This window comes from Arvicola amphibius, chromosome 4 (genome assembly GCF_903992535.2).
Source record: "Arvicola amphibius chromosome 4, mArvAmp1.2, whole genome shotgun sequence".
In the NCBI taxonomy this organism is placed as follows: domain Eukaryota; kingdom Metazoa; phylum Chordata; class Mammalia; order Rodentia; family Cricetidae; genus Arvicola; species Arvicola amphibius.
Genome location: NC_052050.1, coordinates 50,731,164 through 50,797,777, shown reverse-complemented (window position 1 = coordinate 50,797,777; position 66,614 = coordinate 50,731,164). Strand labels below are relative to the sequence as shown.

General features: G+C 49.7%; 6 protein-coding genes and 1 long non-coding RNA gene across 21 annotated transcripts; 2 read left to right on the top strand and 5 right to left on the bottom strand.

The window, feature by feature from the left end:
- Window positions 1–13,655: 13,655 nt before the first annotated feature.
- Window positions 13,656–17,463, top strand: Slc16a11 (solute carrier family 16 member 11). 4 transcript variants are annotated; one of them, XM_038327143.2, is made up of 7 exons: window positions 13,656–13,735; window positions 13,944–14,849; window positions 15,068–15,240; window positions 15,342–15,688; window positions 15,930–16,073; window positions 16,337–17,104; window positions 17,187–17,463. In XM_038327143.2, the coding sequence occupies exons 2-7, from the start codon at window positions 14,742–14,744 to the stop codon at window positions 17,414–17,416; spliced, it is 1,770 nt and encodes a 589-aa protein (XP_038183071.1). In that variant the 5' UTR covers window positions 13,656–13,735; window positions 13,944–14,741; the 3' UTR covers window positions 17,417–17,463. The 4 variants fall into 4 exon arrangements, with proteins under 4 accessions (XP_038183071.1, XP_038183072.1, XP_038183074.1 ...); XM_038327144.2 differs by having other exon boundaries at window positions 13,660–13,735; window positions 15,478–15,688; XM_038327146.2 differs by lacking the exons at window positions 13,656–13,735; window positions 13,944–14,849; window positions 15,068–15,240 and adding an exon at window positions 14,952–15,033 and having other exon boundaries at window positions 15,478–15,688.
- A 1,029-nt stretch (window positions 17,464–18,492) lies between these two features.
- On the bottom strand, window positions 18,493–22,077 carry Slc16a13 (solute carrier family 16 member 13). 4 transcript variants are annotated; one of them, XM_038326879.1, is made up of 5 exons: window positions 21,532–22,077; window positions 21,245–21,388; window positions 19,638–20,375; window positions 19,483–19,528; window positions 18,493–18,970 (listed from the first exon to the last, which is right to left on the bottom strand). In XM_038326879.1, exons 1-5 carry the CDS (start codon window positions 21,728–21,730, stop codon window positions 18,724–18,726), a joined length of 1,374 nt encoding a protein of 457 aa, XP_038182807.1. In that variant the 5' UTR covers window positions 21,731–22,077; the 3' UTR covers window positions 18,493–18,723. The 4 variants fall into 4 exon arrangements, with proteins under 4 accessions (XP_038182807.1, XP_038182810.1, XP_038182811.1 ...); XM_038326882.1 differs by having other exon boundaries at window positions 18,493–18,853; XM_038326883.1 differs by lacking the exon at window positions 19,483–19,528 and having other exon boundaries at window positions 18,493–18,853; window positions 21,532–22,076.
- Window positions 22,078–25,207: 3,130 nt separating this feature from the next.
- On the bottom strand, window positions 25,208–30,786 carry Bcl6b (BCL6B transcription repressor). Its single transcript, XM_038327282.1, has 9 exons — window positions 30,757–30,786; window positions 30,022–30,212; window positions 29,524–29,745; window positions 29,071–29,415; window positions 28,684–28,808; window positions 27,944–28,108; window positions 27,740–27,870; window positions 27,515–27,652; window positions 25,208–27,178 (listed from the first exon to the last, which is right to left on the bottom strand). The coding sequence occupies exons 2-9, from the start codon at window positions 30,198–30,200 to the stop codon at window positions 27,062–27,064; spliced, it is 1,422 nt and encodes a 473-aa protein (XP_038183210.1). The 5' UTR covers window positions 30,201–30,212; window positions 30,757–30,786; the 3' UTR covers window positions 25,208–27,061.
- Window positions 30,787–36,161: 5,375 nt separating this feature from the next.
- C4H17orf49 (chromosome 4 C17orf49 homolog) lies at window positions 36,162–38,958 on the bottom strand. Of its 6 annotated transcripts, none has more exons than XM_038326482.1 (6): window positions 38,703–38,958; window positions 38,450–38,544; window positions 37,807–37,908; window positions 36,970–37,157; window positions 36,651–36,755; window positions 36,162–36,426 (listed from the first exon to the last, which is right to left on the bottom strand). In XM_038326482.1, the coding sequence occupies exons 1-6, from the start codon at window positions 38,721–38,723 to the stop codon at window positions 36,362–36,364; spliced, it is 576 nt and encodes a 191-aa protein (XP_038182410.1). In that variant the 5' UTR covers window positions 38,724–38,958; the 3' UTR covers window positions 36,162–36,361. The 6 variants fall into 6 exon arrangements, with proteins under 6 accessions (XP_038182410.1, XP_038182411.1, XP_038182412.1 ...); XM_038326483.1 differs by having other exon boundaries at window positions 36,162–36,422; window positions 38,703–38,928; XM_038326484.1 differs by lacking the exon at window positions 37,807–37,908.
- Window positions 38,959–39,040: 82 nt separating this feature from the next.
- On the bottom strand, window positions 39,041–40,711 carry Rnasek (ribonuclease K). Of its 2 annotated transcripts, none has more exons than XM_038326491.1 (3): window positions 40,526–40,711; window positions 39,799–39,875; window positions 39,041–39,334 (listed from the first exon to the last, which is right to left on the bottom strand). In XM_038326491.1, the coding sequence occupies exons 1-3, from the start codon at window positions 40,601–40,603 to the stop codon at window positions 39,193–39,195; spliced, it is 297 nt and encodes a 98-aa protein (XP_038182419.1). In that variant the 5' UTR covers window positions 40,604–40,711; the 3' UTR covers window positions 39,041–39,192. The 2 variants fall into 2 exon arrangements, with proteins under 2 accessions (XP_038182419.1, XP_038182418.1); XM_038326490.1 differs by having other exon boundaries at window positions 39,041–39,337; window positions 40,526–40,709.
- Window positions 40,712–40,985: 274 nt separating this feature from the next.
- Window positions 40,986–56,142, top strand: LOC119813475. 3 transcript variants are annotated; one of them, XR_005285185.1, is made up of 5 exons: window positions 40,986–41,143; window positions 43,491–43,668; window positions 44,988–45,127; window positions 53,363–53,714; window positions 54,991–56,142. It is a non-coding gene; the product is annotated as an uncharacterized LOC119813475 (long non-coding RNA). The 3 variants fall into 3 exon arrangements; XR_005285184.1 differs by lacking the exon at window positions 54,991–56,142 and having other exon boundaries at window positions 53,363–53,793; XR_005285183.1 differs by lacking the exons at window positions 53,363–53,714; window positions 54,991–56,142 and adding an exon at window positions 45,851–45,961.
- Window positions 43,075–55,933, bottom strand: LOC119813474 (polyunsaturated fatty acid lipoxygenase ALOX12). Its single transcript, XM_038328815.1, has 14 exons — window positions 55,751–55,933; window positions 55,032–55,233; window positions 53,879–53,960; window positions 53,654–53,776; window positions 53,436–53,539; window positions 53,029–53,189; window positions 52,089–52,232; window positions 50,738–50,947; window positions 48,109–48,195; window positions 47,715–47,884; window positions 46,915–47,036; window positions 43,889–43,989; window positions 43,601–43,771; window positions 43,075–43,496 (listed from the first exon to the last, which is right to left on the bottom strand). The coding sequence occupies exons 1-14, from the start codon at window positions 55,883–55,885 to the stop codon at window positions 43,317–43,319; spliced, it is 1,992 nt and encodes a 663-aa protein (XP_038184743.1). The 5' UTR covers window positions 55,886–55,933; the 3' UTR covers window positions 43,075–43,316.
- Window positions 56,143–66,614: the final 10,472 nt, after the last annotated feature.

The following is a 66,614-nucleotide window of genomic DNA, read 5'->3' as shown; positions in this document are numbered from 1 at the left end:
AAGACAGTAATCTCATTCACCTGGGCTTCGCTTAATTGCTTTCTAAAATCCCCACTTCTTGATACTGTTGTGCTGGGGATTAGATCTCAGCATATGGGGTTTGGAGGGATGCAGGCATTCAGATCACAGAATTTACCATCCTTTTTTCAAGGATTAGGGAATCGTGACACATTACGAGTAAATACTTCCTCTCATTCATACCGCCTCTAATTGACTAAGACAGAGCCGGAAGCCAGCTGGCCTCCTTTCTGGATTCATGTTCTAACCACCACTCAGCAGTACCACTTGAGACTGCGTGTATTAAAACCCATATTCTATGCTGACTATAATATTTTTACTGCTAATGCATTTCCTGTGGCACCCAGAGCCTCACACACCTTAAACAAGTACTCCACTGCTAAGCTGTCTCTCTGGGCCTTCTACTTTTGCTTGTTTGAGACGGGGCCTCAATGTGTAGCCCTGGCTGGCCTGGAGTCCAGTATGTAGACCACACTGATATCCAGTTACAATCTCTAGAGTGCTGGGATTGCACCATCACTCCTGGCTCTTTTCACCTTTTATTTGGGGACAAACCGAATTGCCCAGGCTGACCTGGAGCTCACTCTGTAGCCCAGGCAAGTCTTAAATGTTCATTTCCCTGCCTTGGGCTCTCAAGTAACTAGGCTTATCAGCCTGCACTGCCCAGCTCAGCAGCTGTTAAGTTTTTGAAAAGACGTGTATTATTAAAACCACATTTGTTTACAGAGAGCTCCCGGAGCCTAGCGTTGCCTGATTTCTCATCAATCACTATGGATCGTAATGAAGTGGAGTCTCGGACAATGAGAAAAGAAATTTAGCCTTTAAGTAACTTTCCATATAGACACTTCAGAAACACAGAATCTTCCAAAGGCGCTGATGGGCTACTGTTGTGTTTTGTAGACACGCATCTAAGCATGCAATATTTTAGAATTTTCCTTTCCATATTTTAGAACCCATAAAAGTGTCTACCCCTCAAGCATTTATGTAAACACTGGAGAAAGGTTAGCTCTGTAAACACTGGAGAAAGGTTAGCTCTAAGCCCTGATTACCCAAGGGACAAGTCACCTCTGTCTAAGGACAACAAGGAAATAAACTCAGAAATCACAAGCCTCCCAAGAGCCACCCAGAAGTCAGGGGAGGTAGCACACACCTGGAGGTTCCAGCTGCTCATGAAGTTGAGGATCATTTGAGCCCAAGAGTTTGGGGTCAGCTTGGGCAACACAGTGAGACCTTCCCTCCAAAAAGAAGGGAGAGGAGGAGGAAGGAAGGAAGGAAGGAAGGAAGGAAGGAAAGAGAAAAAAGGAAGGCTAGCTAGCAGGCTTTATATATGGTGGTGTTCAGTACTGACTCTTAGCCACGCTTGACTCCCTGCTCTGAGACCTCTCTGGCCCCACTCCATCTGCTCCAAAGCCGTTGGCATCAATCAGCTTCTTATCTCCCAAATCCCTAGATCCAGTGAGGTGTAAGCGCATTTCCTATAAACCGGAAGGTCTCCAGTTGCCAAAAGCCTTGCCTCGCCTCACCTCCAGGTAAGATCCTGACACCAGCCTCAGGAATATGTTTTGACTGAGGGTCAGCCTCCATGCAAATGAGTCCTGGTTAGGGCTCAAGCAAAGAGCGGCGAGAGTGTGAGATTCAGTTAGAGAAAGCTCGGTGAAACCATTTGTCCGAACGTGCTAGAGAGAAGGAATCTCTAGGGAGAGCGGCTGCCAGGGTATTTGAAAGGTTGAAAAACAGATCCGGCAGGAGGAAGCTTTCAGAGGAAATAGCACCAGGTCGGACAAGGGCAAAGGAGATCTGTGGCAGATAAGAGGAACTCAGTTCAGAAGCAAGAGCGCTGAGAGGGAAAAGATCACTCTGTGGATAAACAAAAAGAGGGTGTAACCGCCTCCAGGTCATGAAACCTGCAGACTGGGGACTTTCCCAGGTTAGTCAATGCTCCAATTTCAGCCAGGCAGGCATCTGCCTTGATAAGGAAAGCAGGGTCCCCTGCTTCCTTGGTCCTGTAGAGCTTTGTGCACCAGTTTGGTTGGAGTGTTGGACTAGGCATGGTTTTGCCTGGAGTATTGTTATTTCAAGCCAGGCTGACTGACCTCGGGCACGCTCCGGTTTGTCAGCGCCCACAGGGTGCCTCGTTTACATTCTCACAGCTTCAGGGAAACCTGTTACCCGACTCCCTGTCTCCTCCCACTTCTGGCCTCTAGTCCTGGTTGACGTGACTCAGCTAAGTAGAGATACTGGCCAGGCCAAGCCCCTGCATCCCAGTGGGGTTATCTAAGGTTTATCTAAACACATCCTCTAAGAGGCCAAGTAAGTTAGGTGCTGAGGTGCCGGTTTGGGACTGGAAAGTTAGATAAATAGGCACAGAAAACCCAGTGGTAACCGAAAAGATGGGCCCAGCAGAGAGGAAAACGACAGACCCACTCTTGGCTCCTTCTAGTCTGACGCCCTTCTCATTTCAAACAGGAGAAGCAGCACAGCCTGGGCAGAGAGAGAACTGGGGGCAATGTAGGGGGTGAGAACTGGTAGAGAGAAAATTAGGATGAAATGAACTGGAGGACGTCCATACTAGGAAGTAGTGACCCTACTGTGCACCTGGGCTTGTGATGGGGCCCTTACGTTTCCTTCCACTAGAGGACCATCCTAGGTTAACCTGCTTTTAGAGATGCCAAGGAACTGTGGGGGTCAGGAACTCTTCATACTCTTCATAAGTCACCAGGTCCCGGACGTCATTGCAAGATGCACATATGCTGTTACCAGGATTCAGAGTCCTCCGTTCCTCGGATTGAGACAATCTGTTTACTTGAACTAAAACATTTAAAAGACACCATAAGCTGCCTTGAATCCGAGCCCCTTTCTTGTAGAACCCCCCCCCCCACCTATTGTTCAGCTTTTTGTGTATTATTTTTAAGACAAGATCTTATCATGTAGCCCAGGCTGGCCTTGGGAACTCTTCCCCCCTTCTCAGCCTCCTGAGTCCTGGAATCACAGGCACACACCTCATGACATTTTTGTTAGTTTGCTTGGTTGTTACATTTGTTTGTCTTTAATCCATTTAATTTTCAGAGAAAATGTCTTGCTGTGTTTCCTACTCTGGCCCTAAGCTCCTGACTTAACCTGTTCTCTGGCCTCGGCCTCCAGAGCAGCTGGACCAACTGGTGCGCACTTCCGTGTGGGGCTCTACCTTAGTTTAATAGGAGGCAGAACCATCTATCAGCAGACACGGATCACATGTGTTCGCCTTCCTAATGCTCCGTAGACCGAGGAGGAGCACACAGGACTAAGGCCGAAGGGGCCAGGGCCATGGCTTTGAGCTTGAATTTGGGAGCTCCTCTGCCAAGAAGCAGAGACCATTTATTTCCAAAGAGCAGCAAAGGTCATGAGACCCAGTGTTTGCAGCCGGCTGCCAGCAGCGACACCTAGTGTCCTAGTGATGGCTTGAGCAACTTTTAGTCTTGTGCCAGTCCCATCCAGCCAGACCTGTCTGCAGCCCTCTTGGTTTTGTGAGTAACCATCATGTCGTTCACGAACAATGTTAGAGTTTGTATCCATGGGTTTTTAAAAGGATTTATCTATATGTGTATGTGTGAGTGCCCGTGTGAGTTTATGCACACCACAGGCATGCAGGTGCTTAGGGAGACCAGAAGAGGGCGTAAGATCCCCTGGAAGTGGAGTTCCAGGTGGCTGTGCTCTGCTTGATGTGGGTGCTGGGAACCCACCCTCTTGCAAGAGCACTGACCCAGCTCTCCAACCCGGTCCATAGGCTTTTAACAATCTGACACAGGCCTTAAACTCTTACACAGACATTGGCCAAAGTCCTAGAACCAAAGTATTTCAAACAAGTAAAGTTGGAGCAGAGATTGCCTTTATGAGGAATTCAGGACACGGTTCCTTCGTACAAACTGTTAGCGTGTTAATAGGGGTGGGAAGTGGGGAGAGTGATAGAGGGAAACGGATGGGGACTGGGTAGGAAGAGGCGATAGTAACAGATTTGATAAAGGAGCTGAGAAGGCGGTCATGCAGGGTAGGACTGCTATCCCAGCACAGGCTTTGGTCAACCCAATCAACAACACCCCCCACCTAACACACCACACACACACACACACACACACACAGGCTCAGGGGACTCAATGTGGTTTTCTATCCAGCTAATTCATGCAGTCATCAGACAGATTTGTGCCTGTGCACAATGGGCCTCACAACTGTCCTGCACCGTTCCCTATCTCAGTGCTGTTCCTGTGGTCCTGAACCTGAAACCTGGGCCAGTGTGGCCTTACCTCCCTCCCAGGCCATGTTCCTTTGTAGGCTGTGTATCTGAAGTCTGAATTCCAGGCTGACTTCCTGTGGCTTGGTCACTGGATGAGTTGGGGAAGGGGGTGGGGTGGGGTGGGGTGGGGATGACTGGGGAATGAGAGAGAGAGGCACATCCGTTAAGTTCTAGAAAGCCAAGATTAGCCAAGCCAATCATAGAAAGACTTGTCTCTCTTGTGTCTCTTATGGATGGCATGCATGCCTGGTCTTCGACTCCTAGTCACCTCTGCAGATCGTGCTCCTGGTACGTGGGCACAGGAAGAGCTGGGCTGCATGGGGCTTCACAGAAGCTACAGGCAGAAGGCCTTAAGAATTCACAGGGTTGGCGCTGGAGAGATGGCTCAGAGGTTAAGAGCATTGGCTGTTCTTCCAGAGGTCCTGAGTTCAATTCCCAGCAACCACATGGTGGCTCATAACCATCTGTAGTGAGACCTGGTGCCCTCTTCTGTCCCACAGGGATACATACAGGCAGAATATTGTACATATAATAAATAAATAAATCTTAAAAAAAATTCACAGGGTTCCTATGAAAGCCATTTAAAAATGCACTAATGCAGTCATGCTCCTAGATCCTGTGACCCCAAAATAAATAATGCCTATACAGCCCTTGATCTTGCCTGTGGCTTTCCTAAAGCCCTTGTCTGGCTCCTCAGTTAGCTCTGTGCTTTCTCCACAGGCTGCGGCACTTCGGGCACCGAGCCCACTCAGTCAGTCAGTCAGTCAGTCAGTCAGTCATTCCTTTTCAGGGTCTTGTTCCATTCAGCAGCTCATCCTCACCTTTACCGTCTTCACATGTGAGCAACCCAGAGGTTGAGAATCTGAGGTCCAACCTCCAGGGCCTCGTGTTGTAGAAACAACATAACATAGGGAAACGAAGACAAAGACAAAAGCAGAGTTTGCTGGCAGGCTAGAAGGGTTCTGAGGAAGGTTAACAGAGGCAGACTAAGCCAGTGCCTGCTGGTGATACTAATAATCCCAACACACAGGAGGCTGAGGCAGGAGGATCACGAGTTTGAGGCCAGCCTGGCTTACAAGGTGAGTTTCAGAGCAGCCACGGTTACACAACAAGACCCTGTCTTAACAAACAAACAAATATAGTAGGCTAACAGTTCTCAAGCTGTGGGTTGCGACCTACGGGGGCGGTTGTCAAATGACCTTTTCACAGGGGCCGCCTAAAACCATCCGAAAACACAGGTATTTACATTACGATTCGTAACAGTAGCAAAATCACAGTTATGAAGTAATTTCATGGTTGGGGGTCACCACAACCTGAGGAACCCTATTAAAGGATCACAGTGTTAGGAAGGTTGAGCGCCACTGCCATAGGCAGATTTGGTGTAGGTGTAGTCTGGGGAGACTTCCTGGAGGCGTCCTTCTGCTTAGCCTATGGGTATGTCACCCTAATGGCAGCGTGCCAGGGCAAACGTAAGCTGAAACAGACATGTACATCTTCCTGGAGCTTCCTTTTTCTTGAAGAAATGAGGAGACAACGATAAGTATTAGTTTACTATAAATATTCATCGAAGGAAAATGTAAAATTCCCTCTGAAGTTTCAACATTACACATGACGTTTTGAGAAGTTTCTCATGTGTAAAACCCTATCCTCCATCTTCTCACTCCTCTAACTGTGGCATGACTCCTCTCTGACATGTCCAGCTTCCCATTTTAGTGACTCATCCTTCCCTGGAAACTAGGGGCACTTATCTCTTGGAAAACATTGACATTCCTTTTCTTGGCCTCAAGGTCTTTCAGACAGGCCTCCCTGCCCCAAGACTGTCCTACCACCATTGTCCTACAAAGTAACTTTTTATAGCTCTACAAAACAAAACAATAAGCCAAGTTACTTCACAGGTCTGGGCTTTCTCTAAGCTGTGCCATTTGCCTGGATTGCTGCCTGCCGCCACATTCATCTGGCAAACTCCTACTCATCCCCCAAGGCCTTGCTCAAGGGATCCTCTTCTGTGAAGCCTCCAAGCAGGCCCAAACTAAATGAGTCAGTTCCTCCGTGTGCCACTCCAGAGTAGTTTTCTTTGTCTTCCTTGTGCTGAGACCTTTTTTCTATGACTATTCCTCTGACTTGATTGTGGGAGCTGGGAGAGGGAAGACTTAATTATTATTCATGCATGTATCCTTACTCCTAAACCCAGTGATGGATATGATAGATGTCTATAAACACACACATACACACACACACACACCACACACACCACACACCACACACACATACACCACAATATGCGCACACAAACACACACTACACACATACATACACACACACCACACACACATACACCACAATATGCGCACACAAACACACACTACACACATACATACACACACCACACACCACACACACACACACACACACCACGGTTATTCAGGGTATATAGTGGTGTATGATTTTTTTCCTGGGGAAGTGTGAATAAACTCCTGCTCACCCCCAGAACAGTGCAACGGTGACAGAGCAAAGAAAACAATCTAGCTTGGGGAAGTGATGAGTTGAATTGGGGTTATTTACAGGCGCACAGGCAAGCTACGGGTGACACCATGGAAAAACGTCTCCCTCCCTAGCAATTATTAGCCACTTATGTGTCCCCAAGGAGGGATGGGCGCCGGAGACATCTCATGAGTCCTTCACACACCACTCATGCTACCCCGTGACCTCTGTGAGCTCTGAGCACTTCCGCATGGGGGTATCAGTGGGCCCAACCATGTGAGTACCTCATGCAGTCACACTAGTCCAAGACAGACGCAGCCCTGTCGTGCCCCGAGCACACAGTTCCACAGCACTCCACTCTTCTCTCCAGCTCTTACGCTTTTCCACTCTCTCTTCTGCCATGTTCCCTGAGCCTTGGAGATGATATGAATGCAGGATTGCTTTTTCCCACTTAAAGCTGAGCATGGTTCCACTGTACCACTGTAACAGCCATTCATACTGTCAACAGTAACCTCCACCTCTCTACAAAGACACTTCCGTGGCCAAGAACCACAAGAGCAGTAACCTGGGGTGTAAACATAAAGTTTAGAAGGCAGACGGACAGGCCTGTCATAGTCATTTCATGAGACAACAGCAGTGACTGCTCCACTAGGGACGTTTGTCCTAAGACACCGAACATGTGTCCCTTTCTGGAAAGTGGGCCTGAGATTCAACTAGAAAGCAGGTGGTTGCTCTCATAACAGTTGTGCCCTTGTTGTGCCAGTGGGCACATCTTGCCTGGCATGTCATAGTATCACATGCAGAGTCCTTACCGAACAAGATCGTGGATGACAGTTCTCCCCGCAGCTGTCTGCAGAGTTCCTTCTGGCACCACAACAGCCTGGGATCAAGGAAGGATCTCTGAGGTCAACTCCAGTCTGATTTCTCCATATCTTGCCACTAAACTGTATGGTATCTTCAGCAGTAGGGTCTCCAAGTCCAGTGCTGGCATGCACTCAAAGACAGTGGTAATAGCCAGTCTTGTGTAGGAGGCCTCAAGGACATCTCTGACCAACATCTCATAAGATGGACGCCCATTTCTGGCACTGAGATTTTCATTCAATAACCTTACAGCACCAGACGGTGGTGGTGCACACCTTTAATCCCAGCACTCGGAGGCAGAGGCAGGTGGATCTCTGAGTTCTAGGCCAGCCTAGTCTACAAGAGCTAGTTCTAGGACAGCCAGGGATACACAGAGGAACCCTGTCTCAAAAAAAAAAAAAAAAAAAAAAAAAAAAAAAAAAAAAAAAAAAAAAAAAAAAAACAACAACAACAACAACAAAAAAAAACCCTAAAACCAAAAACCAAACCAAACCAAAAAGACCCTTACAGTTTTTTTTTCTCATCCAGGCAAGGTACCTTAATTCAAAGTCTTTAACCATTATTTTACTTTATAGGCACTGGGTTGTAGGATTCTTGTCAATCATCTTGTTGGATGTCACATCTTAGGCAACCATTAACCCCCTAAATACCACCATGATGCCCAACCCTTGCACCCTGTGTGAACTGCTTCCCACCCTTGATCCTTTAGGTGCTTACTCCACTCTCAATGCTTTTCTAAACCTGTAAAACACATTGAGCATCAGATAATGAAACCTTTTTGCAAAGGGTGGGCAGGATCTCTGATGTCCCGCCGCCAACCATTTCAAGCAAGCGCCAACTTTTCTTGAGATTTGGCAGCGAAGGTGAAGGTTCACGACCGCTTGAAAATATCTCATCACGTTCACAAGCTGTTCCCTCCAAAGAGCAGTGCGGGTTATGGCATCATGGATGAGAGTCGTGGTCTGATATAGGTTTCTATACCACGGCCGTTCTCCACAACCATTCCATTTCCCCACCTTGGATGCGGATGCAATGTCCCCACACCTGTCCTCACTCCAGAAGGGCTTAGTAAGTCTGGCTCCCACTGTTTCATCCGCGACGAGGGCATCGGGAGTGGGACTGCACTATCGTTTGCCACACAGGCTCTGGCTTCCTGCTCTGATAGGCTCTAGAGTGGTTGCTTTCTTCCTATTGGTCACATTTGCCTGGGCTTGGTGAGTAACCTCCGCCCTCGGAGGGAAAAAAATGTACCCAGCATCCTCTGGGGAGAGAACTGCCCACCTTTGGGAACAACTTGCTCCGTTTCACATTTACTGTGCTGTCATTCACTCCTGTTAACCCCAAGGAGGCTTGCAAGCGCTGACTCTGGCTTTCTGACAGCTTTTCCCTCTAGGGACTCCAACTCCACAAAAATCTTGCCACATTTGCTTTTGAGTGACCTGGAAAATCTCTGGGTCTGCTTTTCCTTTTTCTCATCCTGCGATTGTCAGGGTTTTCTGCATTGGGCCGTGTGTAAGGCCTCTCTAGCTGCTTGCTGAATTATGGGTTTTCGCTTCCTCTGTATTAAAGGTTGGCCCCGAAGGGCATTTCCTGTTCTCTCTCTCCCCGCACCACTGTCAGATTGTTCCTATGGGTTCCAAGTTTTGGGGTCTCAGGAGGGACTATTTAACAGATCTAATTTGTATTCTCTTTCCCTTAGATTCTTCACACGCCCCACCGCAAGCAGCAGCAAGTCAACGCCTTCCCTTCTCCCCTCTTGTTTTCCACATGTCCTGCCAATTAAGAGGCTATCGAAAACGATAGAATCCAAACATGGTTTTCAGTTTGCAGTTTCTCCCTTAGGTGAGCAAGTTCTTCCTGGGCAGACAGTTGAGCCACCGTTGCATGTACGGCTTTCCTCCACTCCCCACACTTAGGTGTGCATGTGCACATATGTACTCAGAGGAGAGCTTGTGGCAATCAGTTTTCTCCTTCAACCATGTGGGTGTAAGGATCAAGCTTAGGTCATCATGCATGGTGACAAGTGTCTGCCCAATGAGCCGTCTTTCAGGATCCTCAACCCTTATTATCAGAGCAAAGGTCACACAACTGATACCAAAGCCTTCTTAGGAACTTATTTTAGGGTATTGCAAAAATATTCTCTACCGTCAACCATGTGATGGTGTCGGGCAGTGGTTCTCTTACTTATGTGGCAGACTCCTCTCGTCAAGGAGGTGTGTAGTTCATGCCACCTGGAGGAGGACGGTCATGCTGGACACTTCGCCTTCAGAGGACACAGTCCTAGTTGCAGCTTAGCAACAGCACAGCCAAGAAGGGTACCATGGCATACTCAGCAGGGAAGGGCGCTTATGTCGGGGTCACCTCTGAAACCGCTCCACCTGCAAACAGTAAGTATCTTCAGTTGCACGCCGTACCACCCAGAGCGGGAGACAAGGCTCCTCTTTGGTTTTTTCATATGGTTATTTGGTGGCCAACTAGAGATAATTTTCCAGGGGAGATGTTAAAAAAAATTGTTTAGCCCCAGTAGGACACTCAGGACAGACAAAAGAAACGTTCCAGGCAGGCATGGTGGTAAACACCTTTAGCCCCAATACTTTAAACCCGGTTTCATCATCAGATGGAGCTCTGTGAGTCTGAGGCCAGCACAGCCTACTACAGACGCAGATTCCAGGCCAGTCGGAGTTACCTGGCGAGATTCCGTTGTCATCCCCACCCCTTCCCCCCCAAAAGGTGCCACTGAAATCTAGCTTGGCGAGGCAATGAATTTAATTGGGATTCTTTACAAAAGCATGGTTGAGGAAGAATTTAAGAAAGCTCAGGTTTCATCTCCATCACTGCAAAAACAAACCCAAGCCTGCAACACCTGCCCTGAAGGGGTGAAAGGGCAGCAGCACGGCAGCGAAGATCTTTCCCTGCGGCAGTGACTCGGCCCCTGTCTGTTCTCCAGAGGTGCTGTGGCTTTGTAAGTATCTCACACATTGCCGCGGTGCCTCCCGGAGATCTACCCGTGTCTCCATGTGAGCTGTGCGAGCCTTGTGCTTCCATAAGGAAATACTAGTGTGCCTCTCGCACAGGTACTCCGGTGTCAAAGATGGTAATGGCCATGTCATCCTTTAAGGACAGCGTTCTACAACAAGACAGCTGCCCAGGAACTATTTATGTAGCTCAGGCTGGCCTTGAACTTGTGACCCCTCTGTCCCTACCACCTGAGTGCTAGGATTATAGGTGTATATTAGTACTCTATAGATACCTTTTATAAAAATGAATACAACTTATTTTGGCTTCTCTTTTGGTTTTAGAGTCAAGATAAGGAAGTCGTCAGGTTCTCACAGACTTGGAAAATGTGAGGGAAACAAAATCGTCACAATGATAAAAGCAAAATTCTCTGTATCAAGCAGGGGGGGTCTCTGGAGGAACAGAATAAACACACGCATTCATATGTGTGTGTTTGTGTGTGTGTGTGTGACAATGATTCTGTGGACTGGAGGTGACGTGCACCAAGTCTCAGGTTTCATCCTCAGCACTGCAAAAGCAAATCAAAACCAATGGCACATCTTGATGGGGGTGACAGAAATGAGTGCCACCATTAAGAACTTGAAAGATGCAGGGGTGGGGGTCCTTACACCTCCCTTTAACTCTCCCATTTGATCTCTGCAGAAGACAGATCATGAAGAATGGCAGTTGAATATCACAAACCTAATCAAGCAAAGATTCCCACTGTAATTGCTGTTAGATGTGAGTGTCCTTATTTGCACAAATTAACACATCTCCTGGCACCGAGGATGCAGGTAGTGACCAAGAAGATGCTTTTTCCTTAGCTCGTGTACATAAGAACCACTAGGAGGCTTCATGTAACAAGGCCAGTAGTACACCTTTACAGATTACCTCAAAGGTATAGAGTATATGTATATATATATATATATATGTGTGTGTGTGTGTGTGTGTGTGTGTGTGTGTATTCTCTAGCCTTGTTCAAAGTGATCTTAATCACATTTTCCTTCCACAAAATGGTCCGCTATGTTGACAACATTATGCTGTTTGAGCCAAGTAAGCAGAGGGTAGCAACCACTCTGAACTCATTGGTAACATATGCAAATCCATGCATGATGGGAAATAAATCCAACCAAAACTCAAGGATCTTCTACCTTAGTGAATTTTTTTAGGAGTCCAGGTGGGACATGCAGAGATATTCCTTCTAAGGTGAAGGATAAGTAATTGTGCCTGACCCTTCCCACCACCTAGACAGAAGCACAACGTTTAGCGGGCCCATGTGGATTCTGGAGACAGCACATTCCTCATTTGGGTGTGTTACTCCGGCCTGTGGATCAACTGACTTGGAAAGCTGCTAGCTTTGTGTGGGGCCTGGAACAGGAGAAGGCTCTTCAACAGGTCCAGGCTGCTGTGCTGGCTGCTCTATCACTTGGACCATATGATCCGGCAGCCCTGATGGTACTTGAGGTGGCAGTGGCAGATAGGGATGCGGTTTGGAGCCTTTGGCAGGCCCCTATAGGTGAATCACAGTGGAGGCCCTTGGCTCCATCTGCAGACAACTGTTGGCCTGTTACTGAGCCTTAGTGGAAATTAAACTTTAAAAATATATATATTTTACTTTTCATCTTACACCCATTGCTGTTTTGCCTCCACATGTGTCTGTGTGAAGGTGTCAGAACTCCTGGAGTTGCAATCACAGACAGTTGTGAGCTACCATGTGGGTGCTGGAACTTGAACCCAGGTCCTCTGAAGAGTAGCTAGTGCTCCTAACTCCTAAGACATCTCTCTAGCCCCAGAAACTGAACTTTTGATGATGGACTACCAGATTACCTTGTGGCCTGAGCTGTTTGTCACGAGCTGGATGTTATCTGGCCCACGAAGCCACAAAGCTGGATATACACAGCTGCCATCCATTATCAAATGGAAGTGGTATATATGTAATTGGGACCAAGCAAGCACTGAAGGCACAAACAAGTTCCATGAAGAAGTTGCCCAAATGCCTCTGCTTTCTGCTTCTTTTACAATGCTTTCTGTCCCTAAGCACCCCCTACAGCTTCATGGGGTGTGCCTTGAGGCTTGTTGACTAAGGAAGAGAAGACAAGGCTCTGGTTTACAGACAGTATACATGCTGTGCAGGCACTGCCAAAGAGTAGACAGCTGCAGCCTTCCTGTCTCTGTCTAGGGCTAGGGGACCTTAAAGAGCACAGGTAAAGGGAAATCCTTACAGTGGACAGAACGGACAATGGTCATATGTTTTGCTTGGAATGAGAAATGGCCAGATGTGCGATTTTCTATTGATCCACGTGGGAGGTAGCAGAAGTTCAAAGTCATCCTTTGCTATGCAGTGAACTTGGGGTCAGCCTGGGCTTCGTGAGCCCCTGCACCCCACCCCCCAGGGTGCACAATTTCCATTTAATTTTCCTATAAATATCCATGCTTTATAACCCATGTGATTCTACCAAAGCTCGCCAGATTGATGTGGTTCATTGACCTTGAATTTACTAGAGCAGTTTGAGTCCGTAGTAACCACCTGGCAAAGGAAAACGATGTTGTGGAGTCCAGTCAAGTTGCCCTGAGTTACTGTGTTGACAGTGGGGCTAGCACAGATCACATTCAGACACTGTTCTAAGTCTCTTGCGCATGCACACACCATGACAAATTTAATCCTCATAACAACCCTATCAGGTAACTATTATTATAATCATTTAAAAGAAAACAAGGAAACAGGCTCTTGTTTGCAATCAGATAGCTAAGCAAGAGAGCTGAGAGTCAGGCTCAGTAAGTCTTGCTGGGGGGGTGGGGTGTCTGCTTTTCCAGTGCTATATTACCTCCATGAACAACACACAGCTCTGGCTAAGAACATCAGGCAGAAGAGGAATGCTCCCTTTCACAACTGATAATCCCAGGCTTCCGGGTTTCTCGTCCTGCCATAGTGCACAGCATTACTTGGTACAACCTAGACCTAGAGGCCCCAGTCTCCTCCCTGGCTATATTTCTACTTCACCATGGAGAGAGCCATTCCTTTGGCTTGACCTGATTCAACTTACAGCAGAGTCCTGGGCAGCCTTCTCGGAAAACCAGTTCCCTGCCTCCCTGGTGGCCTGGCTGGTGAAACCAGTGAGTCTGCTTTCCTAAGGTCCCTGTACCAGGGCATTTCCGCAGATAACAACCCAGAGCTGAGAAAAGAGCAGAGGGGAGCGGGGAGGAAGCTAACTGCCCAGGGTGGGAGGGCCTTACCCACAAGGGTGTGCTGCTGAGAGTCTGTCTGCCTTCTCTAGTCTTCCAGTTTCACAACTTTGGAGCTATTTTTTTCTTCCCTTTCTAGGCAGATGCTTTCTCATCAGTTAGGAAACACTGCCATCCTGTGGCTATGCGTTGATAGTACTCCGACCTGCAAATTGCTGAAATTTCAATGGCGTTGTTTAATGATTAAACCAAAAGAGCACACCTATTTAGTCAGATGGCAGAAGGAAAGCCAGAGTGACCTGGTAAAGAAGGATGCTCTCTGGAGTCTTCAAAGAACAAACAAACAAACGAAAAAACACCTGGATTCGTCTCTCTGAACTCTTAACTTTGCTTTTAAAAATCTAACCTAAGCCTTTAGCGATTCTGGTGACAAAGATGTCATCTACTCCCAACCACTGTTGGTTTAGAATCCTACGCACGGTGGCTCTGCATAGACGCTGTCCTTTCCAGGGAAGTTCACATCAATCTGTCTCCAGGCTATTTCCCTTGGCTAGTGCAAGCTCTGTTTCCACTCCTAGGTCTGTTTGACCTGCATCCTCCCACGGTAGGCTAAACCTAAATTCCAATATTTCCACTTTCTTTTTTGAAGCAGAACGATTTGGGGGTATGTCTGCTAACGTCTTTAAGCATCAGTTACTCCATCCATTTGTAAAGTGGGATAGCATCTTCGTCAAAGGGCTATTGTAAGAATGAAATGACAAAGGGGTGTGTGTGTGTGTGTGTGTGTGTGTGTGTGTGTGTGTAAAGACTGCCTGGAACTTCACAGGTCTTGATAGTGGGAAGTCATATTTCCCGTGAGGGCTTGCTAGTATTGTCCATTGGTGGCCCAGTGATTTGATGTCAGAGGTTTACAGGATCCTCAGCAACAAATCCGAGAATGGAAGAACTCTTTCAGGCTTTAGAGACCACCGCTATTTTCACGCGTGGGCAGCTGGCCGAGCACGGATTGCAAGCCGGCTCTTCTTGCGTGCGCAGTCGGCTGCAGGTGCGTGGGCGTGAGCCCCGTGGCGCCGAGAGGCGCGGGGAGGGGCGGGGCGCGGCCACTCATTCCTCGCGGTTCCCTATCCAGGACTGGGGGTTGCGTGTGGATAATTCAATCCCCGTGGGACTCGGCGTCAGGCCTCGGCCCAGGCTCGGTGGATTGGCTGTCTCGCTTGCCCCCGCCCTCGGTACTCACACCCCCACCCCCACCCCGTGTCCCAGGTGGCTCGGGCCCCTGTGGTGATCTCTGTTTACGGAGAGAGCGGGTCCAAGTTGGGCTCCATCTCTGCACTGGCTGGCGACTCGGCAGAACCCTGCCTGCCAGGAACGCGCGGAGAAAAACCAGCCGAACCCACCTTCGCCCTTTCCCTACTCCCAACGCCGGGAGAGGTCGGGTAAGAGAAAGAGGGTGCGGGAAGGAGGAGCTCTGGCCTGGGGGATCCTGCTGTTCCCCCTCTTCCAGGACCTCACGCGCACCCAAGACTTCTATCCCTAGGCCTGGTTCCCGCGCCCATGCTCGGGGCGACGTGCCCACCCTGGGCGAGCAGCCCGAGGCTGGATCTCAGGGACGTCAGCTCCCTAGCGGAGGCCCAGGCGTGGAGACTTCATTCACAGGTGTTTCCCCACCCCAGCAGACGGCGATGACCCCCAAGCCGGCCGGACCCCCGGACGGGGGCTGGGGCTGGGTGGTGGCGGCCTCAGCATTCGCCGTGAACGGGCTCTCCTACGGGCTCTTACGCTCCCTGGGCCTTGCCCTCCCCGACCTCGCGGAGCACTTTGAACGAAGCGCCCAGGACACTGCGTGGGTCAGCGCCCTGGCCTTGGCCGTGCAGCAGGCAGCCAGTGAGGGGGGGCCCCGAGGTGGGAGGCGGGAACCGGGTGGAGAGGCCGTGATGTTAGTGATGGGAGACAGCAGACTTGATTACCAGACAACCTGAGAGCTACTGGTGGAACCAAGTTCTAGAAGAGTGGGTCTTGAGGTCAAAGGGAGGAGTTACCAGGTCAAGCAAAACAGCCAATGAGAATTGTTGGAGATAGTTTGGGGGTCCCGGGGCATGTCTTCGTTGACTTCGCCCCCTTCTAGGCCCAGTGGGCAGCGCCCTGAGCACTCGCTGGGGGGCACGCCCCGTGGTGATGGTTGGGGGCGTCCTAACCTCGCTTGGCTTGGTCTTCTCGGCTTTCGCCCGAAGCCTCCTACACCTCTACCTCGGCCTGGGCCTCCTCGCTGGTAAGAATGGGATGCTCGTATGCTTCAGGGATGATAATGCGGACAGGAGCTTCTTGTGGGGTAGGGGACCGAACAAGGCGCTCTCTCTCTCTCTCTCTCTCTCTCTCTCTCTCTCTCTCTCTCTCTCTCTCTCTCTCTCTCTCTCTCTCTCTCTCTCTCTCTCTCTCTCTGTTGTGTGTTCGTGCGCATGGAGAAGAGAAGCAGGGCTAAGGAATGCTAGGAAAATCATCCTCGTACCCCTATCCTGTCCTATCCATTTGCAGGTTCCGGCTGGGCCCTGGTGTTCGCCCCTTCCCTGGGTACCCTCTCTCGGTACTTCTCCCGCCGTCGGGTCTTGGCGGTAGGGTTGGCGCTCACCGGTAATGGGGCATCCTCGCTGCTCCTGGCACCTGCCTTGCAGTTCCTCCTTGATACTTTCGGCTGGCGGGGTGCCTTGCTCCTCCTTGGCGCTGTCACCCTCCACCTCACACCCTGTGGCGCCTTGCTACGACCCTTGGCTCTTTCTGGTGACCCCCTAGCCCCACCTCGAACTCCCTTAGCTGCCCTTGGCCTAGGTCTCTTTAGACGCCGAGCCTTTACAATCTTTGCTTTGGGCACCGCCTTGATTGGGGGCGGATACTTCGTCCCCTACGTGCACTTGGGTCCGCACGCTTTAGATCAGGGGATGGGGGGTTACGGGGCAGCGTTGGTGGTGGCTGTCGCTGCAGTGGGAGATGCGAGTGCCCGACTGGTCAGTGGATGGCTTGCAGACCAGGGCTGGGTGCCCCTTCCGCGCCTTCTGGTTGTGTTTGGGTCTCTGACTGGGTTAGGGGTACTGGCAGTGGGACTAGTGCCCACTGTGGAGACGGAGGAGGGTTGGGGGGCTCCCCTGCTAGCCGCGGCTGGGGCCTACGGCCTGAGCGCCGGGAGTTATGCCCCACTGGTTTTCGGTGTGCTCCCCGGGCTGGTGGGCATTGGAGGTGTGGTACAGGCTACAGGGCTGGTGATGATGCTGATGAGCCTCGGGGGACTCCTGGGCCCTCCCCTGTCAGGTAAGGGTTGAGTCTGAAGATTCGCTCAAGACGTCTGCCCCTGGGATGACAGGCCTCTAAATTCCTTTATCCCTCTTCTCAGGTTTCCTAAGGGATAAGACAGGAGACTTCAGTGCCTCTTTCCTGGTGTGCAGCTCTTTCATCCTCTCTGGCAGCTTCATCTACATGGGGCTGCCCAGAGCCCTCCCAACCTGCCGTCCAGTCTCACCTCCACCTACCCCTCCCCCTGAGAGAGGGGAGCTGCTCCCAGTTCCACAGGCATCCCTGCTCTCGGCAGGGGGCGCTGATCCCACCCGGGAAACCACTTGTTGATCTTTTTCTTGTTTGAGCCCCTTCCCTAATAAAGGCTTTTTGTCTGACTCTGTTGAAAAGCAACAACAAAAACAAAAACCTTCTGAAAGCAACAGGACCCCAGCGGCCCTGGTGGTGAGGAGGATGCCTATCCAGTCAGTTTTCCTTTGCTCAAATCCTTGCCTTAAGAGGGTCTTTGAGAAGTTGTGAGCTTGTCAGTTTCAGCTTGCTAACGGGCATATCTAAATCTCATACTTCAAATGTTTATTTGTGTGGGTTTGTGGTGGCCAGATCTCTTTGAGATCTTGGAGCTGGACTACAGGCGGTTGTGAACTGCCTGGTGCGAATGCCCTGAGCCAAACAGGTCGCCACGAGGAGCAGCAATCTGCTGAGTTCTCTCTCCAGACCTACTGTTTAAAAGATTTGATTTTTATTTACGCTATGTGTGTGTGTGTTTGTATGAATGTATGCCACATATGTGTGGGTGTCCACAGAAGCCAGAAGAGGACATAGGATCCCCTGGATCTGGATTAATAGGTGGTTGTGAGCCACCATGTGTGGGTGGCTTTGGCCCTCTGGAAAAGCAGGAAGTGCTTTTAACTGCTGAGCTTATTATTTTTTCCAGCTCCCAAAATTCATGCTTTTCCTTGCATTTTGATCTGCCTTTGTTAGCCTAAGAGAAACAAAAATCCACCGGTCCAGTTGTGAGCACCTGTAATCCCAGTACTTGGGTGGAGGCCAGGTCTCAAGTTCAAGAGCAGCCTGAGCTACATGGTGAGGCTCTGTCTCAAAAGTACAAGAATCTTAGGTTGCAGCTTCTGCTCCCAAGCCGCCTTCCTCCACACACAGGCTTTTCTCTTCATTTTCTCCCCTCTGTATCACAGGAGCAGGGGAGAAGAGGGAGGGGATGGACGGGAGGGAAGAACTCGGGGTTACCAGAGCTCACGGACATCTCGGCTCTTCTGTTCAGTGGTGACCTGTTAGCTGCCCCAAGCACCTGCACCTCCAGTTCTTTTTGAGATTACAATTATTGTTCATTTCCTTATTTCTTTTCTATCCGCACGAGACCAGAAATCACATATAAAACATGAGAAGACTCTTGGCCTTTGATTTTCAGATTTGATTCAGAACTCAGTGGGCTGAGATCTCCTGGATCCTTCAGAAAAGTTGGGGAGTACAGAGGAGGTGTTGTGAAAGTCATCAACAAAAAACAGAGGGTTGGCACATAAATCGCGGGAACCCCAGGTCTGCTCTGGTGGAGGCAGATCAAGAATCCTAAGGCACTGTGCTTCTGTGGACGCCTTGACAGGGCAGAGGACCTGGTGCTGTCAAGCTCTGGCTTTCCATGACCGCTGCCTCCTGGTGGAATTCAGTCCTCTCCCAAGCCCTCCTCCTTGGGCAGGGGAATTTTGGTCTCCGCTGCTTCTATTACAAGGTCCTGGGGTCTGGAGGTAGAAGCTGAGATGCAGGAGAAGAAATGGGGCAAGGTGATAAGAACTCCACTCCCTGCAAGAAGGAAGGCCCCAGCCACCATAAAAGAAGCCGTGTAGTTGCCTGTCACATCCCGGAGGTAGCCTGGGTCCAAGAGAGAAAAAGAAATACACATGGGTGGCCTGCACACTGGGGCTAATGGCCTAGATCCCACTCGGGGGCAAGGAAGATCCATTGTCTTAGGAGAGATGCAATTCCCAAGGTAAGACTGAATGAATAGGAGACTCTGGTTTCTCAACAGCCTCCAAGGGTTTCTCTCAGCTACCAGCCTCCCTGTAGGTAGACCAGCCTGTAGGTATTTGGTGAGCCATGTTAAGTCAGGCGTATCTGTGTGGTTTCTTCTTTCAGCAGTGGCTCTTCTAAACCTTCAGTTAATAGTTAAGAGGGAGGTGTTTAAAGATCAGAAGGTTCTAGCATCTTGAGCATGGAGACCTTTAACCAGACATTTGGGCAGGGGCCCAGTGGGTCAAAGGGTAAAAAAGACAATGTTAGGTCAGGCTAGGTCTTCTAAAAACCCAGCCTGCAGTTCATTGGGTTGCTTTTTGTCAACCTACTCAGACCTTCGCATACCCAAGTCTGTCCTCCTGTGAACCCACCTCAGGACTGTTAGGATTGGCTCTGCAGGCTGTATGCTGTAACATACTAGAAGGCAATATTAACATATACCATATGTTAATATTAGGGAATAGTTCCTTCCTCCAATTATGCAGCATGACATCCCTGGCCCAGTTGGCAACCCCATTCTCCTTACCTGAGAGAGGCGCTCCCAGTAGCCCCCCGATGCTCTCTATCATCTGTACCAGTCCCAGGCCACAGTAAATCCTTGCAGTCCCCACCAGCTCAGGAAGCACGGAGAAGGCCACTGGGGTCAGGGCCCCTGACGTGAAGCCGTAGGCCACAGCCAGAACTACCAGGGTTGTGGGAGCCTGAGCCACAGGGAACAGGGCTAGTGACACCCCAGTCAGGGTAGTCCAAAGCATCAGTAATCGTGCCACAGGCCCTGGAACTGCATCTCCCAGCCAACCAGAGGCCACCCGGCCCACGAGGTCAGAAATCGCAGCCACCGAGAGTAGGAAGGCAGCAGGCAGTGGGTCCCAGCCCAGGTCCTGCAGATGGGCCACCAGATGGACGTAGGGAATGAAGTAGCCAGTGTTGATCAGAGTAAGGGCAACAGTGTAACGGAGGAAGGGGCCATGATGGAGGAGGGAGGAGAGCTGGGCCCCAGGGCCACCCACGGAAGTGTCTTCAGTTAGGGAGAGTGGGCGGAGGAGAGCTCCGCAGGCCATCAGGTGTAAGGAGAGGGCAGACACTAGCAAGAGAGCTCCCCTCCAGGCATAGCTGCTTATCAGCCACTGGAAGAGGGGGGCAAACGCAAAAGAAGAGAGGCCCACTCCAGTCAACGCCAGCCCCATGGCCAGAGATCGACGTCGAGAGAAGTAACGGGAGAGGCAGGCCAGTGTCGGAGTGAAGGTCAGGGCCCAGCCAGAGCCTGTCAAAAAGAAAGGGGGGGTGGCTGTGGACTCTGGGGGTGCTCAGAATACCCAGTAATCCCAATACTACCTAGCAGAAGACCAGCTCCTGCTTTGGACTCCACAGACCTGGGTATTTTAGTGCTGGTTTTGATACTTTCTAGCTGTGTGACCTTTTGTGTTCTGCTTAATCTCCCAGGCTCAATTACTTTATCTGCAAAATGGGGTTAACACACTTTAGGGCAGTGGTTCTCAACCTTCCTAATGCTGTGACCCTTTAACCCAGTTCCTCATGTGGTGTTGACCCCCCCCAACCATAAAATTATTTTCCATTGCTACTTCATAACTGTTGTCTTACTACTGTTATGAATCGTAATATAAATATCTGATATGCAGACTATCTGAATGCAGCCCTTGTGAAAGGGTCGTTCAACTCCCAAGGGAGCACAACCGACAGGTTGAGAACCACTGCTTTATGGGATCTGGGAAGACAAGAGATAATGTTCCTAAAATAACTAAAACAGAGCTTTGGAATCAGAGCCCCATCTCTACCATTTCTGGCTGCGTTAAACTTCCGTTGCCCAGGTGTATAAACATCGAAAAGCATTGTAAGCCTTATTATTATTATTTTAAAACAGGCCAATGATATCTCTATTTCAGTCGATACCTAGCACAATCTTAAAAGAAATTCTCCCACTACACTCCATTCCGATGGGTTTGGGCTTGTAGTAGTTTCTGGATTCATTATCTTTGATTTAGTCACTCAGCTTAAGAATTCCCTTCAGGGCACAGGTTCTCCCGAAGCCTTTCTGGAAAGAGGTGGAAGAAGGTGAAAATTTGGAGGCTTAAGATCTAGGCCTTGGACTTCCGCCCGTGCCCAGGGTCTCACCTGACAGCAGCCCAATACTCAGGTATAGGTGGGTCAAGGAGGTAGCAAATGAAGCAAGCAGCATTCCCAGCGCAGCCAAGATGCCCCCAGTCATCACCACAGGCCTGGGCCCCAACTTCGTGCTCAGGGCACTGCCTATTGGGCCTGGGGAATTGGAAGGGGTTCTGCGAGGTGGTCTCCGCCGTCCTCCCTCAGCATCCTCCCGACCCTTCGCCTTTCCCTGTTCTGGTCCCCAAATCCCTCTTTTCCGAGGGTCGTAGGCCACCGCACCCTGGCGCAGCACTCACTCCCAAACTGCTGCACCGCGATCCCTATGGAAGCGATCCAGGAAACTCTGGCTGCCTGTTCCTCAAACGCCGCCACAAATTCCACGAAGAAGACACCGAAGGAACGGAGCACCCCAAATACGAGCGCCGACTGGAAGAACGCTGAGAGCACCACCATCCATCCCCAGCCCCCGTCGGGGGGCTCAGCCCTGCGCGCCATTCGGGAAGGAACAAAGCTGCAGCCCCTGAGAGCCCTTGCGAGATCAAGGCTTTAAACCGCCCACATTGACCAACCCACCCCGCAGGACGCTCGGGCGCCGAAAAGTGGCTGGTCGCTAGGAAGTTACTGAGAAAGCATGGGGCGCCTGCGCCTTTCCCTCAAGAGGAGGGAGGCCTACGAGCTGGGACCTGCCACTGCCACCGATTAGCCCGCAGCTAGAATCCAGATCCGTGCCAGATGATTTCTTTAGAAGCCAGAGAATAGAACTGGGTTCAAGCCACAACCCCGAGGAGAGAGTCTGGTTAGGGATTGTGTTATCTTTGAGGATTCAGCACCTGCCTAAGTGGGCCAACATCCAACCCCAAGCTCGCCAATTAGGCTGCAGGTCTCCGGAGCAGGGGGTGGGTCCGGAGGGGGTGGGCGGGATTTACAGCATTGTTCCGAACCTGCAGTGAGAGGGGCGCATGCGTAAGGAGGGACTAGCCGAAGATAGGCCCCCACGTGACAAGGGACCTATGGGAGGGTTCTGCGGGTACTGGGATCATTCACATTTTAAGACTTGCATCTAAGAGGTGGTTGTGGATAAACTGGTCCTGGCCAGGCAGGAACTCACTTGCTTAGTGAGGCATCCAAGAATTGCCAGGGAGCGTGGGTACGAAGGGATAGGTTATGAGGTAAGAGTAAAACTGATATAGCACCTGGGGCGGCTAGCAAAGCTTTGAAAATTCTAGACCGCTGGGCCCGAGAGGAACAGAGGCAGAGAGAAGACGGGAGAGCCCAGCCTGTTATTCCAGCTGTTCCAGAGTCAGAGTCATGGGTCAGCATGGTCAATCCTAAACCCTGTCCCAAAATTTTAAAATAATTAAAAGTAGCATACAGTTTTGTGTAGATCCTGGTTCAATCCCTAGTGCTATGTTAAAAGGTGGGGGGGGGGGGGGGGGGGGGTGAGGCAGACTTGTTGGACTCCTGGCATCCATTTCTGTAATGAGGATTCGTTCCTTCAGTGTCTGTACCCACCGACAGGAAACTTGCAGGTCACCGAGACCAAAAATAACTGGGGAGAGGAAGGGCGGCCATCAGACCATCCAGAGTTGCCCAGTACCGCCTACCCTTTCCTCCGCGGCGCTGGAAGCGTTCCCTGTGTCTTCTAGTAATGGCCATTTTCCTAACCAGTTTTTGATCTCATACTGATGTACACAGGAGACATGCCATAACCGGGTCACTCGAGCAGTCAGTCAGCCTCCTACGTTTCGCCAGACCACTAGCAAGCACGCCCTCACCTCATGACAGCAATGGCTTGGGCTTTTCTGTCCCTTTACCTCTGGCTCCCCAGGACTCTGACCTTGAAACCTTGGGTTCAGAATTCATACCCAGACCAGTGAGTGGGGAAGGAGGCAAAAGAGGGGCATGAGCCAAGGAACTATGCTTTTAAGAAATCATACTGTAAGGGCTGGAGACATGGCTCGTCGGGCTTTTCAAAGCAGCAGGGTTCAATTCTTGCCTGCACCCACACTGGTCAACACAGTGGCCTGTAACTCCTGTTCCAGGGGATCTGACACCCTCTTCTGACCTCCACAGGCACTGTACCCACGTGGGTCACTTAAATTCACGGAGGCAAAGAAACTCATGCACATAAAAATAAGCATATGAACCAAGTTTGATTGCACAGGCATGCCTGCAACCCCAGAGGATAACAAGTTCAAGGCTTGCCCGGACTACAGAGGGATGTAGAGGCCAGCCTGAGGGACATAAGACTGTCTCAAAGACCCAGGGAGGGGCTGGAGAGATGGCTTAGCAGGTAAAGTACTTGCTTTGGGAGTCTGATGTCCTGAGTTCAATCCCTGGAACATACAGAAATATGGAAAGAAAGAACTAACACCACAAAGTTGTCCCCTGACCTCCACATGTACCCATGCCACGTACATCATGTACATGTATACAAAAACATCATACACATATGCACAATAATAAATTAGCTCATTACATTTATAAAACTAAAAGCCCCCTTCCTAAACCCATGAGGTTTTTGGTTTAACATGTAGAAGTCCCCAGGTTCAATCCTTTGCACCAAGCAAAACCAAACCAAACCGTATTTTTTTTTCAGTTGCATTGATGGAAAATGAAATAACTATATCAAAACACTATGGGTCTACAGTCTTGTTATAAGTAGACTCATAAGAAGGGATCTGCCAGTGGTATAGGAAATAGTCGGATCTCAGGAGTCAAGAGTCTTGAGATCTCTAGATCCAGGGCATAGTCCCAACCTTGACTTTATGACCTATTTTGTTTTTTTAGATTTATTTATTACATATGCAGTGTTCTGCTTCCATGTATACTTGCAGGCCAGAAGATAGTACCAGATCTCATTACAGATGGTTGTGAGCCACCATGTGGTTGCTGGGAATTGAACTCAGGAACTATGGAAGAGCAGTCAGTGCTCTTAACCTCTGAGCCATCTCTCCAGCCCAACTTTGTGACTTATTACTTGGTCAAAATAGTTAACTTCTCAATTGGTTTCCTCACCTGTAAACTGGGGAGAATACTCCCTACTTTTTAGGGCCACCAGAGGTTAAATTAGTAAGTCTGTGCACTAGAATGCTTTATTTATAATAGGCGGTAAGTAATAGTTGCTGGTCTTATTTTCATTGGGGGACAAGCTAGAATGGAAGGTCATGGGGACTTTTGCTGCTTTTTTGTTTTTCAAGTATAACCTAGGTTATTAGAGAAAGTAAGAAAGAAAGAGAGAAAGAGAAAGAAAGAAAGAAAGAAGAAAGAAAGAAAGAAAGAAAGAAAGAAAGAAAGAAAGAAAAAGAAACTTAAGCAGTCACTAAACTAGATTATCAGGGAGAACATCAGACTGAAGAAGCACCACCACACTCACCTTTGCCACAGGTGAGGAAAGTCCAGAGGGAGGCAACATTAGAATCAGTGACTTTTAGCCTTGGACTAGAATATACACCTGTACGCCCGGACACACGGGTCAGGGGAAGAGACTCGTGTACTGGACATTAGATATTAGGGCTGGGAGATGGAGCAGGCACAGGGGCACTAACACACTCCGCCTTCTGCTAGCTGCTCTAACTCACCTCTGTTGTTCTTAGGGGACCCGAGCCCTACCCATTTTCTCTGCTGATGGTTGTGTGAGGGGGAGGCTGGGTCACAGGAACCCGTGCTTGCACAGATGCGTTTCCCAGGCTTTTGCTTTCCTACTTTCTCTCTGCAGCCTCCACACCTTGGCCAGGAAGTGACTTCAGACCAGCAGGATGCAGGTGGCTCCGGATAAGCTTCGTGAAGTCACTGGTTCCTACACAATGAGCCGGAAGGCTAGGGCAGGGAAGGGAGAATAAGGACCATTGAAGAGGGCTAGTGGGACAGAACAGTGAAATGAACACAGAATCCAAGTTGTTATTTTTTTTGGAACCGCTTTCCAAGTTCCCAGGTGACCCTCCCCCCACAAACAAGCTAGGACACACAGAGGGCAAGAGAGGCTTCTTTATTCCATGGATCTGATCTTGCAGGATTGAACATTCACCCCGGCACTTCCCACATGCCCATCCAGTCTGCCGAACAGAAACCGTAATACCTTCGCAATCTCTCCTGTTCCCCCCTCTTCTATTCTGTATTCAGGTGATGGGGAGGGGGAAAGGAATGGCTTTCTCGCCAGCCCCCAGCTGATGGTTTAATTCCAGAAGCTCTGCCTTACAGATTCAAGTCTCCTTAACCAAGTCCTATCATCAAATAGGTCCTGGGGCAGCAAGAAGCAGGACTACAAATCGAGGCTCCCGAATATCATCTAACGTTCCAGACACTCCATCCAACCAAGGAACTCCATCCCTAACACTGTTATCTGCATGGCCTATATCTGAAGCTGCAGCCCTCGGCTAACCTCATGCACCATCAGGCAACCTGTTCACATGGGAGGGGTCTTTGGCCAACCCATCAACCAGGCTTTTAAAGCCTTGAAGCATGTAATTCCAATGACAATCCTCAATGACCAGCACGGAACTCAGCCCCTTTGTCTCCCATGTAAAGACCAATGCGTTCACTGGTCACAGACAGGAACAGTGGAGGAAGACCGAGTCACAGATCCAGACTCTCGGGTAAGAGAATTACCAAGCATCCGTGAAACAGGAAATTTTTAGAATCTGGTCACTTTCCAGAAGCTGTTCAAAACCAAAATAAAACAAAACAAAAAAAAAACATTCAAAATGAAGGGCATATTGAACCCCAAGGAACATCTGCTGCAGCTTCTCGTGCAGCCAAGGAGGGGTCAGACGGGAAGTCAAGGTAAGGAATGTCTTGAACTCTCCCTAGGTCATAACATTCTTAGAAACTGGACAGATGAGAACAGGTTTCATAATCTCTGGTACAGATCTTTAGCTCTCTCCCTATGAAAATACTAATTCAACCTCAGTGGGAGGATCATGGGTTCAGCGCAGACCCTGAGGCAGACTGTCTGAGAGATGGGCACAGTGCATTCAAACCCAGGTGGAAAGAGCAATGGTACAGTTTAGCGGCTATGCTTTCTTGCCGGAGAGACTACCCACCTCCATTTAGAATGATGAGGAATCTAGGCCCCACTTTCCCAGCCTTCAGGAGGAATTAATTATCCACATTTTGTGTTCATCTAAAAAGGTTCCCATCACCCTCGAAGAGCTGAACGTTTTCTTTCCATGTCTAGCCTGCTACAGGACTTGCACCATCCAGAATACCAGAGAGGATTCCTTGCCCAACCTTACATGTTCTCAGGGTCTGCCCTAGGAAAGCAAAAGGTCACATCCTAGAACTGGAGGGACAAACCAACAAGCAAACAAATTGAAGAAGGATGATTCCAGAGAGAACGGTTACAAGGAAAACAACATGAGACACTCATGTCAAAGGAGAGAGCCAAGTGCTAGGAAGCCCTGCCAGCAGAGCGGGGCCCTCACCTTCCGTGTCTCAGAAGAGGGAAGTCGGAAATGCAAGCTGAACGAAGGCCCTGGGGCCACCCACGGGCCTTAATAAATTATATTTACAGATAAACCATTTGGAATGGGGGAGGGGAGTAGGGGCAGGTTCCCTGGAAGAGAGCAAGTCCCTTGCATCTCTCCTTTTCCCCAGCCCCTAGCTATCCAATCTGGATTGTGAGGAAGAGGTTTTGACCAGCAAAACAGAGGCAGATCTAGCCAGGATCTGCCACCCCTGCTCTCCCCAGTACAAAATTAAGGTGACGAGTTCCTGATACCAGAGTGGCCTGGCACACTCCCATATCAAGACCGCCAGGGAAGCCAAGCCTGCGCCCGCAGCTTTGGCAGTCCCCTGGGAACCAGTGTGGTTTTGGTGGGCGTTCAGCTATGGTCCCCCGAGGATGTGGTAGCGCACTTTAGTATTGGTAGCAGCCCCGTGTTTCTGACGCAGGTGCAGCCTTAGTTGACTCTTGTGCCGAAAATGCAGGCCGCAGGGGTCGCACTGTGGGAGGACGGGTCTGTTAGGTCCCTACCCTTCCTCCAACCACCTCTTAGTTGGGATGGGAAGGGGGAATTGTCCAGCTCTCGCTGACAATCAGCCCTTCAGCATTCACACCCCTAATTCCTTTGAGGCGCCCAGGAGATGGGCCTTGTCTTACTTAACAAACACATTAACACTTGTTAGCCCCTTGGTGCCTAGTCCGAGAATATAATAATCCCTTCCCCTCTCCCCAGTCCAAGTCCCTGACTCACTTGGACTAAAATCTAGCAGCGGTGGCAAGACCTGGTCCTGCCTACGTCTGTGGGGGATAACGATTAGGCCCTGTAGGGTACCTACGTGGTATGGCTTCTCCCCCGTGTGGATGCGAACGTGGCTTTTGAGGGTCTGGAGGTGGCGGAAGCGGGTTCCGCAGGTGGGACACGGATAGGGCTTCTCTCCGGTGTGGATCAGCACGTGTGCGCGGAGGTGTGCCACCTGAGGAGGGGCGGAGCCTTGAGATCGCCTCGGGGAGGGGCAGAACCCTCTCTGCTCCTCCCGCTAGCCTTCCTGCCCTCTCCTTACCTGAACGAAACGCGAGCCGCAGGTCTCACACTTGTACGGTTTCTCTCCAGAATGGATGCGGCTGTGCGTTTTTAGGTTGGCTGGTCGGTTAAAACGTGCTCCGCAGATGGAGCAGCGGTAGGGCTTTTCCCCTGTGAGTAGGGAGGAAGACAGTCAGAGCGTCCTAAGAGAACGATCGGCACGAAGACCAAGACCCCCTCCTACCTGTGTGCACTGTGCGGTGACTAGCCAGGTTGCCCTTATAGCGGAAGGCAGATCGACACAGCTGGCATTTATAGGGCTTGTCCTCGTCCCCCGGAGCTAAGGGGTCCAGCCCCGATGAGCACCCAGCCACAGCTTCACAGTTCTGGCAGCTGAAAAACTCACCTCCTGGGAAGGGTGGAGAGCAATGTCAACCTTAGTTATTAAGGACTTCCCAAGTACCAGTAAATCCACAACAGTATTCTAGTGGGATTTGTGTGCATTTTAACCCCTAAGTTCCTGTGAAGGCTTCTGGAGACTCACTTGGCTTACTCACAGCCAGTGAGACATGTCTGATTCGGTAGTATGTTTAGAATTGTCGATGGTGGAGACACTATGTGGAGGTTCTTGCAAGTGGGTGGAGCTTTCTGTTTCTCTTGCTTCTTGCCTCACTCTGGGTGACAGACTGCCAGAGAGGCCCTGCCAAACTCTGGGCAGATTATTTAGGCCTGGATTGGACTAGGCCAGAAATTTACAAACTGTGCTGTTCTTTGGAAGGACACGGAGATCTTAATTTTTTTTTTAAATGATTGGTCCCCACTCTTGGATATTCTGACTGACGAGGTGAAAACTTCACAGAAGGATCTAATATGCAGTCAAGTTTGGGAACTTTTAAACAGGTCTTTTCTGAGGTCTTCTGATCCAGGTTGACCTGGAACAGCTATAGAAGAGAAGCAGAAAGAGAAAGAAAGAAGGGCTCTGACCTGGTGGTGGGTGAGCCTGCTTAGAAGTTGATCCAGAAGTTTCTTGAGTCCGGGGTGTAAAGAGGTAGGAGGTATTTGCTGGAGCTCCACATTTGAATTGTGCAGTGGCAGTAGCTAGAGACAGTCTAGGCAGATGGTAGGAGCCATAGAAAAGGTTAGGGGCACATATACACACACAGGGGTGGGTACTTTTTTCCTGGAAAATATGGACCTCTATCTTCTGGAAGGGAACTAATACTGACCAGAAAGCCACATACCCTCTGGCCATTGGTCAGCTTCCTAAAGTGGGTTAGTTCCTCTAAAACCCACCCCCAGGTAGCACATTAATGGTTCTGTCTCCTAGAGGAGGCCAGCCTCTAAAACTCTTGGGAGTTACAGATTCTTTACCTGCTTTGGAGACCAGGCGTGGGGCCTTCTTCGCTGCTGCTGTTGCTGGAGGCTTCATCTCCGCTGGGGAGCCTGGCTTGGGGGCAGGGTTGACTAGAACTCTCCCCAGCCACGCTCCCTGCTTGTGAAGTCTGAGAATTTAGCACAATAAATTTGTACTTTTTCCAGTTACAAGCCTTGGGGTCTGGGCTGGCTGGGCTTGGGGAGCTTTGACTGCAGCTTCGAGACTCAGTAGGAGGGTCTGGGTGTCCTTCGGAGCGCCTGGGACTGCCTGGTGGAGGGGCTGTTGGGGGACTTTGGGGTTCTGCCTCCAAGGGTCGCAGGGAGATGCCTAGAGGTTCGTAGCTAGAAAAAGTATGACGGTCATTAACACCGTTTCCTAATCATTGCTTTTGCCCATAATGCCCGGAGCACCACTTCCACGGAGAACACAAAAACCTATGGTTCCTTCACCTGGCTTGGATGAAGCGGTGGCATGCCTGAACTACATGTTCCATCTGCAAATAGGTAGCAGCTGCCAGGACGGCCGGAGCAGTGGCTGGAGAGAGGCGAAGCCTTGAAGTGTACATGAAGTCCAGAAGAGGGGCAAAGCCTCTGGCTTCTGGTCCTCCGGGCAGAGAGAGAACATCCACTCCGACTCCTGCTCGGCCTCGGAAAATTGAATAGAAGAAGCCACTGGAGAGAGGGCAATTGGGACATGTTAGGAGGTGGGAGACCAAAGGAGACACAGGATGCTTTAGAATCTTTTCGCCCCATTTGTATTGCTACCCAGTTCTTGGATGCTTCCCCATGCTTCTCTTTCCTTCTTTCCCACATTCCCCCCACCCCGCCTCCCCAGTTTACAGGTGCGGACTATTATCCCTAACTTCCCTCCCGCATTGGATTGCCTCTCAACGGCCTTGTGACTCTGTTCTCTACCCAGTTAGCCCCAGGAGCCATACCCCCTCGAACCTGCAGGCAATAAGAACTGCCTTGTGCGCTCTTAGGGGTTGCCCGCCAACCAGCAGCGTGACGTCAGTGAGGATCCCGCGCAGGCGCAGCTCATTCAGATTGCCAAGCACGTCGGAGGAGTGGCGCGTGAACTCTCGGACGTAGCCCAGGGCTCCCTCTGGGGCCGCTGTGGAACCCATAGCGACCCAGGCCTGCGCCAGCCACAAAAAAAGTTAGGGGATCCAAGGCACGCCTAGGACACAATCCCTTTTCTGCTGATGTTTTCTTTCCGGGGTGTCCATAGAGCCAATGCCATCAGATAGCGGGCCCAGCATCAGCAGCCCCACGTAATTCATCTCGTTCATTCTGCCTTCAGTGGTAGCTTCCTTCCCTTTGCTGGATCGCAGAGTTCTTAGAGCAAGTTAGAAATTCTCGTACCTCCGCCTGGAGGATGGGCGCGAGGACTCCCGCACTCCCACATGCCGCGCGTTGGTTCCACTCTAGCTACCTCATCGACTACCTTCCTTTTCCCTGCTTTCTGGCGCGCCTGGGTCACCAGGTATCAGACATTGCCCGGGGACCTTATATGATCTGCAGCCCACACCCTTCCATGCCCATGCAACTGCCACTGCTAGATCCCATACTCCCCAGTCTCTTTTTAGAACAATTTCTGGGATTCAAGTCTTATTACCATCAACAAACCCCTACCCACTTTGGTGACCCAGAAGTCTGATTTCTTCAAGGTCTGGTTCTTACCCCTGTCCTGCAGGGGCTGCGGCTTCTCTCCTCGAGGGGGGCGGGGTCTCTCTTCTCTTTCGGCCTCGGCTCCTTTATCCGTCCGGGATGTCGGGGGCGGGGGTAGAGGTGGGGTGAACCCGTGGGTTCGTATCCTTCCTTCCTCTTTCGCTCTCCAGATGGTGAGCCCGGGGCGGGGTCTCTGTCTCAAACGCTGTATCTCAGAATCGCGGGGTGGTCGTATCATAGGGGGCTTTGGTTCGTTAAATGGGTACCCGAGAATGAGGATATTAGAATTGGGGAGGAGGATAGTGGTATGGAAGGTGGTAATATGGGAGCCTTGTGTCGTCGGAGGACATGGGACAGCGAGAATTGAGTTTTGGCTTTTGAAAGAGGGTGCGAAGAGCCTGTTGAAGGAGAAAGGGAATGCCGTAAACCTCCCCTTTCTAATGTACTGAATTCAGGGAGCAAATAGAGAGCCCAAGCTCTCGGGTTTGGGCAGGCGGTAGTGGATTCCCGAGGGGGTCTCAGACAGTGGGAGGAGGCATGATTGACAGGCAGGGCCCACAAAAGGGGGGGCCCTGACCAGGCGGAGTAAGAAGAGGGCGGATATGATTTCTAGTTCGTTTCCTTCCATTGTCCTGCGACCGGACGGCTCCTGCAGCTGCTTCCCCTCGAGGAGGTGGGGAAAGCCCCGGGTGGGGACCGAGAGACGCTCGGGAGACCTAGGCGTCCGGCCTCTTACTACCGATTCTCTTCTGAACCCTTTTAGGAATCCAGAAAGACAGACTCCCGCCCAAAGCCCTGCTGCTCTCCGTCAGTCCTAGCTCACTAGGGCCTCGAGCACCCGCCGGTCGGCTGCGCTTAGAGTCTGGCGGGACGCCGGGGTCCAGCGCGGCAAGTAGGCAAAGCTCGGCAATGTCTGCATCCTTCCACGAGGGGGCGGACGAGCACTAGCCTTGCTTCGCCCCTAGGTCTCCCGGCTGGGGATGTGGTCAGACCAGAGAGCTGAATGCATTCAGTCTGGGCTACCATAAACTTCTGCTGCCTTCTCTTGGCGAAGAGTTTACTCTGCACCTCTGTCTCTTAGTGCGGCACTAGGTAGAGGACAGGAGAGTTAGGGTCCCCGAAGGAAACTCGAGTTGGAACTCGTGTGGAATTGACCTTGGAATGAGGGGAGAGGTTGGGACAAGGAGTGGGGTCTTGAGCCTGGGAACACCGGGATATCTTTTTCTAATTGGATAGACACTGCTATCCAGATGTCAGTAGAGTTTTGAGTGAACATTAATTGAACATCGGGTGGAGTAAACGAGAGGACTGAGGAGAAAGGCAGGAAGAACCGGGTAACCTTATTTTAAGTCCTCCATCCAGGAGATAGGCAGGGACCACACCCTTAGATTTTGTTTGGGGAGCCTTGTGGTGGGAAGACAAGGATCTCGTTTGAATAAGAGAGGTCAGAGCTGAGCCCAGGGGCAGAGCCGGAGCTCTATGGTTATGGGGTCAGGAGTCTACGCAGCTGGCCAAGAATGAGAGAACACTGACCATGGAGCAGCGTAACTAGGCCTGAGACCTCTCTCTTCTGTTCCAGGGGACTTTTTTGTTCGTTTTATTGTTTGTTGTTTTTGAGCAGACACACAACAAACAAAACAGCAGACCAACTGAGAATTGGGGATAACCTAAGGATTCGAGATGAAAATATGTCTTGCCCTTACTTTTACCAGGGTTATTTTGGTCTCTATCCAATTTTTACCTCCAATTTTGAGGTGTAAACCTCAAGGGCTCTCTTTGATGTTCGCTTTGAATTAGGTATGTGGTCAGTTTTGGGGTGCTACCTACCATAGGATGCTAGTAGAGTCTATGGGGCCTGATTTTTAGTCTTGTGAGCTAAGAGCAAGCTGGAAGCATGGAACTGGTCTTAAAGGTTTGGGGATGACCATGATTTTGAGACTGTCCATCTCTGTTATTTTGGTCTACTGGGAGAGTCTTCCAGGTGCTCTCTGTTTCAAGGTTTAGATGAGATTGTTTGGGGACATAAAATTGAACTTGGACCTTTTAGGAAGCAAAATTACATTAAGTTGGAGGCAGAACAGGAATCTAGGAGCAAGTTCGAAGGCTTTTATAGTTGAGAACTTGATGGGGGAGGGACAAAGTTTTATATTTGAATCTTGTGGAAACTCATTTTGAGGGGAGGGTATTCCAGTGTACATGTTTAGGTATGGAGCTCTTCCAGAGGAGAGACTATGAGAACCCCCCCTCGTAGGATAGTTTGGGGGTGTTCGACTTTGGGGTGTTTTGTCATTGGCCACACTTGGTGAAGCGGAGGTGGATCGTAAATTGAGATTGATTTGGAAGCTCACCTATTCTAGGGTGCATTTCTGGTTTAGGTTATCTTTTGCTGATAGCCCCCTCTCGCCCCAGATTCTAGGAAGTTCTATTTTAGTGAACCCCCAAATAATTTGAATTTGAAGGGAGAAGCCTGGAAAAAGCAGTATGTTTCATCATAGAATTATTAGTACGTGGCTTATAGAGCTGAGAGGGGAAAGGTGGCTTCACACTCTGAACCCCAATTTCTTATGGAAGAAAAAAATCTGTGGAGGAAAATGGGGTGTCTCTTATTAAAGTGGGTGTTTCTGACCAATGTAGTGCTGCTAAAACTGGCAAGGAGGGACTGTAGTGAGCTATAAGGAGGTGATTCTTGCACCCTTATTTTTTAGGATAAAAGCCCCAAACAGAAAGCAGACAGAGGACTAGGGTGAACTGAGGGGGGAGGGGTTCCCAACGGCAGCAGGGGCTAGAGGGTAAGCCAGGCCAGATATTCCCGCCTAGGTCCCTGTTCTCTTCGGCTCTCCTCCCCTCTCTCCCTCCCACCGCCCACCCCCCCAACCCAAGGAAAAAAAACTGCCTGTGCAATAGCAATGGCAGATTCCAGTCCTCCAGGCTTTCCTAAACCACCACCGAGACCAGCCAGGGGGGAGGGGAGGGGAGGGGAGAATCGGGCTTTCCTGCTTCCTTGAGACAGGGGCAATGAGCTTGACCTCTTGGCCCCTAGCCCTCTAAAGAGTGTCCCCCGGTCTGGAAGCCAGGTGTCCTGGACCCTAGCCCCCAAGCGGGGGGGCCTGAAGAAACGGGGAGGAGGAAGGAGGGAGTGACTTCCAAAATTGGCATCGGGACAGAGCAGGGCTGGCGGGAGGCAGGAGAAAGACAGAATTTTCCTGAAAAAACGGGGGTATCTAAGGACCCCAAATTTGGGTAGCTAGTCCAGGACCGTCTTCCCAACATCCTAGATTTTTTTGGGATTTTTTGGGGGCCCCGGGACCCCTCTAGATGGGGTGAGGAATGTAGTGTTGGGGGAATCTGACTGGGGCATTGCAGCTGCCTCTCCCGCCGAGTTGGAGACGGATGGGCTGGGACGGGTTTTGGGGGGGTGTCCCCAGTTCTGACTGGGAGTAGAGGAACCCCTCCAGAGCTCTCTTGTGGGGGTCCCCCTCCCCAGGGCACACCCCAGTCCTTGAGCCAGCTGAGAGGAAGGAGGCCAGCGATGCGACTGGGGCGGCTCTTTTTTCCTGCACCCCAAATGTGAGGGATGCACCCCCAAAATTGCTCCTTTCAAAATAGGGGACCAGGATCTCAGGGGAGAGTAGCTGAGGTAAGTGGGGAGGAAAGTGTCCCCTGTTTTCAGGAGAGACGTGGCGGTTGGGGGGGAGGTTTGGAGGTGCGTGCTGGGGTGGGGTTGGGCTCTGTAACTCTTGAAATTGGGGGGATGACCAGAGAACCTTTCTCTTGTACCCCTAATATATAGTCCTCCAGATTGAAACCAAAGCCTGAGACTTGAGAGCCCCCCCAATATCCCCAGACATTAGGATAGTGTTTGATTTTTTTACCCCCACAAAAGCTTTGCTGGGATGGGCGCTGGGGGCAGCAGTTGTTTGGGGGGCTCTGGAGGGTGTAAGGAGCAGGAGGCCTTGGCAGGGATGGATATAGGACAGGTAGTAGTCTTGGAGAGGGTCTGACATCCTCAGGGGGCCTAAAAAGACTGCTTACACTCACCATCTTAGATTTTTTGATTGCTAAGAGTTTTGGGGGGTGTGTCGGAAGCTTGGTGGTGCTGGTGGTAAAGGGTGGGATGAGAGATGGAAGGTTAATATTTGGGTATTACATTGTTTTTTGTTTTTAATTTCCAGAAGAAACTTTTGCCTTCTGGGAGGTTCTTTTTAAAATCAAATCTTGGACAGAAGGAAAAGGCTAAGGGAAGGCCTAGGGTTGGGGGTGGGGAGAGACATGTTTGTCTTTGCTTAAACGTGGCTCTCAGGGGTGGGCCTGCCTGCCTGGGCCTGGTGAATGGGCTAAGGAGTGTTGCTGTGGGGGTGGGGCGTGGGTCTTGTGGGACCATGGGGAGCAGAAGCAGCACTTGGGGTTGAATTCTTGGCCCTTAGGTTCAGATGGGCCTCTTCCTGGGCTCTGCTGCTCCTCTTTCTCCCTGGCCTCCATTTCCTGCCTTTGGCCTCCATCTTGTGGCAGGCCCAGGGCCCAGGGTGACTTCCGGCCCCCCTCTCTCAACCGTGTTCCAGCCCCACCACCTCTGGACTGCCAACTCCCAACCCTGCTGTCCTTGGCCCTGAATCTTCTAGCATTTCTCTTGGGTTCTGACCTAGCGAGGGAGGAATGGACACAGGAAGCCTTAGGTCCCTGCCTCTGTCCGGAGGCAGTTTGTTGGTCTTCCCTAGTCACCCCTATTTCTTCTGCTCCTAACCTAAGGATCCCAAGCTGAATTCCTACAGAAGTCAAGAATGTTCCAAGCTTATCAGACTGAACCCTAGCCTCTCTATTGCCTGCTAAGCTATTGCAGATTCCCGATTTTTTTCCAACCCTTTTTGGGGCCATGTTTGCCATTCACACTTTCTCCATCTTCTCACTCTTGGTGGGGGTCTTCATGGCACAGTCTTGTGCCATCTTCCTTTCAACCCATCCAAGTCCTGCTCCCGCCCCAGCAGCACACTGTGGTTTGTACGGCACTGTGGCCACGTCCAAACCACACTGTGGTGTTAGAGCGAGGGTGGGGGAGGCACCGCTGAGGTATGGCCCTGGGAGGCCACCCTGGAGAAGCCGCACAAGAAAACCCATCTGTGATAGTGATGGGATTCTGGCAAGGTGGGGGGTATGAGACACAGAAAGAGCCCCTCTAAACCCCCAGGTAGTCTCATGTTAGCTGTCAGCAGCCCTGGGAATAAGTTCCGGCCTCCAGAGCAAAGTAGAGTCTTTGTTGCCCACACCCAGCTCTCCTGGCTCTAGCAGCACAGAAATATTGGCACTGGGAAGTGAGTCTGCCAGTATTGGCTGTGCTGCTCCAGGCAGGGTGCTGAGAGCTACCGGGAAGGCCAGCCCTTGAGGGCGAAGCAGAGGAGAGGGAATGGCAGCTGGCAGCACCATACTGAGACAGTTTTTTATTATAATTTTCTGTATAAAAATGTCCATTGGCAGATGGAGGTCAGAGGGTGAGGGCACAGGTTTATCAGGAACAGGGCGGCCAGCTCCAGCAGCTTTCTGACCCTCTCTCATGCAGTCCTTGCTTAGAATCCCAGGTGCTCCACAGGTCCACGGTGAACGGTGAGGGTCAGAGTCGGAAGGCTCAGCAGGAGAGGAGAGGAGTATCAGCAGAGGTGGAGAGAAGGCCAGAGTCTAGGGTCAGGCTGTCTGGAACAGGGAGGAAATGGACCGGGATGGAGCAAGCACGGAGTGTTTCTAAGAAAACCCTCACCTTCTCAAGCATCATTACTAACTGACCCGACACCCTGCACTGAGTATCTTCCCTTCTGAAGCCCTTGCACAAGAACGGGGCTTCTGCTGGTCCCTCCCCTACCATCCAGGTGAGTACTTCTTCCCCACCCCAGCCAGTGTGGGAGGAGGAGGACTCCTACCCTGGTCAAAGTTGAGTTTCTTGGCTGGAGGAGTTTCTCCTAGCCCTTCTACATCCACCAGGTCACTGTTGGCATCGGAGTCGTTCAGAGCACTGAGTGTCACATCTGGGAGGGGCATAGGCTAGGTTCTAGGTCTCCTGACTGCTTTCCCTCCTCCCAGTCTTCCAAAGCTTCATGCTCTACACAGCCCTCTACCCGCCTGGGGAATCACCAGAGTACAGAAGCACCACCTGTCCTTCTCTGACCCAGGCCCAGTTCTCATTGAATCTCAAATAGGACCTTCAGCCCCTACCCTAGGCAGCAACTCCACAGCCCTCACCAGCCTTCTGTTTCTTTAGGGGAGGACCCCCAGCTTCAGGGACACTGGAGCTGCTGGGTGGAGGGGCGGCTGGAGGAGAGAGGACCCCAGATGTCATCTTCTTGGGCCCTTTCTTGGGGGACTCGGTTGTCAGAGGGACGCCAGAGTCTTCATATACTTTTCGCTTTACAGTGGTCTTTATCTGAGCCCTGAAGAGAAGAGGAAGCAGATTAGGGAGGAGGTCGTCAGAGAAACCGAGGGAAGGGGAGGGGGGAGTAATGGGCCGTTCTGAAGGAATTCTACGAGTTTCTTCGTAAGTATCCAGATCAAGGTCCTAATCCATGTGTAATAAGGGAACACCCTCCCCCCCAGCAGCTCTGCGCCCACTCAGGGTTATGAAGAATGGCCTCCCTGAACAGAGCAGCCAGAAAAGCTCTTTTCATGAACCTCTGGGAGAGAGATGTGGATGTGTAAGGTCACCAGGTATGTTGAGGTGAGATTAAGGCAGATTGAGACTTTCTTATGGATCCTGACCAGCTAACCGGTTCAGAATGCAACTCTGGAAATGCTAGTCTCAACGCATTTATAGAACTAGCCAGGGAACCCTCATCAAATACACCCATTGAGTATCTGGGCACCTGAAAAGAAAGTTCTCTGAAGGTCCTAATTACCATTGCATTTCCTCAACTTCCGATCAATTGCCACAATTATTATGGTCTTTCAGTCTTCAAGGAAATGCTAATGAAACTAGCAACAAAGTAGGAAAGATGCTGAGCTGGGGAGTCGGAGAAAGAACAATGGGTAAGGAGAAGAAAGTTGCCCGCCCCTCCCCTTTCTCTGCCAGCCACCCTCCCTCACACTGTCCGTTCCTTGATGACACAGCTGATGTGATTAAGATCGTCCCCAAATCGCTTGACAGCAGCCCTCAGCATCTCTATCTCCGTCTCGGTCCACTTGGCGCTGTCGGAAGGGGAGAAGGGTGATAGCAAAAACGGAAGGAGGAGTGTGTGGTGCCAGCCCACAGGCTATTCCGTCCACAGCCAAGCAGCCTCTTTCCCCTAGTCTCTGAGGCACCTTTCAGAGATTCGTAGAGGACCTCCCTAGGAAAATACCTGGGGACAAACCGCTAGCCACATGAAATTGCATCCAGAGCCACCTGAAAACATCTCTCTCCATCACGTAACAGCTGCTCTAAACAACCCACGGAAACCAATGCAACAAGTAGGGGCCTTACAAAAGGAACCCTTGGAAGATGTGTAGCAACAGCGTGGGATTCCACGCGGTTCGGGGTGGATGGGAGACAGTTATGTCGGTCTGCAGTGGGGGATCTGCGGACCTGGCAGTATCGTCACCTGCCATTTACTAACTCAACAATGACTAGCAACTACACCGCGCTGGCACACGAGGTTTAATACAGCTCCCTGCTCTAGCGAGGGTCGTGTCTGTGACTGAATCCAAGCGTCTGCTCTCGGAGTCCGGGTCCTAGGCTGGTCTCACGTACCCGGCAGGGGAAGAGTCCGATACTGGATGCAGCTGCATAGTCAGCTCCCCGAGCTTCGTGAAGGCGGCGCCGGCCGCGGAGAAGATCTCTCCAACCTGGGGGCGGAGCAGCATTACGGGGGGCCGGCAGCGCGCCGTCCCAGCCCAGCCTCGGATCCGCCCGCCCCCCGCCCAGCGCGCACCAGCCGGGAACCAGGCAGGGGGCCCACCCTCCCGTGGCCGCCAGGGAGCGCAGTCCGCGAGGGAGGTCGAACCTTGGTGGACGCTGACGTCATGGCCCCGCGCACCTCCTCACGGAGACGCTCCGCCGCCACCACCACGCGAGCTGGAAACCACGGAGAGCCGGGCGGCCGGCCGCTGGGCTCCCGCGCAGGAAGTCCCGCCCTCCTCGCAGCTGATTGGCCAAAACCCGACCTCTCCTCCGTCACTCGCGTTGCCTCGCTGCGCGGAGGAAGACGAGATGGAAGACGTCGCCTCACTTCCGGCTGGCTTCAGTCCACTTCCGTCGAAGGGTCGCGACAGCTCGTTGAGGCTGTGCTCGGTCTTTCAAAACCCAGGCCCCCCCCCCCCCCCGCAAACACGGACACCAGACTTAGGAGAATCGCTTCTTTTTATTGTAGTCCAGGGCGCGCTCGGGCCCGGAGCAGAATTTGCAGGTCCCAGGGGACGCCAGATAGGTGGGACAGACGGGCTGAGGAGTCTTTAAATAGGGGAGCGGGTGGGGAGGGAGAGCCGGGCTGCGCTTTAGCGCACCATGTATTCCTTTCGCTTATTTAGCCGAACTTGGCAAAAGGAGAAGCCGCCGAGGAGGAGGTAGAGGCCGGCGGCGATGAAGCAGTTGTAGCTGACTTGCTCGTACAGGCTGTATATCTTCTGAGGGCCGTCCCTGCTGGGGGTGGCGAGTCAAGCAGAGAAATGTCAGTGACTCAGAGCACCCAGTGTGCACGGCCCGCGCGCCAGACACCATGCTAAACGCTTTGACTTCTCTTAGTCCACCTGACAATCACGCCGGGCCAACTCTATCATGGGATCCATTTTACAGAGGTAGATTAAGGCGCAAGCAGGCAGAATATTGGAAGAGGCCACCTCTAAGCTGGTGGAATTGGGGTGGCCACGGAAGCCTGGCTTGCAAGACTGCTCCTAAGTACATTTTGTTTAAAACGGTTTAGTGCTGGGGACTGAAACTAGGACCTTGCATGTTAATCACAGTTTGCCACGGAACTGCTTTATAGAGGGCAGCTCTCCTGTTGCAGTTCCCCGACCTTCAGCAGTGTCCCCCACATAATTCTGAGCCTACACCCTACTCCCTCTCATTTGCACCCAGCCTCGCCTAAGTACCCGACCACTTACTCAAAATCTTTCTCTGTGAAGGGAACATCCTCAATTAACACAGCGGAGTGGACATTGAAGAATATCCCGAGCATTATCTGGAAGTACAAAAGAATAGGCAGGTTGTCAAATTCTGGTACCTTACTTCTTGGTCGCTCCCTAAACTCTTCCCATTTCTAATGTTGGCCCAACACAACAGTAGAAAGGGTTAGGAGCAGGGTGGTTGTAGCTGGTTTCGGAGGCCTCAAAGCCGTCTGGAATAGGGCGTCAGTTGGAACACTGGGAAGAGGGGCTGGGTTCAAGGAGGTATAGCAAGCAGCTCTCCAAGACGCGTCATTAGCATGGGACTAGGCGGAAGAGAAGAGGGGAACCCAGCACTTCATATTTCCAAAGTGAAGCCCGGTGAGCCCTGGAGAAGCAAGGCCTCAGCTAACATTTTCGGGAGCAAGCACACTTCTTCCTCACCTCCATCCAACTCAAGAATGTCTCAGGGGCCTAGCTCTTGCTTACCTCAAGGGGTCCGCAAATTTACCGGCACTGGCACCCGTTCCCAGGATCCTGCCCCATCACCCTTTCGCTCTAGTCCTCAATTTTTTCGATCTAAGTTCCGTCTCGGTTCCCAGCGGCTCATTAGCCAGATCCTTAATCTATCTGCCACTTCCAAAGTTCTGAGGGTTCCTGGCCTCCCAACCCGTCAACCCTGGAGCCCCGCAGACCCGCTCCGATTCTCGCGGGGCAGCCCGCTCACCAACATGATCACGCCCCAGGCGCTGAGGACGATACCACAGGCGGCCAGCTTAGGCCCACAGCACAGGAGCGACGCCATGGAGGAGAGAAGGAGGGACCGCTAGAGGCTGAGCGAGGCGCAGAAGCGGCGAGAGGGAAGCCCGGAGACGTCGGGGACTGGGAGCTGGATTCGGGGACTTGCGCGGCGCCGAGCGGCGTGGGCGTGGCTTTAGGCGTGGACCACTCCGAGGGGGGCGACTGGAAGAGAGCGCTGCGCCACGCGGCGAGCCGAGCCTCGGGCGGAGGACGCGATATCAGAATCCAAAGCAGCAATTATACAAGTCCTCCTTGACCTAGGTGGCAGGGACATGAGTGCTGCAGGAACTAGGGCCTGATGATTTTTCCTCTTCACCTACCCCGTCTTGGAATGGAAGGCGCGCGCGTCTCACGTGACCGACTTGACAGGTCACATGACCAGGAACTAGCTTTAACCTGGCGCCAGGAAAGAACCTAATCGGAATAAGGCCCTGCTGAGTTCAGTAAGGGACTGTTTCGTTAGGTCGAGAAGCTCGGGATCGTCTAATTCCACACCCCACACACATACCTTAGTGTCCGGTGGTCTTCTGTAGTGGTGAAAACGGTAAGCGAGACAGATTACACGGCGGGCAAGTCTATCGCCTCTATCCGGGTCTCACTTTTGAAAGATACTTTGACACTTTGACAGGAAAAAAGGGGAGCCCCTTCCTGAGTCTGAGCAGCCTGCTTGAAGGAACGCTTTTCAATATTCGCGGACTTTTTGACCCTGGAAATGCTTCCCTTCCAATACAGTATCATTCGACAGACGTCACGTTCAGGAAAAATAAGGGGCTAGGAAAAGCAGGCTCAGTGGAGTTGAGTTGTGGGGGAGAAAGGAGAAAAGACACAAAGAAGTCGCTGTTGCCTCTCTCTCCACTGAAAACGCTGCAGGCACACCGAGTAAGAAAGGACGTAAGATGAATGTGTCTTGGTCACGGTTCAGTGCTGGGAGGAGACACCATGACCAAGGCACCGCTTAAGAAGCATTGAACTGGGGCTTGCTTACAGTTTCAGGGGTTTAGTCCATTATCATTATGGTGGGGAGCGTGACAGCACACATGGCATGGCCTGGAGCAGTAGCTGAGAGAGACATCCTGATCTGGTGGGGAGGGCAGGACTGACTGGACCTGGCATGGGCTTTTTAAACCAGCGCCCACCCCAGTGACACACTTCCTCTGACAGAGCCACACTTGCTAATCCTTGTAATCCTTTCAAACAGTTCCACTCCCTGGTGACCAGAAATACATGATCCTATGGGGCCATTCTCATCCAAACCATCACAAAATATAAACATAAGAATAAGGCCGGGCAGTGGTGGCGCAAGCCTTTAATCCCAGGACTCTGGAGGCAGAGGCAGGCGGATCTCTGTGAGTTCGAGGCCAGCCTGGTCTACAAGAGCTAGTTCCATGACAGGCTCCAAAGCTACAGAGAAACCTTGTCTTGAAAAACAAAAAACAAAACGAAACAAAAGAACAAAAAAAGGCCTTTCCAAAACAAATTTGGTAACACTCATTAGCCTTTAATTCATAGTAGTTATTTGGGGTAATTAGATATTTAAAGAACACTCCCTCCTCTCCAGGGCTGGGGTTCAAGCTCAAAGCCACCGATGAATAAAAACTTTGCACGGAGATTGGTGTATCCATGCTAGTAAGGACAATAGTCACAGAATGATTGCGAGAATACATTTTAATCTCAAGACTCCAGGACCAAACTAAGGAACACTGTCATGGACTAGAATCTTGTGGCACTTTTTAAATTTATTTTTTGTGGATATTGGTCTCAAAATGGTTGTGAAAGATAGCTTGTGAAACACAGTGATTACTGGGTGTTAGCAGGCCTGAGACAAGGGTTTTCTGCTTCTCCTTGTGACTGTTGGGGAAGGAAGCTATTGGAGAAAGCTTTTTATTTGGGGCAAGTAACACCTTTATTTAGGGATATTCAGGGTATGTTTTCAAACTGGAAAAGTAGGGCTGGAGGGGAAATTGTCAAGAGAGTCAGGAATTTACATGTTGGTCATCAAACATGAGGGCTGGTTCGGGGCAGAGGAGACTTAGCTGTAATAGTTGACTTCACCCAGAAATATCATTTTCCTCTCCTCAGCCTCTTGGATGCTTTTTAAACTGGAATTTTTGACCTGAGGCCTGTATGAGGTTAGACCAGATCTAATCTGAAATTGTGTTCGTCCCTCAAGAAAGCACTTTATCTTCATCTGCTTGCTTGTTTTTGTTTTGTTTTTGAGATAGGATTTCTCTGTGTAACATCTCTGGCTGCCCTGTAACTTTCTCTGTAGACCAGGCTGGCCTCGAACTCAGAGGTCTGCCCGCCTCTGCCTCCAAAGTGCTGGGATTAAAGCTAATCACCACCACCACCTGACGTTGTTTTTGCTTATAAATGGCTGAAGGAAAACAAGCCAAAATCCTATCTGGCGACTTGTGAGTTTCACATCTCAGTGTTCACACAGTTTTATTGGAACATAGTCACACTCATAATGTCAGTGACCGCTTTAGGGGTACAGGGAAAGAGCTAGGTAAGAGTGGTAGAACGTGTATGGCCTACGGAGACAAAACTATTCCTCTTTACAGCAGAGCATTTAGTGCCCTGTGGCAGAATACTGATGTGGAGTGTGTTCAGTTGAGGGAGAAATTAGTCTTAGCAGCAGACGTAAAAAGGCACAGAATCAAGAGGGCAGTGGCAGCCCTGATGCTGATGGGATTGTTCTGAGTGCTGGCAGCTCGGGCTCAGATGGTGATGCTGTTCTCTATGCGGCTGGGCTTGAGGTATTCATAGGGCAGGTCGAGTTGCTCATTCCGGGCTATGATCTCTCTTTCCAAATTTCCCAGATCTGCTTGAAATCGACTGAGCACAGTTTTGGTCCTGGGGTCTGAGAAATATTTTTCTTTGTGTTGTCCTAGAGGTACCTGAGACAGAATGGATCATTCAGCTTCCAGCCCGAAGACACCCAGCCCCTCACGTTGATACCTTTTCCCCAGTTCTTACTTCCCTCTCCTTGGTCCTTACTCACCATGTCTGGCTGGAGGCGACCCAGATGCCATGTGATGGTCATTTGAAGACAGGACTTCTGGATATCAGGTAGCGACCCCATCACCATCTCCATAGTCACCTCTTCCTTGTTGGTGGGTGGAGGCATCCTCATGGTGCATGGAGCATTAGGTACCCAGCCATACCAGTCCAGCTGGGGAAAGAAGCTAACTCTAGCACCCAGGTATTAGGATTTGAATTCCCACCTCTCCCTTGGATAGCCCAAGGTCCAGACATGCGCTCTCCGGGCCCTAGGCCCTGGGCTCCATACCTGGCCTTGGTTGATGGCGGCGTGCTGAGACGTGCATGTGAAGACACACATCGTAAGGAAATGGCAGAGCTGAGCCCGGGTCTGGAAGGAGACAGGGAAACCTGGCCAGGGAAAGAACAGGACTTAAAGGTGACAGAGTAAGAGGAAAGAAACACAGGATGCTCTGTATTTTAGAATGGATATGTGGGTTTTTTTTTAAACTTATGTAGCTATATTTGTATCGGATATAGGTTTCGGCACTGGCCTAATTTCTTCCATCTTGGTTACTTTAGATCAGAGGTTCTCAACTTGTGGGTTTCAACCCCCACAGGGGTCCCATATCAGATGTTCTGTATGTCAGATATTTACATTTTGATTTATGGCAGTAGTAAAATTACAGTTATGAAGTAGCCACAAAATAATTCTGTAGTCGGGGGTCACACAACATAGGAACTGCGTTAAAGGGTCACAGCGTCAGAAGACCAGTCAGTTGCCCAACCGCTCCAACTCCAGTTTCCATCTGCACAGTGGATGCAGTGGTGCGTGATGTAATCCCAGCTCAGAGGCAGGAGGCTCGTGAGTTCCTGGCCATCCCGCACCACTGTCTGGACCACACAGTGAGATCTGTCTTTAAATAAACAAACAACAACAACAACAAAAGCATCAAAATGATATGTTTTTAAATAGTGCTCAGCAAATAATAGATGCGGTTATTGTGGAAGATAAGGACTGGGCTGTCAGTCATCCCTCGTGGGTTAATGTAGGGCTGCTCTTCCAGCAGTCCTGAGTTCAATTCCCAGCACCTACGTGGTGGCTCCTAACCCTCTGTAGTGAGATTTGGTGCCCTCTTCTGGCCTGTAGGCACACATGCAGGCAGAATACTGAGACTGCTGTATACATAATCAATCAATTTAAAAAAAAAAGAATCAATGATGTGCCAGGCGGTGGTGGCACGCACCTTTAACCCCAGCACTCAGGAGGCAGAGGTGGGTGGATCTCTGAGTTTGAGGCCAGCCTGGGTGGGCAGCAGAGCTAATTTCATGAGAGCCAGGGCTACATAGAGAAACCCTGTCTCAAACACCCCCCAAAATAATTAATGATGCGGTTTTCCTATTTCTAGACAAAGAATTATAGTCTCTTAGTTATTCAATGGAGAATAAGAGAAGTCCTGAGCTGGGCCTGGTGGCACACGCCTGTAACCTAACACTACGGAGATCGAGGTGGGAAGAACACGAGTTCAAGGCCAGCTTTCATTACAAAGTAAGTTTGAGACCCAGCTAGGCTAAATGACCCTGTCTCAAAACAAAGTCCTGCTTGGCAGTGGTGGTGTATGCCTTAAATCCCAGCACTCAGGAGGCAGAGGCAGGAGAATCTCTGTGAGTTCGAGGCCAGTCTGGTCTACAGAGCTAGTTCCAGGACAGCTAGGATTTACAGAGAAACCCTGTCTTGAAGAAAAAAAAAATAACAAAACTAAACAAAATTCTGAGTTTGCTTCATGCCAATTATTTTGCAATGTGTGTGGGAGGTTTGATTTGAGCTGGTCCATATAATCACATCTGCTTTCTAGATAAGAACATCAAAGGGAGGTTAAATGCTGGTTGAGGTTGTCCAGTGGGGAGGAAGACTGACTATGAACGCAGTGCCCAGCAGCTCTCCTGTCATCTGTTTTAATTTTAGCACATTTCCTCAAGTGCAGCAGCACATGTGGCAAAAGTGAGCTGTGCATTGAGAGAGAGTAGAGAGAGGAGGGGCCGAGGCACTGTTTGTGAGGATAAAGCTAATATTTATGGTATGGATTGAATGTGTTTCCACTCCAAGTTATTATTCTGAAATTGCTTGCCTGTGTGATGAGGTTTGGACATGAGGAGGCTTTGGAAGTTTATAAGGTCATGAGGTTAGAGCTCTCCTGAGTGATGGTAGTGTCCTTGTGAGATAGGACAGAGATCTAGTTTGTTCTTTCTCTGCCATGTGGTGCCATGAAAGTGACCTGTGTTGCCTGGAAGAGCACCCGCCAGAACCCAAACATGCTGGCACTCTGACCTGAGACTTTCAGCCTCCAGAATGGTGAGAAATAAACCTCTGATTTGTAAGCCACACCGTCTGTTCCACTTCATTATTTCAATCCCAGCAGACTGAATATTTATTGTGAATTTCAAGATGTAGATACTGCTTGCGGAGATGGCAAGGGAGAAGGGTCTTTCTGGACATCTGAAGCCAAAGGATCAGGACTAAGAAACTAGAGAGAGCTTAGTCCTGAAAGAGTAGGGCTAGTGAACCCCATGCTTGCTCAAGGAGAGGCTTTCTTCAGGGTACAGGTGTTTGCTGCATTGCAGGGTCTGGCCATGGTGGTTCTACTGGGCCATTAAGAAGCAGTGGACGGGATTCAAGGTGGTAGTCTGAGTGTGGCAGGGCAGTGACTGAAAGAAACCTCAGAGCTGAAAGTCTGGTTCTTTCCGGAGTTAGGGAGGAGGATGGAAGTTGACTGCAAGCAGTGGCTGCACCCTGACTGGTGGGAGGGGTGCTGGAGAGTGAGGACCAGATTAACTGAAGAAACCTGAGCCCCAAGAATCAGGACCCTGAATTCAGATCCGAGCCATAGCATGCAGATGGTGTTGTTTGGCATTGAGAATGACATCGCAGTTTGGCAAATGTACAGCATGCCAGAACCCTCTGTGCGTGGACAGTAGCACAGGAGGGAAAGGAATAGCCATGGTGGGACATGATGGGCTTTGGTGGGAAATCTTTTTCCATTTATATCTCCAGGTAGGAAAATAGGGAACCATGAACGCAGAGCTCCATATACCCCAGCAGGTTGTGGTTCTGCTCTAGCTGAGTCCCACATACAACTGTGGCAGGTTCTAGATATAACTGAGGATCCGAGTATGAGCCGATGGCTGGGGCCTCTTTAGAAGAACACCTGAGGTATAGGATGCTTCTGGGTGTTTGGAGGCATGGAGGACGCTGTCATGAATGGAAGGGCAGGTGTGACTGGAGAGTTCTGTCCCCCAGGTCTGGGGAGGGGCCCTTGTCGCTGGGACAGATCTTACCTCTGTCCTGGGCATGGCACAGTCCCACCTCAGTGATCTCCCAACACCAGGCCTGCAGCTCTGGGTCTCCTCTCACAGTCTCGTCACTCTGGTAGAAGAGGTGGACCATGCCCTCCACGTACCTGCCCAGAGAAGGAAGCTGAGCTGAGAACGTGGGCTCCAACCTCTCGCCTCTGCACCTCTTTTCTAGGGCCACCTCTCAGCTGACTCTCACTGTGCCTGGGTTGGATCCTACCACATTTGTGTTTTGAAGTTTTAATTTTCATTTAAAAATTCAAGTAATTGGGCTGGAGAGATGGCTCAGAGGTTAAGAGCACTGCCTGCTCTTCCAAAGGTCCTGAGTTCAATTCCAGCAACCACATGGTGGCTCAAAACCATCTGTAATGGAGTCTGGTGCCCTCTTCTGGCCTGAAGGCATACACACAGACAGAATATTGTACACATAATAAATAAATAAATTCAAGTAATTAATTTATTGCAGCATTAGGGATCAAAATGAAGGGTTTGCTCGTGCTAAGCAAGCATCCGTGATTAATACCCCAGGGCTCGGGTATATTGATATAAGGAAAAGCGGTAAAAGTTAGTCATTCTAACTGCTCATGACTGCTAGTCACTCCGGACAAAACCCTGATTCTTCTAGATCCCCAGCCTCCACTCTGACAGCCGTCCTTGCCCGTGTCCTGCCCCTAGTCTAGTCTCTCCTTTTAAACCTGACAACTGACCCCACCTCTTCCTTGCCCCTCTCTCCGGGGAGATAGCTCTTGTCCCAAGCCTGATCTCGCCTGTGCCCTCTCACTCACCTGGCGGTGACTTTCCAGAGCTGTAAAGCGTCCTGAGCATAGAGAGCACTTGGGATTCTCAGCAGGCCTCGGTTGGCCAGGTCGTCAGGAGGACAGAGGGAGCAGTAAGTCATCTGGGCCATTGCCCGAGTGAGCAACTGAACATGGCCCCCTCCACCTGTGCTCACTACCTGGGACAAGGAAGTTGACAAGGCTTGATGGATGGAGCGGGGATAGAAAGCCAAGGGCTGTATGGCGCTCAGGCATGGAATCTTCAGATTTGAAGTCACACATATGAATGGACAGGACTCATAGGTTAAGACAGATTTCACAGAAGTTGGTCTGGCATCCCCAAGTGTTCAGACCATCAACGGAAGCCGGGCGATGAGGCGGCACCATACCCCCCGACCCTTACCTGATCAAATATTCCCCCATCTGAGATGAGCTGGGTCCGGCTTCGTGTGTTGATTTCCATAGTATAACGGATGTGGGGAACTAGAAGCTGGGGTGGAGATTAAAGGGGGCTGTACTTGAGACCTTCCTTGTAGGACCTGACACCAAGTGTAAAGTCCTACTGTCCCACTGGTGCTTTTGTTCATGCCGAGTCCTTGACAGGCTGGACTCTTCCTTCTCTGGTCACTTATTCACATTCTCTAAATTCCTAAGGAGTTGTCCTCTAGAGCCGTGGTGACTAGGATTTCAAACCACACCTTGCCACTCTGGTACCAAGTTAATTACTATTTAGTGTGCAATATTCCAGCCTGCCAACAGGGGGCAATAGTAGGCTCTTATCTGAGAGAGCTGCTCCTCTGTGTAGGTGATGTGTTTGTAATACCTAACAGTAGCTGTTATTCATCTCTTTATTTCCACCCTGAGTGTGGGTGTCTTTTAGGAGCTCTCAGTGCCTTTTGATTTTCTTATATTTTGTCATTTATATCCTCATAGCTTAAATTAGCCTGTATATTCCTTATCAAAACTGCGCCTTTATTCTTTGGCTATTTGACGCTCGGGTTTCTTTGGGAATAGCTTGTGGGGAGGGTATATGAAGCTATCTGCTTGCCCAGCAGAAGTCTCAGCATCCGTTCTGTCCCCCAGCCTTGATGGTACTGTTGGGTCTCCTCTCCCCTTTTCCTCAGCTCTTATAAAACCCCACCTCATTGTCACACTGTCTTCTTTTTTACACAGTTAATGTCCATATTTTGTCTAATTTTGGTATTTATCTGAATTGCTCAAGCCAAACACAGGAATGGCTCAAGTGATCTCTTTGATTTTGAGATATCAAAGCAGCTCACGTTAGTCTGAGATATTTTTGGACAATTCACACAAGATTGTGAGTGTCACAGTATGCCCCAAGTCACATGAGAGGAAAAGATGACCGGGAACAACTCCAAACAAAAATTTCAAGGACTTTTTAGATAGCATTTAGCATGTGTCACATTACAGTCTCTGCCATTTGTCCTTTAACAGCCTAACAGACCCCCCTTGTCACAGTTAAAATGATCACAGCTAGGCTGGAGATGTAACCTTGTTGGCAAAATGCTTGGGCAGCACGAACAAAGCCTGGGTTCAATTCCTAGCAATCCATAACCTGGGTGTGGTGTGCATGCCTCTGATCCAAGCTTGAGGGAGGTGGACCGAGGAGGACCAAGGAAGTCTTTGGATAGAGAGAGCTGGAGGCCAGCCTGGGTTGTGTGAGACCCCGTCTCAAAATCAAAACAAAACAAGAAAGTGGACATTTGGAAAATATCAAGGTATGATTTAGGACTTAGACCCTGACTGTCAAAGTAAGGTACCCCGGAGACACCGGCACATTTAGCCCTACTGTCATGTGACAGACAGCAGTTTGCCATGGCATGGAATCGTTAGGGCAGATGGAGACCGAAGGACACTGAGCCAGAGGGGAAAGTGTCAAGTGTGAATATAGGTTTTAACTGCACACACGCAATAGAAGATGCAGGTACAGGTGCATCATGGAGGAAATGAAATCCAGGATTCTGTTAATCAGCCTGTGTTACCCGAAGGGGTCACAGCTAGACTGGCCAGGCTTGGCACTTAATTGTCTTCCTTACCACGTTCCTACCTTGAATACTCTGACAGTGCTTTATACACCATGTACTAAAACAGACACCTGGTGTTCCTTTACACTAGCCCTGACAATCACCCCCTTTTATATGCTTGCAGGTTTTTTTTTTTTTTTTTGACAGGGTTTCTCTGTAGCTTTGGAGACTGTCCTGGAACTAGCTCTTGTAGACCAAGTTGGCCTTGAACTCACAGAGACCCACCTGCCTTTGCCTCCCGAGTGCTGGGATTAAAGGCATGCGCCACCACCACCCAGCATGCTTGCAGTTTTGTGATCTCTGTATGTGAAATGTTATCAAGATTTTTCAAATCTTTTTATTTTTGTTACATTATTTTATTTGCCTGAGACTATGTGTGTATGGGCCCATGTGTGTCACTGTGCCCCTGTGGAGGCTGGAGGGACAACCTTTGGAATTGGTTTCCTCTGTCCTCCCACCACCAGCTGCTCGGGCTTTAGGTGAGCCACCGTGCTTGGGTTTTGCACGGGTGCTGAGGATTCAAACTCAGGTCCTCATGCTTGAGCAGCAAACCTTTTGTCCACTGGCCGTCTCCCCCACCTCCACTTGGTTCTTAGGCACTTGGCTCCCTCCACTCCCAACTGATGGTGTCTCCACGATGTTGTAGGCCCACAGTGACACTTGCCAGATGTTTGAGAATTTCAGGGATCTCCCTCATAATGGTCCTTAAGAGGTGTTAAATGACTCAGCTTGATTAAAGTAAGTTCCAAGGTGTTGGTACAGTTTCTGTCCCCGCTTTTCACTCAGCGATCGCTATGAAGAGTGTTGCTGTTGTAACTACCTCTGTAGGGGCGTGGTAGTTGTGGAGGGTGGAGACAGGCAGATCCCCTGGACTTGCTGGCCAGCCAGCCTAGCCACAATGGTGAGCTCCAGGTCCAGCTAGAGACTTTGTCTCAGAACATCTTACTTAGGTTCTAAGGGAGATGGGACAGAGGGTGGAGCCTGTACCTTGAAGATAGGGTGCAGTCCCGGGAGGCACCTCATGGTGGCAACAGCGATGACCTCAGCCACCAGATGAGTGTTCAGCAAGTGGAACTGGAGCTCCTGCAGTTGGAAATCGGAGCTTCGGACCCAGATCTTAGCCAAGAGCCAGGCAAGTGGAGGATCTGAGGGCAGGAACAATGTTGGAGCTGGGGAGCTGGGACTGGGAGGCTGAATCTGGGAGAAATAGAAATTGAGTATTGATGGAACTCTCCCTCTGTATGACATGACCACAGTTCCTGGAGAAACCCATCACTAAGCTAAACTGGTTCCTTCCAGTGCCTCACACTCAAGTGGAAGGAATGAGAAACCTGACATTCTGCTCTCCTAGCTGTAGTGCCATGACAGGCAGGCTGTGTGCAGGACAGGTGGGAAGCAGGGGTCCAGAAAGGAGGTCCTAGCGGTGGTGTGGGGGGAAACGTGAGGCTCGGGGAGCAGGTGATGAAATGGAGAGAGAAAGCTGCGAGGATGGGAGCCAGGTGTGGTGGTTCCTCCTTAATCTCCTGCACTCAGGAAGCAGCGGCAGGTGGATCTCTGTAGTTTCAAGTCTGGTTTACATGGGAAAGTCCAGGCCAGCCAACTATGTAGTGAGACTATCTCAAAGACTAACAAACCTGAACAGATGGACGTGGAGATTATTGGCAGTGCTCGTCAATGATTGATGGGAGTAGGCGAAAGAGTCAAGCAACAATGGATATTTAGAAGCAGAGGACTCTGAGATTAAAGAATGGTTCTCAGTGTGGTCCTCAGCTACTTAATCTTAGCATTAATTTGGAACGTGTAAGGAAAGCACATTTTACATCCATTTCAGATACACTGAACCAGAAAGTCTGGGGGTGGGACTTAACAAACTTCCGACCCCCTTCTACCCCACCTAGCATGGTGTGTGCAGTAAGTGCTGTGCACTGAGCTACACCAACCCAGAAACCTGTGCTTTTCACAAGTACCTGAGGCAAATGAGATGCACACGGATATTTGAGTATTGTTAGTGATAGGATGAGAACTCAAGAGGCCATTGCTTGTTGTAGCTCAGACTGGCCCAAAACTTGTCATTTATCTTTGGACAGTCTTGAACTCATGATCCTTCTGCCTCCAGAGTATTGGGATTATGGGTATACACCACCACACCCCGCAGCTTCTGTGACTCATGAACAAGCACTTCCATCTGGATGAGTTGGGGGGACTAGGCTGTAAAAGGAGGGTAGTTCTCAGAAGAGACAGGACCGGGGAGCCAAGCACCTAGAAACTGGGTTTCTGGATGCAGAGGTTTAAGTGACCGAGACCAGCATTAGGAATGGAGGTACTTAGGGAGCCTTACCTGGATCGCGATGGGTAGCAGCTTCCCACTGGGGTCCATCCTCAGCATGACAAGAGGGGCAGCCAGGTACTGCTGCTCTCCACGGATCACATTGGCTGGAATCCCATCCAGCAGAATGAAGTCAGCTTCAAACAGGGAACCATTCTGGAGAAAGGAATGCATCCATTCTTAGAGTTCAGAGATCACACGCCAGCTTCTTGTCGCTGCTGTCCATCAGTTCCAGAGTCCTGTTGTCATATCTACAGTGTCCGGTTGGTCTGGTTCTTCTAATCTTAAGGTAACAGCCCAGAACACAAACCACCCAGATGGGGGTAAACACCTTGTGCGGGGATATGTGTAGCAGATCTGGGTTCGGAGTAGGCCTGCCCAGTCCGGTCTGTCTCACAAGCACTAGCGCCCTGACTCCCTGTGCAGGTGCTCAGTCCCCTGTCCTATCATTCCCAGGTGGCCTTCTGTTCTTGGTGGCCATCAGCTCAACAATCCCTCTTCCGCTCTGTGAGGAAGATTCCAGAGAGCCTCCTGAGCTTTCTTTGCCAATGAGCACATTGTGGCTTATCCTCCAGTGACCAGTCCATCCTTACCAACTCAACTCCGAAATTTTCCAGAAAACCTCCCTAACCTCCCCATTCCACAGCGCAGGCATTGCCTTTTCCCTGCCAAGATTACTGGAATCTAGAAAAATGACAGCAGCAAGTGTATCATTATTCCTTTTAACATCTCTGGACCCAATCTGTGTACTAGGGATCCATCTCTTTCCCCCATTCATACAGGAGTTCCTTGTGGCTTTTCTATGACATCACCATTCTTCAGACACTTTTTTTCCTAGCAAAAGGCGTGCACCAAGGGTCCCTTCTTTTCTGCCATCTGACGTTGGCATCTCAACCTCACTAGGTCTTACACACTAGTAATGAGAGAGCAGTGCCAGGCAGGGGCAAGATACCTGGAGTTCTTTTTCCAACTGCGCTTGGAGCTCCTCTGTCCCAGAGGGCAGTACCAGCCTGGAGGGCAGAGAGGTAGAGCGTCTCAACAGCATGGGGTTGGCACCATTGAGGAACTGGTAGCCAAAAAGCTCATCGTCCTGCCAGCACCGGTGAACCTTCTCTGTGGTACAGGGGTGGGGCACAGAAAGGAGGGAATTTACTGCAGCCTAGATGTCTCTGTTCTTCCCATTGGACCTCAGGGATTTAGAATATCCTACGCTCAGCCATTTTAATTTTTGTCATTTTGGGGGCTTCTGTGAGAATATCAGTCGTAATATATTTTAATTTGCCTAGGAGCTCCGGGAACCATGCATCGTAGTGAAAAGGGACCACGGGGAGATTACGGAGATCGGGGGAAGCCACCCACCAGCCAAGGCACTCTTCTGGCCCCAGAAGATCTGATCAAAGTCTTCCAGACGGTTCCAGCTTCTCAGGAGGGTGTAAACACGTTTGAGACCCATTTCCAGAACCCTAGGACAGGTGTTAAGACATGACCCCATCATCTGACCCTTAGCTTCTCACTAAATACCACCGCGCTTGGGTCTCCCTGCTCCCATGCCCGAAGCTTCCTAGCTCTTTCCTTACCCTGCCTTCAGTGTCCATTCAAAGTCCAGCCTCTTCTCCTCATGGAATCTCATATTCAGAGGTAGGTCGTCCTTACAGTCTGCGGCTATGGTCTGGGGTAAGCCTTCCTTCCAGGTGGCCCAGCTAGAAGTTGGGGACAACGCTTCAGGGGGAGGGTTGAGATGAGCGGTGGGGGTGGGGCAGGGAGCGGTGGGGGCAGTTGGGAGGCTGTGGGTTGAGAGTCACCGGTAGGCCTGTTGCCTTTCCTTCAGTTCCTTTTCTCGATGCTTCTGGAAGACATCCAAGGCATTGTCTCCTGCCAGGCGGGCTGGGGGAAGTCAGAATTAGCCATACTTCTTGTCTGGTTCTGAGCACGCTTCCGCTTGTCTCCTGCCCTCTTTTTGTAGCCAGTCCATGTTTTCTGTTGGGTTCTGTTGTCTTTATCTCTGGCTTTGCCTCATTTGACTGATCCCCAGGCATTCATCCGGGTCTTGCCTGGGCTCACAGTTTCACTGACTTCAACCCACATCTTCCTTCCAGACCAGATATCTGCCATGTTTCCTTGTACCTTAAGCTCATAATCTCCGTCCTGACCGTATTTCATCAATGTCTAGAATTGGGGGATATCACCCTAATTAAGGTGATAAAATCTTGGTCCCTGACACCACAGCCATCTATTGCTGCCCGTTGCTCTGGCTGGCTGACCTCACACCGTAAGCATCCGGACACCCTCACCCTTGCTTTCTTTGCCTGGCTTCACTTTTCAGAGTAGATCATCACTCTCCAGTTACTGACTTGTCCCTGCTGCCACCTCCATTAGATCCACCTGTCTCAACGTGTTGTTTCCGGTTTCCACCTGTACCACTCTGGGTTTCCTGCCTCTCTTTCTCTTGTTTCTCATGGTAAATATTTGAAGTTTTGTGACTCTTATGCATGCCCTCTGCTGCCAGGTGATCCCCACTACTCCAATCAAACCAGGTGCCCGTCATCCCTTCCTAGCTGTCTGTCTGTCTGTTGCTCGCTGGCAGTCTCCTGTTCTGTGAGCTCTTCACCTGTCCCTGTCCTAACTTGTTCTGAATCACAGAACTCATCCTGCTCTTTGCTTTTCTTTGTGTGACCTACTTCCTGTTTAGGAAAACAGGGTCTCCAGATTGCTTAGTACCCTCTTTAATTCAAGTGCAACATCACTTATTCTGGGAGACCCTTGGGGAATTCATAACTTCTTCCCATTTCCTCACTTGCATCCCGGAAACCCACTGTACCAGCCAGCGCCTGTCCATCCTTTCTTGAGGTTCTTCTGCCCCCTTCCCCGCCTCACCCCGCCCCCGCATCACCTCCATCACTTCCCTTTCCCTCAGGTCTTCGCCCACTTGCCCAAGGTGAATTGCTGCCTGCTCACCAGTCCCCTCCGGCAGGCTCAGTTCTCCGTCTCCCTGCACCCAGCGGTAGCAGGGGAACACCGCCTCTGCACTTGTTCCGGGCCCCTGAACTGTAATGAGGTTGCAGAACCAGGCGTCGTCCACCACTGTGTGCTGTTTGTGCAGCTTCACAAACTGCAGTGGCCCCAAGTCCTCAGGAACATCGAAGTCAAACTCTTCCTCCTGTGGGGATCAGATTCCCCAGACTTAGTAGCAGGAATTGGAAGAAGCCTTTCGGAGACGGAACCGCCCTTATGGAGCCTCAGTTTACCGCAGCCATCAAACACCTCTCACTCCCATTCTCCCTCCCTCTTCCACCCCTAACCTGTCTGGTGGGTCTAAGGTATTCCGTTTCTGTGGGGAGACCAGAGCCGACAGCACGCTGAGCAGCGAGCATCATCATCACCTGTCTCCTGCTCGCTGAGCTCCCACCACACTGGAGCTCTGGAGCTTCATGACTGACCACAAGTCCTGTTTTTACGTTGGCTTTGGGGCACTTTATTCAGGAGGAATCAGAGGCTGCCTGGGCTGGGGTCCGGGAAAAGGAGACCAGCCCATGCCAGTTGTTGACCTCACTCCCGGTGTCCTACCTCCACAAAACTCCATTGCGGTCGTGAGGTCACAGCCCCTAGCCTCCTGTCCCTTGCCAACCTCCCACGCCCAGCCCGGACACTGGGGGACCCAGCTCTTGCCCGCTAACCTTGCCCCGCGCGGGCCTCAGCGGTAGCTCCAGCTTCACCTCCCGATGGGCCCCAACCAGCCACAGCTCCACTCGGTTGAGGGATCCCGAGAAGAGCCAGGCCCCAGTGACCACACGGACGCGGTAGCGGCCCATGGCACCCTCTGGCCTCTCCGGAGGCAACCCAAGTGAAGCTCAATTCGAAGACCGCCCAGGGCCACCGTCGCCTCAGGGCCAGTTCGGAGGCTTTAAAAGATGGGTTTGTGTCCCCGCCCTCACAATTCTAGGCACTCCTCCCTAGTCCCCGCCCTAGACTAGCCTGAACCTGCTAGTCTAGCAGGCTTTGGGGAAGGGCTATGCCTTTGAGAGAAACTAAAGGTGATCTGGCAGTGTGTGTGTGTGTGTGTGTGTGTGTGTGTGTGTGTGTGTGTGTGTGTGTGTTAGTGGGGGGGGGGGGGTTAGAGCTAGCTATGACAGGGGACTCTCTAGATCAGTGTTTCTCAACTTTCCCAGTGCTGCGATCCGTTACTACAGTTCCTCATGTTGTGGTGACCACCAACCATAAAATAATTTTTGTTGCTACTTCATAACTCTAAGTTTGCTACTGTTATGAACTGTAATGTAAATATCTTGTTTTCCAGCGTCTTCAAAGGGGTCGCGACTCAAGTTAAGAATCGCTGCCCTAGACTTATAGGGGATTCTCAGGGCTGGAGTATCCTGGCTGGAGCCAAGAAGGTTTAGGAGCTTTCCCAAGGCCTCTGGGTCTTTAGGAAAACTTGCAGAGGGGTTAAACCTAGTTTTCAAATGGAGGGGGAAATGTCTCTTTTCTGGGCTGAAACCAGAGGAATGCTTCTAGAAGGTGAACCTGGGAGGATCTGCCGGATGCCCCAATTGCTAGACCAGCTGCGGTTCTCCAACACCCCCAGTTCCGGCTCTCTACTGCTTTTGAAATCTGCCCTTCAACAAATCCCGAGGGATCCCCAGGCTGCCTTGAGCCTGAAAAGACAGTATTTCCAGACTTAGAATCCCACCCTCCCTTCTTCCCCCACCCTTAGCTTCTCCACCACTCACCTGAATATCAATCAAGATTTTAAGATTTCAAATAGGCCAGATATCAAGGGAGAGCAGAGACAACGAATGTCTACATTCAGACAGTGGGTGCAGAAAAGGATAGGCACCCAAGAACCGCAGCCTGGCATCCAGCAGGTATGGGTGGGTCCCGTGAATTTACTCCTCTCAGGTAAGGAAAGTGAGACTTCTTCAGTGGATCGCAGGTTGGATTTTCTTCCCAAGCTATGTCCTGGTCTTGGGTCTCAGAAGCAATGCTGTTAGGGATTTTTTTGCTATAGTTTGTTGGCTTGGGATAGGCTAGGGCCAGGCAGATCCATTTTCTCGAGCTGGCATGCTGATTGTTCATGGAGACAGTCTTCAGGGTTTCTAGCCTCCAAACCTTAAAGCATGTCCAGTCCTTGGTAGATTACCGTTCCACATCTAGGCCCATTTCTGTTTATACATTCTGTGTTCTGGATTGGGTGTCTGTCAAGTGACAGCCCCCCTTCTTTCAATGTCTCGGTGTCACCTTTTCTGTACATTCCCCATGGTTCATATCCGCAGGATGGGGTCCTCTTCCACAGACGTTTTCATAGATCCCGTTTTGCCTTCTCAAAGAGTTTGGTTCACATCTACTAAATGATTCCTTGATTCAAAACTGCTTCTCTAGCGCCTCGGGACCAGTTTCCTGCTGCTTCTGTGTGCTATGAGGTTGCATGCAGAGAGAGGATCTAAGATGCTGCATAAGCATGATGAGTTAACATGTTCAAACACTTAGCACAATGTTTGACACACAGCCCTCTGTACTAACATATTATTGTTCACTATGGGCTGTCAGCATCCCTCTGAGAAGTCCCTTCCATTTCTTACAGCCACTGCTTCCTCCACCGGCCCCGACTCCCACTAGGATCCTCATTTCCCAAGTCCTGCTCCCTCCTTCAGTTTTCACTGGTTTTCCAGCAGTGTGGTAGATTGGGAAGATACAGTCAAGTTGTAGTTGTTTTCCTAGTGCTGAGTATTGAACTCAGAACCTCATGTATGCTACGCAGACACTCTACCACTGAGCTACACCTCAAGTCGGGGAGCATATATATTAAAATCTTCTCCCAACCCTTAAAACCTCTCCACAGCAGAGGAAGAAGACAACTTTCTTTACGGGGTGAGCCTTAAACGGGAGTTTGATGTACATCACAGGTGAAGAAATTGCGAAGATGAGAGGAACTTCATACAGACACACAGGTACAGCCCACTGCAGCCCCCAGAGTAAGTAACAACTAACCCCAAGGCAGGTATCCCACATAGAATGCCAGTGTCTGAAAGGCTAAGGCAGGAGGGTTGTCAACATTTCAAAGACAGCTCATGTTACATAGGGAATTCCAGGCTGGTCTGGGTTACAGAGCAAGATTCTGAGTCAAAAACAAACAGGTGCTAGAGAGATGGCTCAGAGGTTGGGGAGCACTGGATGTTCTTGCAGAGGACCTGGGTTCGATTCCCATCACCCCCAGGATGGTTCATAATCATCTACAACTCTACTCCTAGAGGATCTGATGCCCTCTTCTGGCTTCTTTGGACACCAGGTATGCATGCGGTACACAGATATTCACGTAAGCAAAATACTCACACACATAAAATAAAAACAAAGTTTAAAATAAACAAACAAATAACAATTTTTTTTTTTGGTTTTTCGAGACAGGGTTTCTCTGTAGCTTTGGAGCCTATCCTGGAGCTAGCTCTTGTAGACCAGCCTGGTCTCGAACTCACAGAGATCCGCCTGCCTCTGCCTCCCGAGTGCTGGGATTAAAGGCGTGCGCCACCGCCGCCCGGCCAAATAACAAATTTTAAACAAGACAGATGAACCACTTGCCCAAGCCTCAGGTACGAGACGAGGACTTGATGGTACCCTGTGTTATACACAGCACATCCTAGACCCACTTGGGAACTGGAGTGAGCATCTGTGTCTGCCTAAATGGATTAATGAGAAAAACAAGCTCCTGCTGTATTTTTCTGAGAGGAGACTAGTTTGTAGAGCAAAGAAAGTGCCTGTCTGAGTTAGGTAGGATCTCACCCCCTCAAACAAAGCTTGGACACAGAGGCCCTGTCTCCCCTTGCATGCATGCTATAAATCCACCAGGTCCTTGAGACGCACATTCCCAAGTAATAAAGCTGGCTCCAGGCTTGTAGAGGTTCGTAGATTCACACAACTTCCTCAGAGATAGAAAAGAACTTTCCAATACATCCTCTCAGATGCTTCTCTCCCTCCCTTCCTCTATCCTGCCCATCCTATATATTTATTTGTTTGTTTATTATTTATTTATTTGAGAGAGTTTTACTCTGTAGACCAGACTGGCTTAGAACTCACAGAGATCCGTCTGCCTCTGCCTCCAGAGTGCTGCGTGCTGGGCTTAAAGGTGTGTGCCACCATGCTCAGCTCCTTTCCTTACTTTTTGATGGAGAAAATTCAGCATCATATTTGAAATCTGTCCTCCAATGCTATGATCTACCTCCATTTGGCACAAGAAGGATCAAGGCCTTGGTTTGGTCTGGCCCTTTGCAGTGGGAAGTTCACGTTGGCACAGGTGTACACTTCAAAGCTAAACTCTTGGTCCAGACTTCCAGTGCCTGCTGTCTGCGCCAAAAGCCAACTCCTACATTCCCATGACCTGTCTCTGCAACTTTTAACTTCTTGATCAAAGCTTCTTTCACTGGGTTATGCCCCGGGAATGTGGACGAGCAGGGTGACCCTTGAATCCATAGCCAAAGATGCTTCTTAAAACTTTTTCTAAATACAAGAGTCCCATTCTTGTTCTCTCTCCAATGCCAGTGTGCCTCACTTTGCAGTCAGTTCTTGGGGTGATGCCTCTAGTGTCTTTGCTGTGTTATTCCTTGGAGTTCATGTATGGCAATGGGCTATATAAAATCATATTAGTTTCTTGGGGCATTTGCTCATAAGAAAATCATTATTAACCATATAATTTTAAGCATGTGAGCTGGGCGGTGGTGGCACACGCCTTTAATCCCAGCACTCGGGAGGCAGAGGCAGGCGGATCTCTGTGAGTTCGAGGCCAGCCTGGTCTACAAGAGCTAGTTCCAGGACAGGCTCTAAAAAAAAAAGCTACAGAGAAACCCTGTCTCGAAAAAACAAAAAAAAAATTTAAGCGTGTGACCATAGGATATGATTTCAAAGCAGATAATGGAACATTTACTTTTCTAATTACTAATTTGGATACCCACCTGTCTCTACTTGCAGAACAACCATAATTTCCCTCTCCGAGTGTGGTCATTGGTATCTGGTGTCTGGTGGTGTGGCGGGGAAAACTTTGCCCTGTGAAATCTAAGAGTCATTCCCTAGTGCTTCTGGGATGCCTTGAATAGGTCACAGCAGAGACACAAGCTAGAGCTAACTCTGGGTTCACACGAGTTTGGACAGGGTCCCCAAGCATGAGTGTGGCACTAGGTGGCTGTGTCAAGGCTCTGTCTGTCCATCCACAGATTTGACTCGGTTCCATCTTGACTTAAGGTTAGAGAGTTCAAACCTATTCTTGATCCTCAAGACCAGATAACAGGATGTTTGACTTGGGGTGTGGTTATTAGACGTTCTGAGGATTAAGAAATTAGCTGACACTCGTTTGTTCCTTGTGTCATGGTAGGAAGGTCTTTTGCCCTCCCCTTTGGCTTGGGGTATATTCGAGCTATGAGAAATAAATTTGGGCAGACGCAGTATTCTCTGGACGCCCTCCCAACTCTGTCTTCTGTCTCTTGTCTATTTCTTTCTTCAATCCTTACTCCACCTTTCAGGACTCCACATTTGAACAGGTCGGCTGGTTTCCAACAGTGTCCTGAGCTGGAGTTGAGTCTAGTTGCGGAGGGTTCTCCCTTGGGATCGTGGGTGCTCTTCTGTTGTGCAGCCCTCTCCTGAGACAGTCTCAGTCTTTCGGAGAGGACTTAATATTGAACGATGTAGAAGATTCCTTCCCTTTTCCTTCATCCTCAACTCTGTATGATGGGAATGTTGGAGTGGAGGAGAGGGCATGGGAAAGGAAGGACCAGGAAGGAGAGCACTGTGTGCCTTTGGAAGGTATACAAGGGGACTCAAGTCCCAGGGAAGAGACCAGGAGGCTTGTTTTTATTTGGTGGGTTGTTTTAAATTATTTTATACATTTGTTTAGCTTGGTGCTCATGTGGGACTCCTGACAGTGGGAGTGGGGGTGATCTCTGACTCTTTTGCTTGCTTTTGGGACACTTATCCTCCCACTGGGTTAACTCACCTGGCCTTAATATGAGAGAAGGTGCCTAGTCTTATTGCAACTTGATATGCCATGTGTTGTAGACTATTATTTTAACTAGGCAAAGCTGTGTTATATTACTTTAAGTGTAAAGGTGTGTTACTTTTGTTTATGCTGCATTTGTTTAATTATATAAAACACCCAATTGCTCTAATAAAAAGCTGAACAGCAAATAAGTAGGCAGAAGAGGGATAGGCGGGGCTGCTAGGCAGAGAGAATAAATAGGAGGAGAAATCTAGGCTCCAAAGAAGAGAGAAGAGGAAGAACGAGAAAAGAAAGAGAGAACGAGGGACATGCCGGACACGCCAGACACGCCTGGGTCAAGAAGCTAGGCAACTGCCAGCCAGTTAGACATAGAGAAGCAGTGTAAGGTATACAGAAATAAGAAAGGCAATAAGCTCCGAGTAAAAGGTAAACAGGTTAATTTAAGTTAAAAGAGCTAGCTAGAAATGTGCCTAAGCGAGGCCAAACATTAACAGCTATTGATGAGCTTCTGTGTCATGATTTGGGAGCTGGTTTGTGGCCCAGAAGAAAAAGCCTGGTTCTGACATGTTTGGTTGATATCCCAGGGAGACCTGTCCTTTTCTGAGGGGAAAGGAGGAGGAGGAGATGGGGGAGGGGAAACTGCAGTCAGGATGTAATATATGAGAGAGAAATAAATAAAATAGTGAACATGGAAGAAAAAAGAAAAAGGAAAGAAAAGAAAAAACCCGTGCTATACTGTTCCCCTTTTTTCCCCTGTAGCTGTCTTAGAGAGCATGGTTGGTTCACACTTTTAATTCCAGTACCTGGGAGGCAGAGGCAGGCATATCTCTATGAGTTCAGGGCCAGGCTAGGCTGTATAGGAAAACCTTGTCTCAAAGACAAAGGGCTGTGTGTGTGTGGCCTGACTCATCTTACAGAAATCTTTGGAGCTCTGTAGTTATATATCTGATTCATTTTTTTTTGTTAATCTGTTTGTTGGTGTGTGTGTGTGTGTGTGTGTGTGTGTGTGTGTGTGTGTGCGCGTGCGCGCGCGTGCCAGAGACAGACACTGGTGACTTCCTTGGTTGCTTTCCACCTTATCTGGAACCTAAAGAAAAGTTGAACTAACAGTCAAATGGTTCCTGGGAGCTAGCATGTCCTTGTCTGGTTTACGTCGCTGTGATGGAACACTGACCCAGAGCAACCTGAGGAATAAAGGGACTTTTCTCTTTTTTGGTTTTTTGTTTGTTTGTTGCTTATTTACCCTGATCATAGTCAGCACTGAGGGGGGCAGAGCTGGAACTCAAACAGGAGCAGAGGCAGAAACCAAGGAGGCAAGCTGCTCACTGGGTCACTTTCTCTGCCTTTCTCAGCTCGTTTGTATAGACCCCAAGTTCATCTGCCTAGGGGCAGCACTGCCTAGAGTGGACTGAGCCCTCCTGCATCAAAGTTAGCAATCAAAGAAAATGCCCCAGAGACGGGTGGATCTCTGTGAGTTTGAGGCTAGCCTTCTACAGATTGAGTCACAGGACAGCCAGGACTACACAGAGACCCTGACTCAACAAACCAAAAGAAGAAGAAGGAGAAGGAGAAGGAGAAGGAGAAGGAGAAGGAAAGAGGGGGAAGGGGAGGGGGAGAGAGAGGGAGAGGGAGAAATGCCCCAAAGAAACACCCAGTCTGATGGAGGCAACTCCTCAACTCTAGTCCCCTTCCCAGGTGAGTCTACTTTGTGTCTCATTGACAAAAGCTAACCAGTACTTGGGGTTTAGAAGAAAAGGGGAAATATTGGTTACAGTATACAAGACTTCACTTATAAGATGCATAAATCTGCACAGAACATAATAGCGTATGCCTGAATTTTACTACGAGAATTCAAGTGTTCTCATAAGGAATTACTATTAATTTTAAAATAAGCATAATATAAACAATAACAAATATACAAAGAATAAAATGGCTGCTAGATGACATGTAGATGTGTTCATTATTTTGGTTATGGTATACATAGCCATCACACATGCCCTATTAAAATATACAACTCTCACTTTCCCATCATGCCTCCACAGAGCAGGGGCAGAGTTTCATTCGGCACCCGGTTTTGCTTTCACCGGGCTAACACAGCTAACATTCTCTCACCTGAGAGCGCAGGTGGATGAGCCTCTGAGGGTGATGAGGAGCTCTGAGCTCTTCCGTGCATGGAGAAGGAGAGGTCAGTGGAGACAGAGGCAAAGGGCAGGCAGACGCACAGTGAGTCTTCCAGGAAGTAAGTTCACGATGAAGACGGGAGGAGAGCTGGAGAGGGTGATTGGGAGGACGAGCAAGAGGCAGAAGGGGTGGAAGACCCTGTAGCACAATGGTTCTCAACCTTTTGATTGCTGGGACCCTTTAACACAGTTCCTCATGTTGTGGTAACCCCCAACCATAAAATAATTTTCACTGATGCTTCTCTAACTGTAATTTTGCTATTGTTATAAATCATGATGTACATATGATATATAGGGTAGCTGATCCCTGTGAAAGGATTGTTCAGCACCAAAGGGGTTGCGATTCGCAGGTTGAGAACCACTGCTGTAGGCGGAGAGAAAATTTCTGAGAATGTGCGGAAGAAGAATGGGCTCACATTAATGAATTCTCATTAGGGAAGCAGGACAAAACGTCTTAGCTATTCCCATAGTTTGTGCCCTCTCCCCCCCAAAGAGCACAGCAGGTAAACGTGATGAAGGTGTTAAATTTTTATGAGGTAGAACAGGTAGCAATTAGAAAATATTGTCTTAAAGACTCCAGGAGCAGAGAAACGTGGCCCTAAATAGCAGGGGAGACGCCACCTCCCCTGTGACAGGGAAGCAAAAGGAATACCCAAGAGTGGCAGTAGACAGGAAATCAGGGATGAGCCCTTGTAAGCTGTCTGGTGGCTTGGGTGGGTTTTGTGTGTGTGTGTGTGTGTGTGTGTGTGTGTGTGTGTGTGAGAGAGAGAGAGAGAGAGAGAGAGAGAGAGAGAGAGAGAGAGATTAACAGCAAGGAAGTGTCACCATGCCCAGCTGCCATTTATATTCTTAAAATGTTTTTAATCATTCCTGTAATCAGAAATGTCCTTCTGGCTGACTTGATCTACAACACCCACATTCCCCACACCGTAGATGCTGTGTCCTGAAAATGCTTTGCTTTGTCTTGTTTATTTCCAGGTCTTCTCCTCAGTAATGGCATAATTGAGGGCAGTTAATATTCTCTCTCTCTCTCCCGTCTCTGTCTCTCTCTCTCTTTTGGTGCTAGGAATCAAACCCACAGCCCCATGAAAGCTAAACATGTACTCTGCCACTGAACTATACCCAAGTCCTAATATTATTTTATTATGTTAAAAAAAACTCACCTTTTAAACAATCTTTTTTAAGGTCTGCCTTGCTTCCCATGTTTCCAAATCCAAGGTGGTCTTCAAGGTAAGTTAAATATAGGGCACCTACAACAGCTAAACCAATGATTTTCCAAGATCAAATTCTCTGGTGTCAAATTCTTTCAGTGTCTATAACTGAACAAGACAGGGGATGGTGGGACTTGCCTGTAATCCCTGGGCTTGGGAGGCAGAGGCAGGAAAATCAGGATTTCAAGGCCAGCCTGGGCTTGAATTATGTCTGAAAAACAAGCAAATAAAACCACACATTTGAACTAAGCTGTGTTTGAACTAAGAAAATCAATGTGTCTAATTTACTCCTACAAATTTCTGAGAAGTTATTATCCCAGGTTTATACTCAGACACTAAAGCTCAAAAAAGGAATTTTGTCAAAAATTCACAACACAAGGGTAGAACAGCTTAGACACTGTCGAGAGTTTGATTCACATCATCCAATCAAACACTATTATGAAGGTGATGTGTGACTAAAGCCCCTCTACAGTATACGAGGAGTGGAATAAAAACTTTACTGTTGGCATTCGGTACTGGGGAACTGAAGCAGCTCAAACATATCTTTGGAAGGTGGTAGCTGCAATGCATTGGACTTTAGGAGAGGAAAAAGACTCATACCTCACCACAAAAACATTTCCTTTAATTAGAACGAAGTTATAAGAGTTGCAATTCAACCAATTGTGTGCCCATTGTTAATTATCATACTAGAATTATGGTATTGACCAGTTAATGTTTGTAACCACTTCTGTTCGCATTGAAAGTATTAATGGATGGAAGAAAGGTTAGAACTCATCTGAGAGGATTTGGCATGATGTTAATGAATCCTTGAATTCAGTGCAACTAAAAAAGCAGATTTGGATTTCGATGCAACTAAAACTGCTGGAGCTATCCTGGACCAATTTAAAGAGGCCATTCCATCTTGGTCATCCTGTACTCCTTTACTAGGAGGTATTGAAATCACAGAAGCAGTGCAATGCTAAGTATCATCTGCTTGCCTATGATTATCAAGTAAGTTACTTGTGAACTCTCAATAGAAAGTTGGCTCAGAGGTACGTGGCATCAAGCTACACACTCTCCCTTAACCTTTTATAAACAGAGGTTGGTAGTCAGAAATGGGTAATATCTTTCTGCCTCCAGTTAACCTAAGACAAAACACACATGATGGAAGGTATGTAGCAATGACGGGTAAGTCTGGAAGGTTGAGGAAAACAACCTAAGACAGGCACAGTCATCTGTCCTGTGGCAGAAGTGCAGGAATTAATAAATAAATTAAAAGGGGGAACTGTGGGAACCACAGGTTTGACTCTGTTCCAGCTTGGCTTAAAGTCAGAGAGTTCAAACCTATCCTCAAGGCCAGATAACTGCATGTTTGATCTAAGGTGTGGTTACTAGATGTCTTGATTCTCAAGGCCAGAAAAAGGATGTCTGATCTAAGGCATGGTTATTGGATGCTTTGAGAATTGAGGAAGTAATTACACTCATTTGTTCCTGTGTCATGTCTTTTGCCCTCCCCTTTTGTTTGGGGTGTATAAGGACTATGAGAAGTGATTTGGGTGGATATAGTGTTCAATGATGCCCTCCAGACTTCATCTTCTGTCTCTTGTCTGTTTCTCTCCTCAATCCTCACTCCCCCTTTCAGGCATGGTCGAACAGGTTGGACGGTTTCCAACAATTCTGCCTATAACTCTTCAGTGCTGCTTTCTGTCTTGCCACTATCATGAATCTACTTCCAAGCTTATTCCTAAGTTTCTCAGTTTTAAAATTAACTTTTCAGGTTGGCATACAAAGTAATGGGATCCTCACTAATTCTTATTTTTTTTGGCAGTCTTGTTAAAAGTCCCTTTGCCAGGGTTGGAGAAATTACTTCATGGTTAAGAGCACTGACTGCTCTTGCAGAGGAACCATGTTCAGTTCCAGCATGGCAGCTAACAACTGTCTATAACTGTCTCTCCAGCCCATGTATAAATGATATGCTTAAAATTTTATGACAAAAATTCATTGGCCTGTAGACTGAAGGCTCTTTTCCATCTAGCCCGCTCCTACTTGACAGGTTCCTCTCTGCTCACTGGGTTCCCACAGCCACTTATAAAATAATCCACTCAGAGGCTCATTATCAGTTACAATTGTTTGCCCAATGGCTTAGGTTTCTTATTGGCTAGCTCTCTCTTATATAAATTAACAGATTTCTACTGAT

Bases quoted from the DNA above. Each gene is read 5' to 3' on its own strand.
- Slc16a11 (XM_038327143.2), top strand. From the start codon at position 14,742: ATGGAAGAACTCTTTCAGGCTTTAGAGACCACCGCTATTTTCACGCGT. The intron at 15,241-15,341 runs GTAAGAGAAAGA...TTCTATCCCTAG, and splicing joins CCAACGCCGGGAGAGGTCGG to GCCTGGTTCCCGCGCCCATG. The intron at 17,105-17,186 runs GTAAGGGTTGAG...CCCTCTTCTCAG, and splicing joins CCTGGGCCCTCCCCTGTCAG to GTTTCCTAAGGGATAAGACA.
- Slc16a13 (XM_038326879.1), bottom strand. From the start codon at position 21,730: ATGGCGCGCAGGGCTGAGCCCCCCGACGGGGGCTGGGGATGGATGGTG. The intron at 21,389-21,531 runs GTGAGTGCTGCG...CCAATTCCCCAG, and splicing joins CGCGGTGCAGCAGTTTGGGA to GCCCAATAGGCAGTGCCCTG. The intron at 19,529-19,637 runs GTAAGGAGAATG...ATTGCCTTCTAG, and splicing joins ACTGGGAGCGCCTCTCTCAG to TATGTTACAGCATACAGCCT.
- Bcl6b (XM_038327282.1), bottom strand. From the start codon at position 30,200: ATGGGTTCCACAGCGGCCCCAGAGGGAGCCCTGGGCTACGTCCGAGAG. The intron at 29,416-29,523 runs GTGAAGGAACCA...TACTTTTTCTAG, and splicing joins CACCGCTTCATCCAAGCCAG to CTACGAACCTCTAGGCATCT. The intron at 27,871-27,943 runs GTAGGAGGGGGT...CCCTACTCACAG, and splicing joins TCACCGCACAGTGCACACAG to GGGAAAAGCCCTACCGCTGC.
- C4H17orf49 (XM_038326482.1), bottom strand. From the start codon at position 38,723: ATGACGTCAGCGTCCACCAAG. The intron at 38,545-38,702 runs GTTCGACCTCCC...CTCCGCCCCCAG, and splicing joins TGACGTCAGCGTCCACCAAG to GTTGGAGAGATCTTCTCCGC. The intron at 36,756-36,969 runs GTGAGGGCTGTG...TGCCCCTCCCAG, and splicing joins CCTAAAGAAACAGAAGGCTG to ATGTGACACTCAGTGCTCTG.
- Rnasek (XM_038326490.1), bottom strand. From the start codon at position 40,603: ATGGCGTCGCTCCTGTGCTGTGGGCCTAAGCTGGCCGCCTGTGGTATC. The intron at 39,876-40,525 runs GTGAGCGGGCTG...TTGTACTTCCAG, and splicing joins CCTGGGGCGTGATCATGTTG to ATAATGCTCGGGATATTCTT. The intron at 39,338-39,798 runs GTAAGTGGTCGG...CGCCACCCCCAG, and splicing joins TTCACAGAGAAAGATTTTGA to CAGGGACGGCCCTCAGAAGA.
- LOC119813474 (XM_038328815.1), bottom strand. From the start codon at position 55,885: ATGGGCCGCTACCGCGTCCGTGTGGTCACTGGGGCCTGGCTCTTCTCG. The intron at 53,961-55,031 runs GTGAGCAGGCAG...GACTTCCCCCAG, and splicing joins GAGCCTGCCGGAGGGGACTG to CCCGCCTGGCAGGAGACAAT. The intron at 47,885-48,108 runs GTAAGGGTCGGG...TCCTTGTCCCAG, and splicing joins ATGGGGGAATATTTGATCAG to GTAGTGAGCACAGGTGGAGG.